Genomic DNA, 72,089 nt, shown 5'->3' with positions numbered 1-72,089 from the left:
AGAACTCTCAACAGCCAAATTCCTTAATAATTGCCAGGTCTCAATCCTATGAGCCCGATCCGCTCTACCATAAAAACTGGTTAGCCGCTGTGAACCCTCCCCCGAAGGCAAAATTGTGCTGGAACGAGGTATGCTCACATGTGTGTTTTATGAAGTCGCCACCTAGTTTATTTTTATAAGGGAAAACTAAGAAAGAACCCTAAATGACTCTAATTTTAATTAACCTAAGTCTAGGCTAATTATCCCAATGTTTAAGGCACAATCTATGAACTCGAGGTGGATCCCGAGACTATGTCATGCTGATTAACTAACCTAAGTGTGAATGCTTTGCAAGGTAATGATGCAATTGGACCAATAAAGTGTTTTGATGATTTCGGCTTGCCGCTCGGGGTCAAATCCCGAACGTGCCTACGTACTCTCGTTTGAATGAGAGATCAAAGTCGACGTAGTTCGATAAAGCCTATTCAAAGGCATCTTGAAGGGGTATGCTTCATGCATGAGTGTGTGTATGCTTTGTGCATTTTTTAGGCATTTTGCGAAAGATTGATTGATTTGTTGTTTTAGGCATTTGTTGCCAAAAGGTGCTTGATTGGGCCATCTATTGCCAAAAAATGATGTTTGGGCTATTTATCGCCAAAATGATTGATTAAGGCATTTGTGCCAAAAGTTGGGCAATTTGTCACCAAAAATTGGTTAGGCGATTTTGTCGCCAAAATGATTAAGGGCATTTGTGCCAAAAGGGTTTTGTTGGGCGACTTGTCGCCAAAATGAATAAGGCATTCGTGCCAAAAGATGATATGTAATTTAGGCAATTTATTGCCAAAGAAAAGGTGATTATTTGGGCGATTTGTCGCCAAAAAAGGTGGTTATTTGAATTATAGGCAATCTGTTGCCAAAAAAAACGTGATTGATTGAGCTGTAGGCAATTTGTTGCCAAAAACGTGATTGATTAGACTTTTAGCCACAATTATTGATTAATTGGACTTTAAGCCGAACTGTTCGAAATAAAGGCAATTACACCGCAGTTATTAATTAACTAGGCACTTTAGCCAATATGTTCGAAGTTTAGCATTAATACCATGATTATTGATTAACCGGGCATTTTAGCCAAAACTTATTTACTTAAGGCAGTTTGCTGCCAAAATGATTATGGTGTGAATGCAGTTGTTTAATTAGAATTAGGAGTAGAAGAGAATATGCACAAAATGCTGAAATTAAATAGGCAGGGTTTCGTTATTACCTGAGTTAATCGGCGGCCGCTTCTTAGCTTCAGCTTGAAAATTCCAGATTAAGCTCCTCGTTTGGGGAATATTAATTAAAATTAATTTAATTAAGTGACCAAGTATCACAACAGCAGAGTAATGAAAGCCTACACTAAATGCAGAAAAGCAGTAAAAGAACCGCAAGGAGCGTAGGAGAGAAGAGAGCGTCCGTCAACACAGACTGAGTCCCTAAAACTGTCAACTCGGGGCTGTATTTATAGGAAAAAACAGGCCAGAGGGCGGCTGCTGCCACCGTGGACGGCGGGCGCCGCCGCCGTGGACGATCCACTTGCTAATTTTCCGTTCCAAAGGCTTTTTCGAGACTTCCGTACCTCCAAAAAATATTCTGGGACCAGTTCTGCGATCCTCGTAATTTTCCGGACGTTTTAAGTACCATATTGGCATACTTTCGGTGAACTTTTCGAATGGCCTCCGACCCAGCCGGACTGTTTGCAGTCCGGACAAACAGGCTTTTTGAGCCTCAAAATTTGAGTGTTCACAGCCGCCATTGGCATAGCCCATAAAAATCGACAGACACATCAATATGCGATGAGGAAGAACTAAGAAGAGAAACTGTGCTCATGGAAGTTCAAAGAAGGGCCAGGCCTCCACTGTGGCCCAAAGCATCAACACAAAAGAAATCATCGTAGCCCAAAATGGATTTTATTTCATTTATTTTAATGCTAGAACATAAAGTTTTAACAAGGAAAAGAAAAGATGGCCGCTTATCTCTAACAATATCCTGCAGAGTCAACACTATTCGTGGGTTGCCCAGCCCACGATAGTTCCAGCTCAGGTAACTCATTTCTTCCGGCGGGCCTGAGACAAAGTACCCGTCAATATCAAGTTTTTTGGATCATTAACATCAGCTTCTACAAGGCCCCCCTCTTTCACAAGGACCAAAACTTGCTCTTAGGCCATTTTACGCCTCTTAAGGTCCAGAATAATCATTCCTTCATAACCATCCTTAAGTAAATCAAAATTTAAATTTGAATTGCCATAAGGAGTGGTACCACGATTTCCACCAAAATCTCCCCTAATACCTCATTTTGAAACTGAATTAGCCGCATTCTTAGGATCGAAAAAGAAGGAATTTCCAATCCAAGCTTGTCCACTAAAAGCTGCTGCCATCTCCTCCTCCTTCGATGGCTCCTCCTGCAGCCATTTAGCACCAACGTTTTTCTGGGCACGGCGGGGCATCGCTCGAAGTTCAGGACCATACATGTTCACTGCACCAGTGTCTCTGTCACTTGAACCACGTGCTGGCAAAATCTGTCACCATGACCAAGAAGGCCACGCAAAAAACAAAAGCTAGGCAAGCGTTCATAACAAAAGGACACTGTGAACCACTCTCCACCCTCTTTCTTCAACTTCATACCTTTATGTAGTGGTACCCTAACATGATGACGAATTCGGATCCGCATATAAGAGCACCAGATGCTTGTGAAATTGTTGGGATTCGCTTGAAAATATTCACCAATTTCATTGCCAATCCTCTTCGCCACTTTCTCAGACATAAAAGCACCTGCAAACCATGTACTTGCACCCAAAGTTAAATATGAAATAACGGCACATCAATAGGGTGTTTATACCTGGCCACCCGTTCTAAGAGGAGAATATGGTTATTGAAGGTCCAAGGACACATATCCAACACTCTATTCAGATCAATCTCATGAAAGAACTGGAACACGTACAAACCATCATTGAATCCTTCACCATCATGCCTAACGTTGGCCGCTGGAGAGAAGCTAGAGGTTGCCACACCCGGAATGTTGCTATTCACCGAGAGGTTGGCCATGTCCGCAGAAATATTGTCATCCTCCAACAAAAAACCTTAAGAAAAGAAACCAGAGAAGAGAGAACTTGTCAACGACAAGATAAAAACCTAACTCTTATAAGAGAGATGCAACATGGTAATTGGTTGATATTAAATTAATTAAAAACCTAACTCTTAGAAGAGAGACGCAACATGATAATTGATTGATATTAAATTAATTACGTGATTTATAATGATTTATTTTAAGTTATAGTTAAAAGTCTTTTAAAAATTATAAATGTATTATTTCTAAACTTATTTTTATACATATTCTTACATTTTTAAATTTTATAAATAAATCCATAAATTTTTAATATTTACGCGTTTCTCCACATTTTCGTTTCCTATTTGTTTTAAAATGGATACTAACCGACTAACATTTAAATTTTCTATAAAATAATTATATTATTTACCTAGTTAATATGAAATTATTGTTTAATTACTATTTAATATAAACTAATACCATAATTTGCTATCCAATATAAGTTAATCACTTAGGTTGCCATATATCTATAGAAAATAATCTATTTATTCATGATTTTGGTCATGTCAATTAGCAAGTGTATCAAAGCATCATAAGGAAAAGTTTGACTAAAATTATGAAACTAATATTTTTTTTTTCCATTCAACAAATCATTTTTATTACAAGATAAGATGCAATAATGATTATAAATACTTTTTTGAGGCCAATGAGTGAATGTTGTATGTGCAATTAATATTACAACATTCAATATATTCACTCCTTCATTAACAATTCATAAATCCAGAATTTGGTTATATTCTCTGGAAAGGCTCAAAAACTTGCGTCCTCAGTGGTTGGTCGCCTCAAGAAATACCGCAAACTGTTAGCAAGAACCTGCCAAATTTCATAAAGCCAGTCTTTCATTAGTGTATTCTGCAAAAACTTTTATTCCATTCCATGAAATTATTATACTCCTTCCAACAATTTTATTCTGCGAACCAAATGAAGCCTTAGTCTCTGATAGGTATACAATGCAAGATGGCATAGCATCATACAAGCACAGATTAATGTTTCCCCATGGTCCGAATACATAAATTTACCTCTAAACTTTGTTACTTTAACCTTATGGCTTTCTCAACTTTTAGTTTGACCCATTAAACACTTCAATTTATAAATTACACTTATTAAACAATTGAACACGTCAACTTGCAAAATTAGATCAATTAAACACCTATTAAATAGTGAAAAAATGTGAACATTATTGTTCCAAAAATTATGCTAACTACACATCAAATCAATATTTTGCATATAAAAGCTAAAAATCATAAAAACTATTGCTCTGAGTATGGAGAAGTGTTCAATATTACCAAAATTTGCAAATCCCAGTGTACGAAATGTCATTCATAAAGTTCAGCATGCCATAAGGTTAAAATTGCAAAGTTCAGGATTAACTTATGTATTTGGCCCTTTTCACATGTTACTATGAAGCAAACTTACCAGTTGGAGAGGCTTAATGAGGGCTTTACCCTTGTAGCTGACGTGAAACTTTGCCTTGGCCAACAATCCCTAGGTGCCAGAAGAAGTAATGACAGTCTGATTGCAAAGATGCAAAGAAGACGAAGAAGGGGAATGACTAATGTAAGCATATGAAGAAAGTGGTACCTCAGTGTCAAATTCTCCTGATTCAACAGCAACATTAATATCAGTGATAGTCTTCACAAGATCCACCAACAATCCAGGGCGATCGGCTGTCTCTACATAAAGTAAACTGCCGAAAACAAACCCCAATCACCACTCCAATCATAATAGTGACACACTAACCTCTTACGTCTATTACTTTTACCTGTTCATCAAGAACAAGACTTAAAAATTTTTCTGAAAGAAACTTCACTCCAAACCATGAGCTCCATTTGGAAATTCAAAATTTGTGAACATTAAATCAACTGAATTGTATCGCTAATTGTCATATTCGGAAATGTATAATTAACAGAATTAAATTCTTTTAGAATTTAAAAAAGTGAGTCAATTAGAAGAAATGAAATCATGCCACAAGTGACATGATTTCACAAAGTGGACCCTAAATTCAGTAATTATTAGACTCTACATTACTAACTTGAAACTTGTTAAAAAAATCATTAGAAGTACAGTTTAGAACATAAATATACACAAATATATGAGAAACAAAATAGATAGAGAACTTCTTTGTTTTTGGTCACATAATACATACTCTAATGGTTTCGTTATCATATGTCCTTTTCAAATATTTTCTCTCTTCATGTATGGCGTCTACTATTTTGTTAATCTAATGGTTTCATACATGTAACTACATATGACCAAGAAATAACTACAACATTAAGGATCATAGTTAACTAAGGTGAGGCATAGAAGAGATAAAATAAACAGCTGATCCTATCTATGACAATTACTCACATTAATAACACAAGATTTAGAATCTAGTACCAAATAAAATAAAGCTAAGGATGTTATGAACTCTAAAACCAAATTTCTACTAAATAGAAAATAATCCCTAAAAACAACCATTAGCCACAGTAATGTAGTCCTTTTCACATAATAGAAAAGCATATTGTATGTTGTCAATCTAACTTCTTTTTTTCTTTTTCTCTACTTGCAGATTAATTATTGTCAAATTAACTATTTAACATCAATTCACACAAAGTAGATTGCTGAGCATGGGAATCTACTATAAAAATTAAGAAAAAAAAATGCACCAAAAGCATCCACAAAGGCAAAAAAGGACAAAAGGAGATAAACAAAAGCATATAGAAGGAGAAATCTGAGAGCCATATAGAAAAGGAGAGAAAAATAGGTGAGATAACAAAGAAAAGAAAAGGACATTGGTGATAGAGTTGAACTAAATCTGAAAAGGAAAATAACCTCATGAAACAAATCACAAGAAATTTACAAACCGAAAATCAGCAAATGACATCCAGATCTCAGGAATTACTCAATCAGATTCCAAAGTCGAAGGAGGTTCACTCTCGTGTTCACAAACATACTTTTATTCTAGTTCTTAGCAATAAATTATGACCTTGCAAACATTCTTTCCTCATATGTAAAGCTCTGCTATAGTACTCTGATCAATGATATAGAGAGAAAAATAGTTATTTCCTTCAAAAATTTTGAAATAGCATGAAGCGTGCCTGAATGAAAATAACTTCCTTGTTTTCTTTTCAAAAAAGTTCTGCGGAATAGACTATTTAGAGGAATGCCAAGTATCTTGCCTTGAGCCTTTACAACAAGAAGTGCACCTTTAAAAACTATAATGGAGATACAAGTTAAATAATGAATACAGGTTCAACAAGTCAGGTTAACAGTATGTAATATGTAAGATGTAGGATTCATGGTCCACAAGCATTTGCATAATGGCAACATGGACTCTCATTTCAGCTTTTTCGGAATACAAAGGAAAATAAACAAAATTGTCAAAGTGCACTTTTACCAGCTTCACTTTCCTTAAAAAGTAAACTATAAATGCCACATGGCATAAAGTTTCTAATGTATGCAATTACTATTGCATGGGTAGGAGTTAGGTTGCAAGAGCCAAAAGATTTACCTCCGCTGAGGACTCTCATCATAGATGTTTATGTGAGTTGCAATATCCACATCAACCTGGGGAATCACGAAATGAAAAGGTTTGAGCAATGTTTGACAGAACTAAAGTTAATTTCAAGAATTGATATACAGTGTGTAAAATTTGTTTCATCTTCGACAAGTAAATATTTGACATATTACAGTCGTCTCTGAACGCTTCCGAATTCTAAGGAGAAAAACCAAGAACTTCAGAATGCAATCAATTGAAAAGAAGAAGCAAAAACCTGTTGTTTGGGTGGCATTACTCCAAAGGCAACTCCCATTGCTAATTGGGAACTTGATTCCTGGACCCAAATTGACATTCATTAGGCCTATAAGGTGAAGAATATCCTACAAGAAGAGCTTTGAATGTGATAAAATTGAACGTAAGGAAAACAAATAAAATTCAGAAAAGATTACGGGGTGATACTCTAGCAGATTGTTTATGATGGTCAATCGAATGGCCTCAAGCAGCTCTGGATCTTCAACTTTTCTACCTGTATCACTAAGGAAAAGGCTCCACCACTGAGCCAATGAAATTCATTGGAAAGAAAAACCATGACAAGAGATGGTTCATAAAACTCATTAGAAATGATGAATAGCATAACCATTTGTGTTTACAAGAAAGAAAAAGAAGAAGTTCCATCATATAGGTTTTCATTACACAGAATTTGGACAACACATGATTTCTGACTTTCAGGGTGTTAGCATACTTTTGCCGCATTATCAATTAAAGTAGCTTAATCAGCAGGGAAGGTTGCTTCAGAAACCAGGTAAAGTAATTATGTTATCAAGGGTACATATTAACACTTTTAGGGAACAGAAAATATGACAAGGAGTAATAACAATATAAAGAAATTATGACATAAAGTAGTTGGATAATAAAAGAACATAAGCGTTGGGACAGAAAGAACCCAACTGTAGAAAAGAGGAAAAACATGAAAAGTACATGAAGCATGTAACTTACGCTTTAGTGATGGCAAATTTATTGTGCTTCCCAGAAGAATCCAAAAAGACATTAGCCTTTGCAACATTGAGCCCAAGGTTTTTAAGCGCATGCATCTGTAACACATTTAGCATACTTTTGATCAAAGTTATATCTGTCACAAGTACCATGATCAAATTATCTCTATATGGTAACAAATTTGATCATTTAGGAGTAAGAGTTTCCTAATCAGAAAATCTAAAATCCGAAACAAACAAGTGTTTCAAGTTTGCTTGCATTTTTGGCTGTTTGCTTTACAGAAAGGAGTTTAAAGAACTTGGTTTATGCAATACAAAAAATGTACTTTTACTAGATTTTTTAATATTACTCAAAAAGAAAAAACATAATCAGAATAAGAAATTAATTTACTTTGTATAAAATGTATTTTTTTTCTCTTTAAATATTTCTTTTGTTATCTGACCAAACATTACCTTAGCTCTTTGATTCTAAAATAGTAACAAGCAAAATACAAGTGATCCAAACGAAACCAAGTTAAAAAAGAAGCCAGTTACAAATTATTATATCAGCAAGTAAATAGTTTGTACAGTATCTAGAAGAGCTCCAAGACGATCGCCAAAGGTTATCTCCACTAAAGTTGCATCTGGATCAGAGTCTTGGTCAATTATTACTTTGGGAGTTGGAATAGTGTCAGTGTCGTTGGAACTTCCATCCTGCTTGCATCGCCATTCCCCAATTTAAAAACTAAAGTTAGTAAACTTGTACGTATTATTGTAACAAAGCAACAAAATTTTTCCATACCTCAATGGTAGCTGACGATGCCCTTGGAATGATTATGGTCCCATAAGATGACAATCTAGCAACAATTGCATATATGTGAGTAGCTAGCAAGCACTGTAAAAGCAGAATGGCAGTGACACGGCATAATGCATTTCAAAGGCTTTGCTTACTAGTTTTATGACGTAAATATTTGTTTTCTTGATTGTGCTTTTCTAATTGTATCCAATAAGGTAGTGCTATTGATTGCTAGTGGTGAAAGGCTTCCAGCTGGAGACAATTCTTTAATCAGTTAAGTTACAAATTAGAGTTGTTACCAATCATTGTAGTGAAAAGAATATTCACCATTTGTTTGAACGCAAATTTCAAATACCAAAAGGATCTGAAATTTTGATCCATTCCAGACTACTTTAGTTTCCAGAGAAGAATGGCAGGCAAAGTTACTAAATTTTGGGCAGTTACTACATTACAGGGGTGAGGTCTCTGGGTAGCATAATAACAGTCAATTAAATTAGGCTGTAGAAAAAGGGCTGGCTGCAACACAGACAATAAACGCCACCATTTGACTTTGATAAGGGCAGCGATGGGATGTAAAAAAAGTTGTTAAATTATATGACTTACCATGAGGCTTGTTCATTGGAATTGTATGCATGAAATGCAAAATTTTATATTCTAATTGTTCATATTGAGATCAAGGGGAGATCATCAAAGGATAAGCATGCAGCAAGATCCTTCATCAAACAGATTAAGCCTGAGCTCTAAAGCATTAAAAGAAAACATATAAAAAGAAGACAAAGCATAACAGCAAAATAATTGCAGACTGAACTGATAAACTGCGGTACTTCGCAGGAAAGAAAGTATACTACCCATTAGATTTTCTCAGCAGAAAATCAAAGAATTGTTAATATGAATACATTGCAGGAGAAATTAAATTAAACCCAACATTTTTAGAAGATCCATAGCTCATTAGTGAGTCCTAAATCTAGAAATCAGCAAAAACCAAACAAGAATTCAGAATAATAAATGGGTCATATAAAAATCTGAATTCTATTAGTAAAATTAAGTTGGTTAACCCAAATTTTGACCGTCAATTCAAAATCAATGATAATATACTCAAGCTGATGATAACAATAATAAGCAAGCATACCTCCGATTTCTTGTGTACTTGTTGTAAAGAATGCGAAGTCGTGTAGTATCTAAAGCAGGACAGCACTGATTCTCAACAACACTGGCCTTACTGTATTGGAGAGTGAAATTAGCAAATGGCAGAGGCAAAGCCATTGTTATTTTGGGAGGGAAAGATAAGAGAAATGTGAAGTTATAGTATTTTCCGCCAGTTGTTTATCTCATCCCTCATATTTTTGATACCAAAATATCAAAAGGCGTTGTGTTTGGATTTGGATGCTCCAACCAACAACGACGCGTTCGGTTGATGCGCCGTTTGCTGTCTCCATCAATACCATTCTCTCTCTATCCGCATAAAAATGCTACCTTTTATTTTTGTTTTATTTATTACAAAGAAATAACAGACTGAGATTAAGAAAATTAGAATTTAGAAAGAAAGGAATAATGGTGAATTTTCCACCTTTGAATTTGAATAATGTATTCTATCTGTTCGATTTGGTTCAAACTAAACTGAATTGTACAAATTTAATTAATTAAAATTATATAAATTATTTTTTGAGCTTAATAAACATTTAACCAACTATAAATTTCTATTTTTCAATAAAAAATTAAATTACACCTTTTTTTTTTTTTTGAGTATTGGGGAAGAGGATTCATACTCGGAATTATTACCAGGTTGTATATGCACTTACCATTAAAATATGTCTTGGTGTGTAAATCAAATCCAATTAATTCAATTAATTCTCCTAATTTAAACAAAATATACTTAGTTCCAGAAGAAAGAAATGTTATTATTCTATTCTCTTTCAAATTAAGCGAATAACCTAACTTTGAAATTGTAAATGCATATAATTAACTTTGAAATAAATTGTTTAGTTGCAATATTAAAATGTATTTGGAAAATATAAAACTCTTAATTTACAATGCTATTAAAATGGTCTTATAAAAAAAATTTGTATCTTTTAATTTATTAATAGCATTATTCCTTATCTTCTAGTGAGTTGTGGTTCCTTTCTCATTCTTTTCTTTATCCTTTTTCTTAATTTTTATACTTAATATCATATCTTAGGTCTAGCTTATGAGGTTTGTCATTGTTGAGAGTTCTTAAGTACATAAATCTTTTGTTCTATTTTTGTTAGCAAATCTAAAGTGTTTTTTTTTATCCTTTTTAGTGAGAATTTATTGTGTTTGATCCCCTTTGAATGAGTTACTCTTCCTTATTGAGAAGTTTTTATTTGTGTTTGTAGTTTTGTATTTTTTTTCTTGGAGATTTTAGACCTTCAAGTGCAGGTAATGCTTTTCTACTGATAGAGCCTAGTAGTGTGACATGTTTCTTCATTAATATTTGTTGGTTTGAATTAGATGCAACAAGTTTCGGAAAGAGGAAAATTTGTGAGTTTCTTTTGTCGCCCACGTCATAATTTGGAAGATTTATTTCTTCTACTAATATCATCTGTGAAATAGAAGATTTCAATTATTTTTATTTGCATTGCTTATTTATCTTATAAGAATATTATGAGTACCTGTCTTATATTACTTATCAATAAATTGTCAATTTTTCTCAAAAAAGAAGTAATATAATATATGTTGGTTAGCGTGCTTTATCAAAATTACTCTAACCTTAGTAAAATGTTTATCTTATCTCTTCCTCACACAAGTGCTTACTCTTTTAAGAAAAAAAGAAAATTATATAAAAGAGGTAAATTATGTTTGTCATTGGAAGTTGTAGCTTAAAGTTGATGGTGGTTATTATTGTTGATGAGTATGATGATCATAGAAGAATATATTAAGGTACATGTGTTTCTGGAATTTTTTTTTATTGTAGTGAGTTTGCCAAAATTTAGAAAATAACTTTTCTTTTGAAAGGAAAAATTGTTAATAAAAGAAAAATACTTTCTATTGACCAATTTTTAATAGATTATTTTTATAATATCTCAAATTTTCATGTTTAAAATTTTTTGAATTTAATTAAATCGAAAATCTTATTTTCGAATCTATTCTCAGTCTGAGAAACTAAATTGGAAGAAGACTGAAATGATATGTGACATCCTACTGAATCGATTCGTTGCATAGAGTTGAGTTGAGTCGGGCTGAACCAAAACCCGATTTGAGCAATTAGAGTCCAGAGTGGGGTAGTATGGGATGTACAATAATAATGAAAAGAAGGGGGCTTACTTGAATGAGACAAAAAGATCAAAGTATAAGGATTATGACTTACTTGCACTAAAATATAAAGTTTAGGTATGAAATTATAATCTATTGCAACTATAGGTACTATTTGGTAATTTTTCACATAAAATCATTGTTATATTGGAGCTTTCCCGAGACTTCCATTTCACTTTCCTTCTTCGTCTTTATCTTCATCTCCTTCATCTCCTTTACTCACCTTCATTTCTCCATCAATTTTAATAGTATTCAAGCATTAAATTCAACATCTATTCTCTCCAAGTAAGTATAATTTCTTGAATATCATAATTTAGTGATTTTTGAGAGTATGCATAATTTAGTGATATTTTAGATTATTTATAAGAGTTCTTATGTATAGGAGAGGTGAGCTCAAAGGTAGAAGAAAAAGGAAGCTAAGAAGAAGATTTCAAGCTTTTTAAGTGAAGGTTTGATATCTCTTTTAGTTTAATAAATTTTCTTACATGAGAACTTGTGTAGTGTGTTGATAATGAGAAGAGACGTTATTGAATGTTGAGTAAGAGGACTGGAAATGGTGAGAAAGCATGGGATGAAATGAATAAATGAAGTAGATATTGATTTCATGCTGAAATAGGTTTGTTGGAAATTGACCAGTAACTTCACCTTGATTTTGACCCTATTTAATCATGGAATTAGGAAGTGGTATAGAAGAGTTATTTGTTCCTCTGTGTTAGCTGTTCATGGGTTTTTGAATCACCCAAATCGGAGTTATAAAGTGAGAGATATGACCAAAATAGTACAACCTGTGCAGGTTGGAAACACGACTCGCGCTCGCGAATTTCATGTCGCGCTTGTGATTTGTGCCGGTAAACTCTCTGACTCTCTTGTGTGCTTCTCGCGCTCGTGAATTTTAATGTCGCGCTTGCGACTTGTGTTCTGATGCCTTTTTGGACCTCTTTTTCTATGAAATTATATTTCTTTGCTCAAATTGTATTCCTACAATCATTTTACAACAAAAAGACAACATGAGCAAATGTATAAAAACAAAATGCAATCATGCAAATGATGTGAAACTAACATAACACAAGTTGCTCGCTTTGCGAGGCTATCAGCATACAGGTAAACGGTATGGTTTATGAATTTATGAAGCAGTTAATATGCTTTTGTTTTGTACTATTGACATACCGATAATATGCTCCATTGAGTTTAGGTAGAAACCACGTAGATAAGGCTATGTCGCGACATAGGATAGCAAATCTGCGCCCCATATAGTTTGGTACTCCGGCTACAGGCCGTTGAGTGGATATGATTATATATGGGCCATAGCAGCCCAGTCATACAATATTCATCCAGTTTCATACAGTTCCTCTTATCACTTTGGTTTCACTATAACCTTATGGAGCCATACAGTTATATTGACTATACAGCATAATGAACAGCAAGTACGATAATGGAAGTATCCTGATATGTGTGCTTACATATTTATTTGTACATATGTGTGTGCTTACATGTTTCTTTATATGTTGAGATATCCATTGAGTTTTATTTGCTCAGCGAGTTACTTGTTTAACTCGTAGGATTTGAGACTGGACCGTAGAGAGTCATCTTATAACTGTTGCAGTTCATCTTTGGAAGACCCAGTCTTCAGGGTAGCTACTCATTTTGATCTTTTGGTTTTGTCTATACTTATCATGGCATGTACAGAGCACATAGTTGGGCCCATTTCATTTTGGAAACTAGTATAATGTCTTGTAAATATTAAGTACATATCTATATTTTACTAATGTAGTAAGCATCAGCATGATATATTATTTAGCATACAAGATGATATCAGCATGATATAATATTCAACATACATAAGGATATCAGCCTGAAGGGACATAGGTTCAACCAGATTGTAGCGTCTCGGTTCGGTTCATTCGGGTTTACGGGTGGACCAGGAAGCGATGTTACAAATTTTGGTATCAAAGCACTAGTTTAGTTCCTCGGGCTTGAATGCATATGTCAGTGTACATGCCATGACTACCTTGATGAACTAAGCAGTTGTTATTCTTCTAGGAGGATGTCATAGGAAGGTGAGAGCGAGCCACACGCCTCCAGGGCAGTGGAGGGTGAGGCTCTAGTAGCACCAGAGCAAGAGGTGCAGCTAAAACAACTTGCGGATACTTTTAGACAGATTGCAGGGGTGATACCTCAGGCACCAGTTGTAGTAGATAGAGAAAGAAAGCCCCCACTAGAAAAGCTTAGAAAATACGGTACGAAAGAATTCAGAGCTAGCAAGGATGACAGTCCAGAAATAGCTGAGTATTGGTTAGATGGTACTTTGAGAGTCCTAGAGCAGTTACAGTATACACCAGAGGACAAGTTGATTTGTGCTACGTCATTGCTGATAGACGAGGCATACACATGGTGGAATACTGTTCAGCAGAGAGTATCAGCAGAGCAGCGTACCTAGCAATTCTTTTTGGATGAATTCAAGAAAAAGTTCATCACAGAGGCTTACCTTGATGCTAGAAGGAAGGAATTCTTATACCTTAGGCAGACAGAATGTCAGTTGCAGAATATGAAAGAGAATGCACCAGACTCAGCAGGTATGGTGATCGGATAGTGGCTACAGAGGCAGAGAGGTGCAAAAAGTTCCAGGAAGATCGGAATGATGAGATTCAGATGGGAGTGGTAGCTTCCAAATTCAGAGAGTTCTCAGCTTTGGTAGAGGCAGCTCAGGAGATAGAGCGGATTTAGGCCAGTCAGCGTACCAGATGCCAGCGATCTCAGCAGAAGAGAGACCAGACTCAGAGTGCACCCAGTACATATCAGTCGGAGAGTAAGAGATTCAGAGGTGCTAGTACTTCAGTTGGTTCTAGGCCTCCCTTTAGCCAAGGCACAGTTAGGGGTGCTTACGCGCCAACGGTATCAGTCGTGGCTAGTTCTGCCGGTGGTAGTCGAGGTTCAGGCAGAGGAGTTGGTAGAGGCACCGATAGAGGTGCAGAGTCAGCCGGTTATACTTTTCCACCTTGTGAGCATTGTGGTAGACGGCATGGTGGAGATTGTTGGATGGTGACTGGTAAATGCTGGATATGCGGAGCATCAGACCATCAGAAGAAGGACTGTCCTAAGAGGGCAAAAGTTCCTACATAGTTCATAGCAAGCAGAGGTAGAGGTGAGATCTCCGGAGGGCAGAGACAGTAATCAGAGACTGTGGACAGACCCGGGACTAGAGTTCCAGCCAGGGTTTATGTTATGCGAGCCAGGGAAGATGAGGAAGCTCCAGATGTAATAGTTGGTGAGTTTTCTTTATGTGATCATACAATTTATGCTTTAATTGATCCTGGATCATCACATTCATACATTAGCGTAACTAAACCTTTGGTTAAAGGGGTAGCAGTTGCACATGTGAGTCAGGTATGTTGGTTACTAATCCATTAGGAGATGTAGTAAAAACCCATACAGTGGTTAAAGGCTATCTAGTTGTTATTCATGGAAAGGAGTTTCCAGGAGATCTTATGGAGTTGCCATTTAGAGAATTTGATGTTATTCTGGGTATGGATTGGCTTTCCAAACATCAGGCTATAGTTGATTGTGCAAAGAAAAGGATGACATTATATACAACAGTAGGGGAAGAGATTACAGTAGTCGGGAAGCGGCGAGATTTTCTGGGTAATGTAATATCAGCCATGGCAGCAAAGAGATTAATGAAGCATACTTGGTTATCCGGCTACAGGCCGTTGAGTGGATATGATTATATATGGGCCATAGCAGCCCAGTCATGCAGTATTCTTCCAGTTTCATACAGTTCCTCTTATCACTTTGGTTTCACTATAACCTTATGGAGCCATACAGTTATATTGACTATACAGCGTAATGAACAGTAAGTACGATAATGGAAGTATCCTGATATGTGTGCTTACATGTTTATTTATACATATGTGTGTGCTTAAATGTTTCTTTATATGTTGAGATATCCATTGAGTTTTATTTGCTCAGCGAGTTACTTGTTTAACTCGTAGGATTTGAGACTGGACCGTAGAGAGTCATCTTATAACTGTTGCAGTTCATCTTTGGAAGACCCAGTCTTCAGGGTAGCTACTCATTTTGATCTTTTGGTTCTGTCTATACGTATCATGGCATGTACAGGGCACATAGTTGGGCCCATTTCATTTTGGAAACTAGTATAATGTCTTGTAAATATTAAGTACATATCTATATATTTTACTAATGCAGTAAGCATCAGCATGATATATTATTTAACATACAAGATGATATCAGCATGATATAATATTCAACATACATAAGGATATCAGCCTGAAGGGACATAGGTTTAACCAGATTGTAGCGTCTCGGTTCGGTTCATTCGGGTTTACGGGTGGACCGGGAAAGGATGTTACATGATAAGTGAGGATATTGATTTTTCGCGAATGAAAATATAAGACAAACTTGGTTCATTTTAATTTAAATCGATTTTCTTTTATTAGACCCGTTTATTAATCCTTAAAAAAGGCGGTCCTTTTGAAAAGGAATTCTTAAAACGGCTCTTACTTTGGTAAGAGTTTTGATTTAGAGTCGCCACCCTCTTTAGGAAAAACATCACGAATTGATCAATTCTTTAGAAATGATTAATTCAATTTTAATCGGGGATTGGATAAGGGAGTTAGATACGGTCTCGAGAAGGTGTTAGGCACTCGGACCGCTCGGTTATAAACTAGCCTCTTTCATTGTCCATTCATTCATAAATATGATAATATGACTAACTTTAATCAAGGTGTAAAACATTTTAATGTATTCTTCAGAAATTATGGCAAACACGTATATTATCACATACAAGCATAATCATCCAAAGAAAGAGTACAACCAATGATCTAATTATACAATCTACCATTAATTCCCATAAAATTTTTCAAAATCCAATTATTACAAATAAGCAATTAATAGGACCCATTAAGGTCCTTTACATTAAGCTTAATAATTATAAATAATAAGAGCTTAAAGAAATAAACACAAACACAAAATATAATCATCCATAGGAACTTAATATCAACAACATTTAGTCACAACAATCGAGATGATGAATATGAATGTTAAGATGTTCTAATCTAAAAGATTAGGTGGGTTAGCTTAATAATAATTAAAAGCATTAAGGTAAAGTTCAAAAAACGTAAAAAGACAGAAATTGAAAATGCATAAAAATGAAAGACAGTAAATTAAAAGCATTTATTTAAAGATTAAGTAAGATTAAAGTTCAAGGCTTTGATATTCATCATGGAAGATAAAAAAATATACCCACCACTACCCTTTCTTATTGTTTACTCATTTATTTGGTCCATGATAAGTCGTTTTCAAGATTCATAGCAAGATTGTTCAGTGCTTGACTCAAAGGAACCCCAAATTGGGACTATTTTATTCATTTATACGTTTCGAGTTTCTGAAATAAAGATCCATGCGCCACACGTAGTGGCGTGCACCACATGTAGTGACGTGTGGACCTTACCCTTATCAGAAATCTCAAAAAAGATTTGCAGGGGCTTTCTGACTTGGGCCGAACTGACGTGTGCAACTTCTGACACAAATTGCTCTCACAATCAATATAAAGGTGGTATTTTTAATACACCAAAAGAAAGAAAAAGACGAAGAGAAGATTAAGAGTCTCAGAGGTTACCTTATTTTGAAAAGATTTCAAAGATTTTGGAGAAATAAACTAAGAAACCCAAAAGCTTTAATCTTGAATCAATAAATCCGAGTTTAAGTTTAATATGAGTGTTTGTGAGTCTTTGATCACTAAGTCAGGGGCGTTTTTCTTAAAATGAATGAGTAAAACCTAAGATCTAAGTTAGAAATATTAGTTTTAACTCAGATTAAGGTTGAGTTTTCAAATAAAATAGTTTCTCCTTAGCAATCCAAAAAACCTTCCTTTCCGTTCTCCCTTTGCCCTATTTATAGGCAAATGGGGGAAGTGAGGTGGCCCCATTTTATGGCTTAGATGGCAAAAGCCATTGGTGGGCCCGATTTTTGAGCCCTTTTTTACCAAATCATTTTGGGTGACATTCAAAATGAGGTGGCGCATCGAGATGCATGCCGGGCAGACCCGAGGTACTTTCCGGGCCCAGTTTCGCTGCGAAATCCCAAGAATTCGAAAAAATAAAAACGGTCAAATGACTCAATTATCTTAGACATGGACCATCGTCTGAGAATCAGAGCAATTAGATGTCCCAATTCCATTTTATGCAAAAAGGTTATCATCATTGAGTCCTTTTGGGGAAAAAATTTATCTTCTACAATAAGCTAGACCCAAATGATTATAATAAGAACTAGCTAAAACTATTTCGAGAAGGTTCTAGGTTATTTAATTTAGCTGAAATAAAATACTTTTTGGGCTGCATGCTCCTCATCTTTTGTCTTCTCCTCCAATAAGAAAATATAAGATGATTGATATGATTGAGCCTTTGGGAATGACTTCACAGATAAGTTTCACCTGTTTTGATTATTACTTGTGTTGTGCACCTGGTTATAGATGCTAATGTTTAAACTACTTAAATATATGTATTCATAATACAAAATTTGATAACTAAATTATGCTAGATAATCACATAATGTGACTGTCTAGAATGAGAGAATTATCTAATTCTAATTACTGAGCTGAAGCGATCACTTCTTTTTCAAAGTTTTTTCAAGTATTTTTTTCAAGTTACAGGTTCCTCATTTTTTTTTGTCTTTCCCTGCATCTAGACTTCTTAAAATATATAAAAATACAATTAGTTTTGTACTGATGTAATTATTAGATTATATAAATTTATAATTAATCTTATAAAGCTACCCAAATACATTAGATGTAAGTAGTATAAATAAACTTACATTATTTATGTATTTATGTTAAGCAAATTGTATGCATGTATTAATATTGGTGATGAGATTGTGCTAAGAGCCAAGGATGAATTATTTTATTGACATACTGACAATTTAACTAGGAGCCTAAGACCAAATTGTGTGACTAGATTTTGATAGGTTTACCACAAGCTTTGTGATTAAAAATAGATAGTGTTAGCAAGACAGATTAGGCACAAAATCAGGAGATAATTAGGCAGAAAATATATTTCATTAATTCTAATAATTGTATAGATTCTTACCATGTATAGACTAGATAATATCCTATAATAGAGGTGATTTGTATACAGAAAGTAACATGAATAACAAGTTTTTCCTATCTAATATGGTATCAGAGCAAAGTTACGATTCTAAGAAACCAAATCAGCTCATCACCTATCAAAACCTTACCAAACAGCAATGAACAACCTAGAAACGTCAGAAATTCCCACAATATCGGAAACCTCTCAAAGCTCCGATGACCTGTCAAAACAGATAGCCATAATTGTCAGAAACAGCATCAATCCAACCCAAACTCAATCACAGACAAACAGTATTAATTTACAACTGAATATCAAACTGAATGAACATAATTATCCTCTATGGGCTGAGCTATTAAGGGTAGCCATCGGAGGATGTAGACGGACATCCCACATCACCGGGAATCCACCACCCCCAACAATCGATGATCCAACCTATTACAATTGGGAGTAGCACGACTTAAACGTTTTTTCATGGATTATACAAAACATTGAGCCTGATTTGATCAACAACTTTGCTGAGTATCCAACAGCGAAAGGGTTATGGGATGCTCTTCTTGTCACATACAACAGTGGAAGCGATGCACTCCAAATATTTGACCTACACACAAAAGCAAACCGGCAGCAACAAGGTCCCTTGACACTTGAAAAATTTTACAGTGTAATGCAGGGGTTTTGTAGAGAAATAGATCGACGACAGCCAAACCCCATGACGGCTGTGTTGGCTCAAGGGTCAAATCTCGGATTTTGATGATTAATACAAAACAAATAAATTTAAATTATGCTATTTGTGCTAATTTTATTTTATGCAGAATTTCTTTGGAAAGAAAATCATACAAGGCAAATCCTACTTTGAGTGTGAAGAATTCGAAGACCTAGTAGCTAGGTATTTAGGAATACTTTGTAGGATAGAGAGAAATTCCATATATGAGCACAAAAATCGTTTTATCTCTCAAAAATATTTTTCGGAAAATTAGTTTTCTTCAAAATAATTTATTTTCAAAAATATTCCTTCAAATCGAAAAGATTTATTTTCCTAAAACTAAAGAGATTTTCTTCTCTAATGTTTTTGGTAATAAAATCATTTACTTTTTCGGAAATATATTTTGAAAGATCTAAGGTGTTTTAAAGTTATTCGCTTACCTTAAAATGAAAGGGAAATCTCTTTCGGTTTTGGTAAGTGCATCTTTCCGCAAATAATTTCTCCTCAAAATAAATGCTGTCGAAGATCTTTTCTAAAGGGAAGTGAAAATCGGGTTTTATTCTCTTACCAAAAAGGGATAAAACAATTTTTGGTAACAAAGATTTTTAACATCTTCAAAAATTAGGAAAGAAGATATTCTGATCTCTTTCCAAAAGGTGACAGCTCTTCTGTTTCCTATATAAAGGAACATTCATGCCTTAAACATTTGGTGAAGTAAGAGTATTTGTTTTAAGAGCTCTCTCTCTCTCATTGAACGAATCCTTTTCTCTCAAAACTTACTCTACCCCTATTTTCTTTTCATCTTTACACTTAACGTTTTCAATATTTAAAGTGAAAAGAATTTTTACAATTACTTTTGAAAAACAATTCTGTGTTCTAATCGATCTTCTAATCTGATAAAATTATTTTTCCTGTGCTTATATAGGGGTTTCTTTCTGTCTATTTAGAATCTGTATTCTATAGTAGACAGGCTCTTTACTTGTGAAACTTTTGAGTGTAATAGCTTAGGTTAGAAGCTATTGAGATAGAGGTTATCAAGCGACCTTTTCCATGTGTGGGATTGTAATGTCTTGAATCGAGTTTTCTGTACTCTACCAAAAACAGAAAGGGTTGAGGTTAACTAGAACCTTTGGAAAATCTAGTGGGACAAAAGGGTAGATCTAGGTTTTTAATCTATTGCCTTGTGCTGTTGGTTTGTCTCTTACCCTTTAAAAGAGATAACTTAGTGGAGGATCTCAAGATGCGTCTTGGGGAGTGGATGTAGGCGAGTTAGTGCCGAACCACTATAACTCTCGGTGTTAATCTCTTTATTTCTGGAGTTTGGTTGATACTGTCTCTTTTACACTCTTGTTTAATTTTAGAAACGCTGAAATTGTTAATAATTCAGATGTTCTAAAACAGCAATAAGTTTCATCTATCCTGAACATTAGAACTCTGGTATTCTAATATAGTGAATATACAATGTTCTAACTGTTGTTCTATTTCCAGTATAATTCACTGTTTGGGTTTCTATTTTGTTTTCTAAACTTTATGAGGATGCTCTAATCTTGATAGCTCTCCATCGTAAAGTTGTTCTAATTTTTGATTAAAGCTCTGTGAAGAAGTTCTAAACTTAATAACTATCTTTCATTTTGCTTTATATATGGTTTTGCAAACTTTATGAGGAAGTTCTAAGTTCAATAACTTTCCTTCATAAAGAAGCTCTGATATTGTACAAGTCAGTGTGAAGCTGTTCTAATCAATAGCTGCACTTTGCACAGACTTTCTATATCTGAAATTAGAACATTTGTGAGGAGATTCTAATTCATATTCTACTCTCACAAAGTTCTGTGTGTGTTTTTCCACTGTGCTTAGAATTCTAATTTCTGTTTAGAATTTCTAAAATTTATTTCAGTTTTTAGAAAACCCAATTCACCCCCCCTCTTGGGTTGTGCCATATATATTCGGGACCCACAATCTGGTATCAGAGCCTTGGCTCTTGACTTACCTAAGCTTAACCGCTTAAGAGATAAGATCCCATGGCAACCCCACGTCCTCTTACTTCTTTAGAAGGACAATCTGTTTCTAGACCTCCTTTGTTCAATGGCTCTAATTACTCTTACTGGAAAACTAGAATGGAGAATTTTATGAAATCAGTTGATATAAATTGTTGGAGAAATGTTATAACTGGTCCTCGCATTCCCATGAAAACTGTAGGAGATGAGCTAGTTAGAAAAACTGAAGAAGAATATACTGATGGTGACTGGAATGATATCGCTGTAAATGCAAAGGCCATTAATATTCTTCATTGTGCTTTAGATGCAACTGAATACAACAAAGTGTCTGGATGTAAATCTGCAACAGAGGTATGGGAAAAACTTAAAGTAACCTATGAGGGTACAGACAGGGTAAAAGAATCCAGAATAAATATCCTTTAGAGAGAATATGAAATGTTTAGTATGAAAGAAGGAGAAACTATTGCAGAACTAAACTCTAGATTCACCAATATAGTTAATCCTTTGAGAACTCTCGGAAAGGAAATTTCAGAAGATGAGCTTGTTAAGAAAATCCTTAGAATTCTACCTAGAAAATGGGATTCTATAGGAACTGTTATGAATTACAAAGAGACTCCCGTCACTTATAATTATCTTATAGGAGCTCTTGTTTCAGAAGAAATGAAATCTTCCTTGACAACGGAAGATAAGAAAAAGAAAGGACTGGCTTTGAGGGTAGATTCTAGTGAAGAAAGTTCTTCTGATCTTGATAGTGATGATTTAGCACTTGTTGCTAAAAGATTTAAAAAGTTCTATTGAAAAGGTGGAAGGCCACAGAAAAAGTTTAATAAAAAGAACTTTCCATCCAAAAATAGTAACTTGCCCAAGAAAGAAACTTCTGAAGTTGTTTGTTATGAATGCAACAAACCTGGACACATCAAGCCTAATTGTCCTAAACTGAAAAAGAAGTCAACGAAAGAGAAGCTGAAGCAGGCTTTCATAGCTGCCTGGAGTGATTCAGATGATTCTAATCCTGAAAGCCACGATGATCAAGAAGAAATTGCTAATATCTATTTGATGGCTCTTATCGACTCTAAATCAAAAGAAATCAACACTCTGGCTTCAACACAGAAAGCTAGAATCAACGAAACAAATGGAACGATCCATGAAAATGATGAAAGCACTGTAAGTATTTCTGAACCCAAATCAGAAAATGATCTTCTAAATACTTACAACAATCTTTGCAATGAGTTTGAAAAACTTGTTATAAAGCATAAAGTTCTAAAGAAAGATTTCAGAAAATTAAAATCTGAAAGTAATCATTTAAAAGATGCTTTTTATCAAGAAGTTACATGCAAAGATCTTATTATAGAAAACAAAGATCTTAAAAGTTGTAATAATCGATTTTCTGAAAATCTGACACTTCTTGAAGAAAAATGCAAAAATCTAAATTCTGAAAATGAATCCTTGAAAACTGAGATTAGAATTCTAAAATCAATTTCAGAATCATTTTCTAAAGAGAAAACAAGTTCTAATAGCATTTCTAAACTGAATCGTGTTTCTAATCAGAAAAATGTTGTTTCTAATGTTGTGACTTTAGAACATCAAAGTTTCAACAAAAAGAAGAATCATAGTGCACTTGTTACCACTAACCCTCCAGGACCCAATATGAGTTGGGTACCTAAAACTGCTTGATCTTTTCAGGTGTGCCTAAGGAGGGAGCTGAAAACAGAGATGTGGTACATGGACAGCGCTTGCTCTAGGCATATGACTGGTGACAAAAAGAAGTTCACCAGATTAGAAAAGAAAAAGGGAGGTACGGCAAGCTTTGGAGACAAAGCAAAAGGTAAAATTGTTGGTATTGGTGTGGTAGGTTCTAATCCTTCAATAGAAGATGTATGTTTAGTAGAAGGATTACATTATAACTTGTTAAGTGTGAGTCAGATCTGTGATAAAAATAGAAGAGTGATCTTTGAACCTTCTCATTGTGAAGTTCAGAACATGCATGATAATACAACCTTATTCACTGGAAAAAGGTTTGGAAATATATACCTAGTAGATCTCTCTGATATGCATAACCAGGATATATGTTTAGTTTCTATTGATAATTCTAGTTGGTTATGGCATAGAAGACTTGGACATGCAAGCATGCACCTTATTTCTAAACTGTCTAAGAAAGATTTGGTTCGTGGTTTGCCAAAGTTGAAATTTGAAAAAGATCACATTTGTGATGCTTGTCAAATGGGCAAACAAACCAGAACTTCTTTTAAATCTAAGGGCATGGTTTCTACTTCTAGACCTTTAGAATTGCTACATCTTGATTTATTTGGTCCAATTACTCCTTCTAGTCTTGGAGGAAAATTCTATGCATTTGTTATTGTAGATGATTACTCAAGATTCACCTGGACACTCTTCCTTAGAAATAAGGATGAGTCATATGACATGTTTGTTCATCTGTGCAAGAAAATACAAAATGAGAAAGGATACAACATCACGGCAATTAGAAGTGATCATGGAGGAGAATTTGAAAATCAGAAATTCAATGCTTTTTGCAACGAAACAGGAATCTTCCATAACTTCTCAGCACCTAGAACACCTCAACAAAATGGAGTGGTGGAACTCAAGAATAGAACACTTCAAGAAATGGCCAGAACCATGCTAAGTGATTCTAAACTACCAAAGTATTTCTGGGCAGAAGCAGTCAACACTGCCTGTTATATTCTAAACAGGGCTTTGGTAAGATCTGAACTTAAAAAGACTCTGTATGAGCAAATGCTTTATTCTAGATAACAAGAAAAATCATCTTGCTAAATTTGATGCAAAATCTTATGAAGGGATTTTTCTGGGATATTCTAATAATAGTAAAGCATATAGAGTATTTAATAGAAAGACTCTAGTTGTAGAAGAATCAATACATGTTGTGTTTGATGAAACTGACTCTACTTCTAGAACATTAGAAAGTGATGATGTTGTAGATTCTATTCCTGAGAAGCAGAATGAGCAATCAGAACAACTAGAACAGCCAGGAAGCGATCAGAACATCAATAATCAGGCTGAACCAGAATTAGAACATGAAGATCAGAATATAGCTGAAAGCCAAATGCCAGAACAGAAAATGAAGATTCTCAATTACCAAAAGAATGGCGATTTCACAAGTATCATCCCCAGTAAGACATAATGGATAATCCCTCAGAAAGGATGATGACTAGAGCTCAACTTAGAAGATATTTTGGTAATGTTGCTTTTGTTTCTTAATTAGAACCTAAAAACTTAGAAGATGCTCAAAATGATGAAAGTTGGATTCTTGCCATGCAAGAAGAGCTAAATCAATTTGAGGTAAACCAAGTTTGGAAACTTGTTTCTAGACCTAAAAACCATTCTGTTATTGGAACAAAATGGGTGTTTAGAAATAAGCTTGATGAACAAGGTAATGTTGTGAGAAATAAAGCAAGATTAGTGGCTCAAGGGTACAACCAAGAAGAAGGCATCGATTTTGATGAGACCTTTGCTCCGGTTGCTAGACTTGAGGCCATTAGAATGCTTTGTGCATTTGCATGTTTTAAAAACTTCATGTTGTATCAAATGGATGTGAAAAGTGCTTTTCTAAATGGTTTTCTAAATGAAGAGGTGTATGTAGAACAACCTCCGGGCTTTGAAATTTTTGATAAACCTAATCACGTCTACAAACTTACTAAAGCTCTTTATGGTTTAAAGCAAGCTCCTAGAGCTTGGTATAAAAGATTGAGTAAGTTTCTATTAGAAAATGGTTTTTCAAGAGGAAAGGTTGATACAACACTATTTATTAAAAACAAAGCACATGATATTCTAGTTGTACAAATATATGTTGATGACATAATCTTTGGTTCTACTAACGACCTTCTTTGTAAGGAATTTTCTAAGATTATGCAGGGTGAGTTCGAAATGAGTATGATGGGAGAATTAAATTTCTTCCTAGGGCTTCAAATCAAACAATGTGAGAATGGAATTTTCATTAATCAAGCAAAATATACTAGAGAGTTGTTGAAACGATTCAAAATGGAAAATGCCAAGGTATGTAGTACTCCAATGAGTCCATCGTCAAAATTAGAAAAAGATGAAAAAGGCAAAGACGTGGATATCAAGCTGTTTAGAAGTATGATTGGTTCTTTGCTATATCTAACGGCAAGCAGACCAGACGTACACTTTAGTGTTTGTCTTTGTGCTAGATTTCAATCGTGTCCCAAAGAATCTCATTTAATTACTGTGAAGAGAATACTAAGATATCTTTGTGGAACTTCTAATCTGGGTCTGTGGTATTCTAAAGATGATACATTTGATCTTATTGGGTATAGTGATTCTGATTTTGCAGGAAGCAGAATAGATAGAAAAAGCACGTTTGGAACTTGTCAATTTCTGGGTAGCGCCCTTGTATCTTGGTTTAGCAAGAAACAGACATCAGTTGCTCTTTCTACTGCCGAAGCAGAATATGTTACTGTTGGAAGCTGTGTTGCACAAGTTCTATGGATCAAACAACAGTTGGCAGATTATGGACTGAAATTAGAAACAGTGCCTATCAAATGTGATAACATAAGCGCCATCAATTTATCCAAGAATCCAGTTCAACATTCTAGAACCAAGCATATAGAACTCAGACATCACTTCATACGTGATCATGTACAAAAAGGTGATATCGTGATTGAGTTCATTCCCACAGAAAAGCAATTGGTAGATATTTTTACAAAACCGTTGAATGAAAGTCAATTCTACGCAATTAGAAGAGAACTTGGTATGTTAGTTCTAAACTCGTAACTTTAGAACTCTGTAAGTATGTTCTAAACTGCTTTCTAATTTCAAGAATAGAAGATTTGCTATGTTCTAATTTTTATTCTGTGTGAAAACTGGTTTTTGTCTAAAAATGCACGTTTTCTTTTATGACTTTCTAAAGTCATTATCAGAATCTTGCTTTAAGACTAAAACAGTTATTTTATTGTATTTGTCTTTAATGTGTTTTTCGTGTCTTTAGTGCTTTGGCGGTTTTAGGGTTTTATTTTCTTTTATTTTTTTTTGTTTTATTTCCTTTATTTATTTTGTTTCTTTTGTCTTAATTGCCGTTTTGAATTTCATTTAAAAACTGTTCTTTATTTCTTTCTTCCGCCACTTAAGCGTCTCTATCTTGTGTTAACTGCTTAGCATACTCTTTATCTTCTCTTTGCAAAACTGAAACCCTAAGTTGTTTTTGAGTTTCTGCAACAATGGCCGAATCTAGTTCAAACTCCTCATCTGACTCTCTTACCGAGCAAGAGCTTCAACTTCTAAAGAAGCTATCAAAGAAGTATGAACAGAAGGAGTTGAAGGAGAAAAAGGCAGAAGAAAAACCTAAGAAAAGAAAAATCGAAACGGGTACTTCATAGAAACAAGCAGCAAAAGCTCATAACAAAGGTAAGTCGGTTCTCTCAACTTACCCTCTTATGCGCTCTTATATGATTGATTGGAAATTTTTTGGTGGTAATGAGTTTAACTTTAAGGAACTCTTTGAGTTCCAAGGCTGGATGAACTTTCTGTCCTTGAATGCACTTTGTTATGAGAGTTTAGTGAAGGAATTTTATGGCTCGTTGAAAGCTAGTGGAACAGAGGCGATCTCTGTGAAACTTCAGGGTGAGTTCAGAGAGTTATCGTATGATGACTTTGGGAAAATTTTTGGTATTCCAAATGCTGGGTCCAGGGTGACCAAAATCAAAGATGTGACTAAGGTTAGCGACTACAAAAGGATGAGTTTGTGAGGAAAATTGTGAGGAAGTTGTCTGCAGATAAACAGGGCTCGATAGAATGCTCTAACCTAACAGAGAGCATGAAATGGCTGTACAAGATTATCGTTCATTATATCTATCCCAAGAGTGCCTCTTTGACATATGTGAATCAGGTAGAATTGTGTATAATGTGGCACATTGTTGAGAGAAAACCCCTCAACCTATGTCACATTATTTTTGATAAGCTGCAGAATAATCCAAAGAAGCTACCTTACGGGATGATTCTTACACTAGTTTTTGAATTTTTGGACATTGACTTGGATGAGCATGTTGGGAGTTCTGTTTCTAAGTTGGACAGCGGGTCCTTAAAGATGAAAGATGAGGAAGAAGAGAAAGAAAAGGAAGTAAAGGCAGAAAAGAAGGAGAAGGAAGAAAAGGAAAAAGAAGAAATTGAAAAACAAAAGAAAGTAAAAAGTGAAGCTGAAAAGAAGAAGGAAAAAGGAAAAGGGAAGCTGGAAGAAATAGTAAAAGAAGAGAGGAAATCAGAAGAGAAAGAAGAGGAAAAGGAGTCAGCAAAGGCTGAAGAAGAGGAAGAAGAAACACAAGAAGAGGAATTAGAAAAGGAAAGCTCTGTAGAAAAAGGAGAAACAGAAAAGGAGAGCACTGAAGAGAAAGAAGAATCAGAAAAAGAAACAGGAAAGAAAGAAGAGCCGGAGAAATCAGAAAAAGGGAAGAAAGTGATGCTGAAACTGAAAAAATTGAAATTAGTGATGAAAAAAAGACTACTGAGGGCAAGGCAGTGCAAGAATCTGAGTTATTGTCAGCTCAACGTAGTAGGGATGCTATGCTAAAAAGAATAGAAGAGGATCTAATAGCAGAACATAACAGGGAACTTGATGAGGGGATTCAACAGTGCAAGACTGTGATTGAACAAAATCAGTCTCTCATCAAGATTCTGGAAAGGATGAAAGATGTAAATGCCAAGAAGTTAGCTACTCTAAAGGTGAAAGGAACACCTTACGTTCCCTCCTCAGAGAAGCCAAAGAATGTGAAGTATACTGCTGGCAAGCACTGAACACATGGAAGAAAGCCTCCACTACATCCATCTTCTAAAAGGACAGAAAGCTCTTTTGAAACTACTCTAGCTTAGCCTTTAAGGAGTTCTAAAAGACTTAGAATTGGTCCTAAGCCTCTTTGATCTGTCTCTTATATATCTTGAACAAGTTTCTTTTGCTTTATCTTCGTAGGATTATATTTTGTGGAACTGTTTATTTTTTTATTATTTTTGCTGAGATTTTGTCTAACCCTTTTTATATGATGACAAAAAGGGGGAGAACAGGTATTTTGGTGGTATTTTGAACATTGTTGGTACGTACTTGGCAACCAAAGTACTGATATATAGTGGTTATCTGTGTGCTAATAGTTTCTAAGTTGTATGTTTACAGATTATCATTTTCTATATGGTCTATGATGTTGAGCTACATGATAAGCTATGTGGTTTTAGAACTTAGATTCATTCTAATAACTGTTTTGCAGGTTGAATGTGAGTTCTTTTGCTCTATGTGTAAATATTAGCTTTTATTCTTTTGCTCTGATCATATATTTTGTTTATTAGAACTTAGAACATCTTGTCAATATCTGCTAGTTCTAATATATATATACATGCTCTGATTATTAGAACTTAGAAGTTCTTGCCTATTTTTTTGTGTTAGTTCTAAAATCATTTTCTAAAAAGGCCTCCCTAGTTCTAATTTTCATAAAACAGTTTTATTGCATCTATTCAGGAGGAGCAAACTACATGTTCTAAATTGTTTTATATTAAAAATCTTTTGGCATATTTAGAACTTATATGCATAAAATTCAGGGGGAGCACATGTTTTTGCTTGCTAAATTTATTGGTTTTGTCATCATCAAAAAGGGGGAGATTGTTAGCTCAAGGGTCAAATCTCGGATTTTGATGATTAATACAAAACAAATAAATTTAAATTATGCTATTTGTGCTAATTTTATTTTATGCAGAATTTCTTTGGAAAGAAAATCATACAAGGCAAATCTTACTTTGAGTGTGAAGAATTCGAAGACCTAGTAGCTAGGTATTTAGGAATACTTTGTAGGATAGAGAGAAATTCTATATATGAGCACAAAAATCCTTTTATCTCTCAAAAATATTTTTCGGAAAATTAGTTTTCTTAAAAATAATTTATTTTCAAAAATATTCCTTCAAATCGAAAAGATTTATTTTCCTAAAACTAAAGAGATTTTCTTCTCTAATGTTTTTGGTAATAAAATCATTTACTTTTTCGGAAATATATTTTGAAAGATCTAAGGTGTTTTAAAGTTATTCGCTTACCTTAAAATGAAAGGGAAATCTCTTTCGGTTTTGGTAAGTGCATCTTTCCGCAAATAATTTCTCCTCAAAATAAATGCTGTCGAAGATCTTTTCTAAAGGGAAGTGAAAATCGGGTTTTATTCTCTTACCAAAAAGGGATAAAACAATTTTTGGTAACAAAGATTTTTAACATCTTCAAAAATTAGGAAAGAAGATATTCTGATCTCTTTCCAAAAGGTGACAGCTCTTCTGTTTCCTATATAAAGGAACATTCATGCCTTAAACATTTGGTGAAGTCAGAGTATTTGTTTTAAGAGCTCTCTCTCTCATTGAACGAATCCTTTTCTCTCAAAACTTACTCTACCCCCATTTTCTTTTCATCTCTACACTTAACGTTTTCAATATTTAAAGTGAAAAGAATTTTTACAATTACTTTTGAAAAACAATTCTGTGTTCTAATCGATCTTCTAATCTGATAAAATTGTTTTTCCTGTGCTTATATAGGCGTTTCTTTCTGTCTATTTAGAATCTGTATTCTATAGTAGACAGGCTCTTTATTTGTGAAACTTTTGAGTGTAATAGCTTAGGTTAGAAGCTATTGAGATAGAGGTTATCAAGCGACCTTCTCCATGTGTGGGATTGTAATGTCTTGAATCGAGTTTTCTGTACTCTACCAAAAACAGAAAGGGTTGAGGTTAACTAGAACCTTTGGAAAATCTAGTGGGACAAAAGGGTAGATCTAGGTTTTTGATCTATTGCCTTGTGCTGTTGGTTTGTCTCTTACCCTTTAAAAGAGATAACTTAGTGGAGGATCTCAAGATGCGTCTTGGGGAGTGGATGTAGGCGAGTTAGTGCCGAACCACTATAACTCTCGGTGTTAATCTCTTTATTTCTGGAGTTTGGTTGATACCGTCTCTTTTACACTCTTGTTTAATTTTAGAAACGCTGAAATTGTTAATAATTCAGATGTTCTAAAACAGCAATAAGTTTCATCTATCCTGAACATTAGAACTCTGGTATTCTAATATAGTGAATATACAATGTTCTAACTGTTGTTCTATTTCCAGTATAATTCACTGTTTGGGTTTCTATTTTGTTTTCTAAACTTTATGAGGATGCTCTAATCTTGATAGCTCTCCATCGTAAAGTTGTTCTAATTTTTTATTAAAGCTCTGTAAAGAAGTTCTAAACTTAATAACTATCTTTCACTTTGCTTTATATATGGTTTTGCAAACTTTATGAGGAAGTTCTAAGTTCAATAACTTTCCTTCATAAAGAAGCTCTGATATTGTACAAGTCAGTGTGAAGCTGTTCTAATCAATAGCTGCACTTTGCACAGACTTTCTATATTTGAAATTAGAACATTGTGAGGAGATTCTAATTCATATTCTACTCTCACAAAGTTCTGTGTATGTTTTTCCGCTGTGCTTAGAATTCTAATTTCTGTTTAGAATTTCTAAAATTTATTTCAGTTTTTAGAAAACCCAATTCACCCCCCCCCCTCTTGGGTTGTGCCATATATATTCGGGACCCACAGGCTGCCGCTGACATAGCTACCTTTACCCGACTGAGACAGGAGACTCGTCTCTTCCAATTTCTAGCTGGCCTTGATGCTCGTTATGATGCTGTTAAACGAGATATTCTAAAAGAAGAACCCTTACCCTCAGTAGAAGCCACTAATGCTACTGTCCGGCGAGAGTCGGCCAGATCGAACATTCTGAACGGGCAAAGGAGAGTGACGGCGATTTATCATCATCAGTTATAGAAGCTGGATTCGTGACAAAGGGACACGGATCTAGTGGTCCGGCATTGAAAGGGCAGAAATCACGGTTAGAATAGGCCAAAAAACCAGTGAGCTCATCCTCTGGAGAACGGATTGACAAATCGAAACTGTATTGCACACACTATGGCATGCAAAAGCACACCAAGGAGACATGTTTCAAGCTTGTCGGCTACCCGGATTGGTGGGAAGACAACCACAAACACCCGACCGGAAATAAATCCACCAACGGTAAGGCTGCTGCCGCTGTGGGCATCTCGGTGGTCCTAGTATCAGAGCACCATGAAGTATCCAATCAGTCATTTGGGTCATGGGTCATAGTATCTGTTGCCGCACAATCAAGTATCCAATCAGTCATTTATTCCATCTCGGAGGTCACCAACAGCGGCAGAGGCAACTCTGAGGTAGGAATCGGTAAGGAAGGTAACGGGCAGCAGGGGTTTGTGGCGGTCGGCGTAGGGGCAATAGCCACCGTCCTGAACCAGACGGCGCAAAGAGGTAACGGGTTTGAGAATTTCTCAAACCCTTTGTTTAGCAACCCAAATGATATTGGTAATTTACAGATTGATCCTTATTTTTTTTTTAGTGGAAAATAGAAAAGTCTTTGGGACTTGAGAAACAATGAAATGGGCCCTCAAATTTTTCAAAAATTAAACTTTGACCCCCAAAATATTCCCAAAGCCTAAAAACCACCCAAGGCCTTTATAGTGAATCACAATATGGAAAAAATGACTGATTGGATACTTGATTGTGCGGCAATAGATACTATGACCCATGACCCAAAAGATAGAATTAAACCGTCCTTGTCCTAGAAAACTCATATCCAGACTGCGAATGGGGGTTTGTCAGTGGTCAAAGGAGTAGGGTCCATTGAAATTTCTCCAAAACTAAAATTATCCAATTGTCTCTATGTTCCATCATTGTCCTGTAAACTACTGTCTGTTAGTCATGTTACTAATGAACTCAATTGTCTGGTCTTACTATACCCGAATTTTTGCCTTTTGCAGGACATTCATACGCAGGAGATAATTGGGCGTGGCACTAAGCACGATAGTCTATACTCTGTGAATGAGGTGGCTCACCAAGGAACTACCATGCTAACTCGCGAGACAGTTGACCGACAGATCTGGTTATGGCATCGTCGTTTAGGTCACCCATCCTCTAGTTATCTTCAGCTTTTATTTCCTGCATTATTTAAAAATATTGATCCTCATATTCCTTGTGAGACATGTATTTTGGCAAAGAGTCATCGTGTTTTATTTCGCCCAAGTAATACTCGGGTCAACTCTGTGTTTTCTTTAGTAAATTCTAATGTGTGGGGTCCTGTCCCACGTTCCAATAATAGTCGATTTCAATATTTTGTGCTATTTATTGATGATTGTACTCGTATGACTTGAGTCTATTTCTTAAAACATAAGTCTGAAGTGTCAGATAAGTTTGTTGATTTTTACAATTTGGTTCAAACCCAGTTTAATCGTAAAATTCAGATTCTGAGATCAGATAATGGTGGCGAATACATCAACCAGACCATGAAAACTTTTTTCCGAAAGAATGGGTTAGTTCATCAAACCACTTGCCCAAATACCCCCCAACAAAATGGTGTTGCAGAACGTAAGAACCGTATTATCCTAGAAATGACACGAGCCTTCATGCTTGAATCAAAAGTCCCTAAAACTTTTTGGCCTGAGGCTGTTGCAACCGCCACTTATCTTCTCAATCGCTTGCCCACTAAAATCCTTAATCTAAGTACACCCCTTCAAACCCTAGCCACATATATAGATATTCCCAATCCTTTGACCCTACCACTGCACATTTTTGGATGCTCTATTTTTATCCACATTCCGAAGACAGAATGCTCAAAATTAGATCCTTGTGCCATCAAATGTGTTTTTTTAGGTTATGCTGTTAATCAAAAAAGATATCGATGTTATAATCCTATCACTCGTCACATCTATGTCACCATGGATTGTGATTTTATAGAGTCTGAGTTTTACTATTCTAGCCAACCTAGTGGTCAGGGGGAGAATAATAGCAGTGACCACCTAGGTTGGTTACATGGTTCTGCCTTACTAGATACTGTCCCAGATACTATCCCAAAAGAGGTTGGTTACATGGTTCTGCCTTGCTAGATACTATCCCAGATACTATCCCAAAAGAGCAAGTAAGTAGGACCACCGAGCCAACTTTTGATAATATAGGATAGACCAATGAGCCAGATGCACCAACCAATGATGCTCCTCCGTTTGATGTCCAACAAGAGGTAAATGATCCTCAAACTCAAATAGAATCTGAACATATTTCCACTATGAGTGATTCTGATCATGACAACTTAGTTTCTGAGATAGCAGCTGAAGGGACAAGGGGATACGTTCTACCACCCAGAAGTAATCGAGGTGTGCCTCCGAAACGGTTTTCACCAGAACATGTTCCTCGAGCATCAAGGTACCCAATGGGAAATATGGTCAGGGGAAGTCTCTCCAAAGTGGTAAGAGTGTTCACTACAACACTCTATACAGAACAGATCCCGAGAATAGTACAAGAGGCCCAACAGAAAAGGGAGTGATGGCTGGCAATGGAGGTGGAAATGGATGCACTTGAAAAAAATGGAACTTGGGAAAAGTGTCAGCTTCCTCTAGGAAAACGTCTGGTGGGCTGCAAATGGGTCTTTACGATAAAACACAAGGCTGATGGAACAGTGGAGAGGTATAAGGCTCGATTGGTAGCAAAAGGATATACACAGACGTATGGAATTGACTACTCAGAGACTTTTTCACCAGTGGCTAAGATTGATACTATCAGAGTTCTATTTTCTGTAGCAGCTAATCAGGATTGGCTGCTACACCAATTTGATGTGAAGAACGCGTTCCTTCATGGTGATCTAAAGGAGGAAGTGTACATGGAGCCCCCACTAGGATTTACAGATAATTTTTAGGAAAAATGAAGTATGTTGTCTGAAGAAAGCCTTATATGGGCTAAAATAATCTCCATGGGCTTGGTTCGGAAGATTCACAGTGGCCATGAAGCGATATGGGTACAAACAAAGCAACTCAGATCATACATTGTTTCTCAAGAAACGAGGAAATCTTATAACCTGCCTGATAATATACGTGGATGACATGATAATAACTAGAAGCGACACAGAAGAGATTATGCAGCTTAGGAGAAATCTATTCACAAAATTTGAGATGAAAGATCTAGGAGGACTGAAGTACTTCCTTGGCATTGAAGTGTTGAGATCAAATAAAGGAGTGTTTATTTCTCAGAAAAAGTACGTCCTAGACTTATTAGCTGAAACAGGCTTAGTGGATTGTAAGCCCGTGGATACTCCAATGATAGTGAACCATGGTCTTCAGATAGTAGAGGAAGCGGAGTTGGCTGACCGATAGAGATATCAGCGTTTGGTTGGAAAGCTAATTTATCTTTCACATATTAGACCAGATATAGCCTATGCGGTAGGAGTTGTGAGTCAATTCATGCATAGACCGCAAGTGGATCATATGGAAGCAGTATTGAGAATTGTACGATATTTGAAGGGAACACCGGGAAGGGGAATTTTGTTCAAACGAAATGGCCACCTAAACATTGAAGGCTATACTGATGCAGATTGGGCAGGAAACCCTGTTGACAGAAGATCAACTTCAGGGTATTTTAACTTAGTCGGAGGAAATTTGGTGACTCGGAGGAGAAAGAAGTAGAAGGTTGTGGCTTTGTCTAGTGCCGAAGCAGAATTGGGGGAATTGCAAAAGGACTAGCTGAGATATTATGGATTAAGAAACTAATGACTGAAGTAGGGTTCGCGCCCCCACTTCCGTGCCAGTTAAAATGTGATAATAAGGCAGCAATAAGCATCTTTGAAAATCTAATACAACATGATAGAACCAAGCACGTTGAGGTGGACAGACATTTTATTAAGGAAAAGGTTGAAGGAGGTATAATTGATCTCCCTTTCATTAGATCAGAGGACCAGCTAGCAGATATTTTAACAAAGGCAATAACTGGACGGACATTCAACTCAGTATTATGCAAGTTGGGTATTGGTGATCCCACTACTCAACTTGAGGGGGAGTGTTAGCAAGACAGATTAGGCACAAAATTAGGAGATAATTAGGCAGAAAATATATTTCATTAATTGTAATAATTGTGTAGATTCTTACAATGTATAGACTAGATAATATCCTATAATAGAGGTGATTTGTATACAAAAAGTAAGATGAATAACAAGTTTTTCCTATCTAATATATAGTGCATGCAAGAATTGGTAAATATGTAGGATTGGATTTTCTATGCACAATTTGATATTGGGAATATTTTAATAGTGAAATGAACTACAAAAGCATAGCATGTGTTAGTTTAAACATTAGAAAATACTAAGTACAAGATGTGATTTTTGGCTATTAAACAAACTCATAGCTGTTAGTGCCATGAATACTTATAGTTTATTACTATGACAGTAGCAGTAGGTTGTTGGGGTAATAAATTTATGTCCTTATGTTGAGTTTGTGTTTAGGCTAATAAAGTACATTGTGAGTTATAACATGAGTGACTATTTTAACGCATATTATACCATAACTATTGGACCCGCTTTATCTAATTATACTGCAATTACACCTTTACCATCTTTAACCATATGTATTCTAAGAATTGAACAGTTTTATTCATTATTTGAATGTGTAAATAATTTTCTGTCTTGTTGCATTAATTGCATTAATGAAATAGGTTCTCACTTGAAATATGGGTCGGTGGTAAAATGAATAATGGTAAGAACATTAACTACATTTGGTGAAGGGTTTTGAAAGACTGGAATACACAGAGGTATTCTCAACAGATGTCTTACCTAGACATTGCTAGTGTTATAAGGGAGTTTGGATATGGTGAAATGCAAACAATAAGTTACTTTGTACCACAGGGAAACTGGAGATCTCTAGAGATTTGCAAGACTGATGAGGAACCTTATGTGTATGATAATGCAATGGATGAAGCAGATATTGATTGGCTAATTCAGGCCATGGAAAAGAGGGGACTCCTAGTAGATGAAGATGAGCCTTCTTCACACCAAAATGAGGTAGAAGAAGTACCTTTAGAGAATGAGGTAGAAGAAGTACCTCATATAATAGATGAAGATTTGCCTCCTTTGTAGCATGTAGTCACAAAAGAGGAATATGTGATTATTGAAGAAATGGAGAATGGTGCATCAGTTGATGATTTCTTTAATGTTAACATAGAAGGCAATAATGTTGAGTACCAAAATGCAGAAGAAGACAGTGATACCAGTTCAGTAGCATTATCTGACAAGGATAGTAAGGAATTTTTGATTGCCAAGGAGAATAAAAAGTTGAAAAATATTATAGTAATGGGCTAGGTTTATTGCTAGATGGAGTACAGTCAAGGCCTCTAAACAAAGAAGAAGGAGTATGCTTAGAAGAAGAGAAACCCTCTAATGTAGAACACTCAAGCACACACAACATGTGATCATAACTTGCTAGAATTTTTTGTTGGTATGATCTTTACTAGTAAAGAACAACTTAAATTAGCAGTGCAAAAGTTTGCACTTCTAAAGGGTTTCAATCTTGGATGGAGGAAAAGTGAAGGTAAAAATGTAGATAGCAGATGTTAAGATGTAAGTTGAGACTTTATAGGAGCACTGGCGGTAAGGATAACTCTTGGGTGATTAGGTCATATGATAGCAACTTTACTTGAATAAATCAATAAAGGGGAGAAACTCTGCCTGGAAGTATTAAGATCAATAATAAATTTTACTTGAATAAAGAAAACAAATCTAATATTATAAATTAGAGTTGAATTTAAGCTACATCATATCCCTAGTACAAAGATTTAGTTCGACATAGTAAATAAATTAAACTCAATTAAACTTGTAAATAATCCCATATTGAAAAGTAAATAAGAAGAGAGTTTAGAAATAAAAACTAGTCAACGACAGGTGATAGGTGTCATTTTTACAGTATTTTTAAGATAAGTTTTATTTGGAATTTTAGTAAATTTTATCACTTTAACTAATTTTTACTCCGTTTTAATTATGATTTTGTTCAAAGCTTCCTTGGATCATAATCCATTTGATCTTAAAGAAATTTGCAAGGTTTTGGCACAGAAAAGAACATTATAAAGCAAAACACTTAGGCTCTAGGACGCCCAGCCTTTGCACATTAGCACGCCCGTGCCGAACTTAAAGGAAATCAAGTGGAGACTCAGACTCTAGCATGGCTAGCCCGTGCCTAAAGGACCTGAGGGCATGCTTGCCTAAGCACGCCCGTGATGCATTTTATCTTAGAAAAGTCAAAGCCTAGCACGCCCTTCCTGAGCTATGGCGCACGCCCGTGCCACGAATACTTCTGGGCTTGTTACAGAGCACGGCCTGTGCTGAATCATTCAAAGAACTCAGACTCTGGCACGCCCAAGCCGTGCCATGGAGCACACCCGTGCTACGAATGTAAAGTTGTCTTGAATTAAAAATGCAAGCCAGTCTTTATAACTTACATGGGCCCGCCTCAGTTATTTTCCTGACGTGCAAAACAAGAACTAAGCCTATTTAGGAAGAAAGAAAAGTCCTAATTAAGAAGAAATCCAAGCCTAAACAGTTTATGATCTCCAAAGAAGATTTCGTACTAAATAAGGATTCTATTTCCTAAACAGAATCAGATTTTCTCCCAGGAGATCTATATAAAGAGAGGGACCATTCATTGTAGAGATATCTCTTGATCTATTATTTTTCTACATAGTTCTCTCTCTCAAAGACTTCAAGCATCCAAGATTTGTGCCAAGATTCAAGGAAGTCATCCGCGTATCAATTGCCTAGTTCTTATTTCTAAACTCTTAATCTTGTTTTATTTTTCATTATTCACATTGATTATGAAGTTTGATTCAAGTATTATTGAGTTTTATTTAATTACTATGTCGAACTAAATCCTCATACTAGGGATTTGATGTAGCTTAAATTCTTTTCCAATTTATAAAATTAGATTTGTTTTTCTTTGTTCAAAGTATAATTTATTATTGCAATTAATGCTTCCAGGCAGAGTTTTTCCCCTGGATTGATTTATTTCATTAATCACTATCGGGAGAAGGGTTTTTGATATGAACAGGGTAATAAATTACATGAGAATAATAACTTGATGCTGAAGCTATATGGTTTGACTCATGGGGGGTTTTCATAAGTTAATGACCTTAGATTATGAATTCACAAAACAAACCATAAAACTTAATGATTTAATTCATGTTTGATTGCACTATTGGAAGATAGGTAATTAGACAGGATTAGAATAGTTAACAATACATCGGAAGAGCTTGTTAGTGATTTTAGGGTTGTTTCCCCTACTTGAACAATTAAAATTGATTGACAAACTAATAAAATAAATTGGATAGAGTTAAGTGAAATCAAAATCCCTAGTAGTTCACAAATCCTTGATTTCTTTCCACCTAAATATTGTTGCTTGATTTATTTCTGTTTTATTTTTTTTAGAAGTTATTTTTACAACAAATCTCTCTTATTGCCGTTTAAATAATAATAGGTTAACACAATTTTGATACTTCATATACAATTCCTGAGGAGACGATACTCTACTTACTTTATATTACTTGCTACGATTTCGTATACTTTCAAAAAATCACTGCTAACAGGCTTGAGCGGCTTCCTTGGAACTTGACAGTAACTTGAATACTTGAGTCTTAAAGAGAGAAACTACATAGAGTAGAGAACAACAGAACAAAAGATTTAAGATCCAAGATAATCGAATTGTTGTAGTCATCTCTATTTATATAGACTTCGTAGGGTGTCTTTGAACCCGAATATGAAACTAGTAGGCCTAATTAGGAAGAAATATTGTATGATTAGGAAACTGATTTAATATTGTATTTCTTCTCAAATTAGGAGTATTCTTTAATCAAATAGGGCTGAAATTCAGACAAGGCAGGTCTTCTATTATTTTCATGCAGCTCCATGCATAAGACACACCCAGGCTTCAATTCTACATGGGCTAAATAATTAAACTCGACCCACTTAAATTTTAGCTTTCTTGGAGACATAACCATGTACTTTACTGGCTTAGCCATGTTGAGCTTTTATCTTCAATTTTTACCTCCAACATTCTTTGGTGCAAATTTTAGCTATTTTCCTGCTAAAAACCCTTTAAAACAAGCTTAGAAAAAATCAAGGAAGCTTTATTAAAAACATAAATAATGTAATTAAAAATTAATCAAAGTAATTAAAAATTATAAAAATTCTAATAAAAACTATAATAAACATACTATAGAAATAAGACCTATCAAAATTCCCGAAACTTAAACCATTGCTTGTCCTCAAGCAATAAAATTAAAAACAAAATAAGAACAAAAATATAAACTAAACAATCTAACAAAGCTAGCTTAATATGGTTGGTGATAATTATTCACAATCTCAAAAATATCAATAATCTCCTAACATGAGAATAAACTAAATGCTTCCTAAGTTAATTATTTCCTTGCAAAGATTTAATTTTCAACAAAATGCATTCTTCAATTTAAACATGAGTTTGTAAGGTCTTCAACACTAATAATTGATCAAACTATGACAAATAAAATATAAATTTTCACAAAATATTAACCTTTAAACAAGATGATATAAATTCAACATTCCCAAAATTAATCATTCTTTCTCCACAATTAAAATGCACATAATTAAAAAGATCAGAAGATCTTTTATCATAGTTGTAATGGGATTTAGGTGTGTTATTTGGTTAACAAAGAAAAGGGACAAAAAGGACAAAAAAAGAGTACAAATAATGTATAATAACAAGATTTAATTATATTAAAACATATATTCTTATTGTAAAGAGAGTTTAAACTTTAAAATCTTTGACTAGCCTAATATTGGAGTTATTTTGACAAGGTTTCTTTTTATAATAGCATTTTGACAGCTTCTTCTTCCTTGCTTGAATTCTCCAAACTTGAATTTTTGATTATTTTCATTTTTTTTTTCTTCATGGGGTGTTTTTCTTTTGAACTCCACTTGCTAGTATAATTAGATTCTCTCTTTCTTTGATTTTTTTTTTCCTCTTATGTCTTAATATAATTACTTATTATACATTAATGTACTTAGGGAAAGGTTTTGCAATTTGGTTTAGTGGCTACGTTTAATAAAGGGTAAACAAGAAAAATTTTGCAAGCTTCAAAGGATTGCAAAAGTCATAATTCAACTCGGGTGGTCTAAGTTAAAATATGAGTTTAAAACAAAGAATGCTAGATCATCTCTTGCTAAATGTGAGCATTTAAAGTTTTATCTCAAAGAAAATTCTAATTTGTTCCAAGAATACCAATGTTAAGTAAATTTTGATCAAAGCATATATATTTACCATAAAAATCTTAAAAAGTGGTGTTTATGACCTTAACAACAAATGCTTAAATCAAAGAATTATATTAAGTTAAAATCAAAATCAAAGTTTAAAAACAAATAGCTTTCAAAAATAACTCAATTTATCTCAAGTTGTTAACCAGGTACAATACTCCTATTTTGAAGCCTATGTTACCAAATAGGTTTATTGATGAACAAGCTTTGAGTATAGTACGACTTAGAGATGCTGTAATTGAGCCTTTAAAAAGGATAGGGTGGGAAAGCTTTATTAATATGAAAGATAATGTGTATGCCCCTTTAACTCTAGAATTTTTTTAGCATTTATTTTTCATACATATACCCTGGTGTGGACCAAATTGAATCCCATATTAAATTCCAATTAAGTGAAAGGTAGTATCAACTTACAACCATATTATTAGGTTTCTTACTGAGAATGCTAGTAAGTTTGTGCCTTTTAACTTTAGTGAAGTTGATGCATGTGAGGCTTTTACTGTCTCACGCAAGTATAATTCTAAGAGTTCTAAGGCCACTAGTTTCCGAAATCCTGCTTACCGTTATTATTCACACATTTTTTGCTCGAACAATTTTTAGGAGAAAGGAGAGTGATGGTGTTGTAGGGATTTATGAGCTATATTTTCTGTGGGCTATTGAGAATAGTATTAGGCTTAATGTTGGCTATCGGCTGGGTTCAAGATAGAAGAAGGTAGCAAAGGGAAACACATTTAGTATAGTGATGGGGAGTTTTGTCACTAGGATTGGGGGTTTTTTTGTGTGTTTAGCCCTGAGAGAACCACTAAAAGAAAAGAAAAGGATGAAGAGGGTAAAGAGTTTGTGAAGATATCTATGAGTTGTAAAGCTGATGAAACATGAGCAGTCTTAATGAATCCACAAAGCAACTGATTCCACACTATATGGCAGTCAATATCGATATGTTTAGTCTATTCGTGAAAGACCGGATTTGCAGCTATATGCAAAGCTGCTTTATTATCACAATACAATGGAATAGGAAGATGTAAAGGGAGCCGCAAGTCTTTAAGGTTATATGAAATCCATTGTAATCATATACAGTTGAGGCCATGCTACGATACTCTGCTTCTGCGGAGGACTTACTCATAGTAGGTTATTTTCTTTTTATTTCCATGAGATGAGTGATGATCCAAGAAAAACACAATAACTAGTTAAAGATCATCTGGTCACAAGGCAAGTAGCCCAATTGGCATCACAATAGGCCATTAGATGTAAATCATTAGAATGAGGAAAGAATAAGCCTCTAGCTGGAAATCCTTTTTAAGTACTTAAGCAAATGAAGTGCAACCTTTAAATGACCTTTACAAGGCCTTTGCATATACTGACTTAATTGTTGGACACCATATGTGACGTCTGGCTTTGTAAGACTTAAGTACAACAATTTGCCCACAATCCTTCGAAATTGATCAGGTTATTCAAGGGATGCTCCCATATCAGCCTCAAGCTTAAGCCCTTGAATTAAAGGAGTTTGAATAGGAGCAGCATGATTTAAACCAAATAAATTTTCTTTATGAAACATACATTCCCATATCAAACCTAGCTATTTCAATCCCCCAAGAAGTATTTAGCATAGCCGATATCTTTGATTGTGAATTTAGAATGAAGGAATTATTTAACTCCAATAATAAGCTCTTCATTTGGTCCAGTTAGTAAGACATCATCAACATACACCAAAGGGCTAAAAGGTTAGCTCCTTCACCCATTGTAAACAAACAATGATCATGAGTGGATTGATGAAAACCATAGGATTTTAAGGTAGTAGTGAATTCTTTATTCCATTGCCTACCTACCTGTTTCAACTCGTAGAGAGATTTATGCAACCAATAAACTTGGCCAGGTTTGGCAACTGAATAACCCTCTGGTGGACTCATATATATCTCCTCATCAATAAAATCATGCAAATAAGCATTATTTATATCAAGTTGATGTAAAGGCCATACCTTTGCATTAGCTATTGCAAGTAGAAGTCTAACTGTGACCAATTTTGCAACCGGAGAGTATGTGTCATTGTAATCAAGGCCAAGGAGCTGGTTGTAGTCCTTGGCTACCAATCTACCTTTATATTTGTCAAAAGAACCATCTGAGTTGTACTTAACTTGAAAAACCCATTTATTAACTATAGGTTTCTTACCATGAGGTAGATCAGTAAGGGACTAAGTATTGCTTTTTTCCAAAGCTTCAAGCTCCTTTTGCATAGCTTGACCCCAATTGGCATCTTGCTTGGCCTGTTGATAAGTACTTGGTTCATAGATTTTTTACACCTAGGCTTGAAACACCAAATAGGATTCAGAGAAAGATAAAGAATGTGGATATTGAAGAGGTTCATTAGTACCTGCAGAAGTAGCTGAGTTAACAGATATATTGCTATTGTGTGTGACATTGGCCACAAAATCACTCAGCCAAGAGGGTTTATGTGTAGGTCTAGTGCTTTTGCATAATAAAGGTGATGGATGAGATGGTGTTTCTAGAAGTGGTTATGGCAATGTGAATGAATTATTAAGTGAATCTGTAGTAGGTAAAAGTGGAGGAGCATCTGAATTAACTATTGGATAGTTAATTGTATTATTTGGAAAATGTAAAGGGTATGAGTTATGTGACATATCTACAGTACTTTGAGCAGGGTCTAGTGATATGATAGAGGCTGGTGGTGTAGTGGTGTGTACTGGCGATATGGGTAAAAGAATGTCTTCATTGGTTTGAGTAAAGGAAGGTTGCTCAATGTCTTGGGTTATAAGGTCAATACATGCAGGTAAGGTAAAGGTGGTTACTGACTGTTGGTTGCTTAAATGGAAGGGAAATACTGTTTCTTGAAATTTTACATCTCGAGATATGAAATCTTTTTGGTACACGGGTTGTAGAGCTTGTACCCTTCATATTGTGGTGGATAACCAAGTAAAACACTAGTTATGGCATGTTCATCAAATTTATTTCTAAATGATTGGGTATTGGTAGGCAAAGCCAAACAACCCACTGTGATTAAATATGAAATGTCTGAGGCATATCCATATAATAACTCAAAAGGAGTTCTCCAATCCAAAACCTCAGTGGTAATCTATTTAATATGTGAGTAGCTGTCAATAATATTTCAGACAAAAAAACCCCTTGGAAATTTTGCTTGTAATATCAAGGCTCTACTAATCTGTAATAAGGTTTTATGTCTCCTTTCTACCACACCATTTTGTTGTGGTGAATAGGTGTATGTTCTTTGATGGGATATACCTTTCTCATGGAAAAATTCTCTACGCTTGCTGTTTACAAACACTGATCCATTATTTGATCTTACGTTCTTAATGGATGTTTTAAAATGATTTCGGATAAGCTGTGCAAAATGAGTTAAGGCTATTAAAACTTATGATTTTGAAGTGATCATGTACACCCAAGTGTACTTACTATGGTCATCCACAAGTGTCAACATATGCTTAGCACCAGTAATAGAAACCATATGGGCCCCAAACATCCACATGTACTACTTCAAACACTTCTTTTACATGATGATCAATAGAAGAAAAAGGTAGTCTTTGTTGTTTGGCAAGAGGACACATGTTGCAATTAAAATCTTTTATAATAGTATAAGGCACACCTTTCAAATGATTCATTCTTACAGGTGAACAATGTCCTAGCCTATTGTGCCATAACAACGATAAGTGGTGATCGCGGTTTACACAAATATGGTATACTGTACTTGGCTTATTTGAATGAAATGAATTTGAGTTGAGGTAATATAGGCCATTTGCCACGCTTCCAATAGCAATAGTCTCCTTACTCAGCAAATCCTCCAAGATACATTCGTCAAGTAAAGAATTAACTGAAATCAAGCATGTTTTGGCTAGAGTATTCACAGAAATCAGATTACATCTAAATTTGAGTACAAAAAGTGTATTGAACAAAGTGATTCTACGATGTAAGGTTATGTCTCCAATAGGTGTCATAATTTGAATTGAGCCATCTGGTAATTTAACTATTTTGGGTTTCTGTAATTTAGTTAAGGTGTGAACAAGGTTGGGTCATTGGTCATGTGATCTGTAGCCCCTATATCAACAATCCAATTTCCCTTATACTTACTAGTAGTACCAACAGATAAACAAATGGATTCATTACCTGCAAGACCCGAGCTATGACTAACATTGGCTGCTTCATCAGTGATATGTTGTACAGCTTTGCCCTTTAGTGCTTTTAACAATTCCCGCTGCACTATTCTTGAAATGTTCTCATATGAGCTCTCAATATTCTCAGAAAATTTGGAAGGGATAATGTCAAGAGGTGTATCTTCTGACTGATTCACAACATTAGCTTGAGATTTATCCCTTTTTTGTTGGTACTCATTGAACCAATCAGGATAGCCATGCAGTTTAATGCAGATATCCTTTGTGTCGCCCATTCTTACAATATTCACAATACCTCTCATCCCTCTTCTTTTGAAAATTTCTTGAATCTCTAGTAGTACCCCTCCTATGATTGTTATTTCTCTGTACATTCATAGCTGAAGTTGTCTCGCTGGACTCATTAAACATAGAGTGGACTTCCTTTTGTTTCTCGACGCTCATTATCATTGAATAAGCCTTATTGACATTAGGAAAGTGTCCATCAATAGAATTTGATTTTTAATGTGTTCATACTATTCATTCAGCCCCATTAAAAATTGAATGAGCCTATCTTCATTCTCCATGTCCATCAAAATTTTGGAAACACCATAATCGCAGGTTGGCAATTGTCTAAGGCAATACAATTCATCCCAAAACTTCTTGAGTTTTGTAAAATAAACCATAATAGACATGTTTCCCAGTTTAAAGTTTGTTGTATCGTGCTAAATTTGGTAAAGCAATGGTCCATTGCTCTCTCCAAAATGCTGTAACAACTCATTCCAGAGATCAAAAGCACTAGTAGTATAAAGAAATGCCTCAACAATTTCCTTAGAAATTGAATTGAGCATCTAGGATATAACCATGCTATCAACACGTAACCATTTCTCATAGTAAGGAGAATTAGGATATGGTTTAGGGATTTTACTATTGATGAATCACAGTTTATCCTTGGCTTTGAGAGCAATCACCATAGATCGGCTCCAAGGAAGATAGTTCATGCCGTTGAGAGGCACGCTCACCAAAGTCAGATTGGGATGGTCTACGGTCATGAGACCCAAAGCAGCTTCGTATTCATTTGCAGTAACCATTAAGGATGATTTTCAAGAAAACGTGAAAAAAGAATCGAAGAAGAACAATCGCAAGAGAAATATGAAGCAATTCAAATGAGCTCAGATTCAAGCTCTGATACCATGAACATATTCAATGGAAGATATAGCAGAAAAATGATTCTCAGTATATTAATAATGACGGTTATAAAATTCTATTATCTGAGCTCAAGGAGGATGGAACCTTTTATATACAGCTATTGTTATTTTAGAATTTTCTCCTAAATTGTTAAGTCCCAACATATGAGCTATGTGTTTGACGCCACGTCATTACAAGCTTACCAAAAATAAATTAAAACTAACCATAACAGTGATATAATTTACAAGTTAGAGAGCGAAATTGAAAATGTTTCCGCAAATTGAGAGATAAGAGAGGACCTGGGCTTTGCCTGAGGTAGGTTGGAATTGATGAAGAGGAGAAATTATGTGGGTTATGTTAACATATAAACGCAGCGTTTTATAACTTATCTGTGGTTGCTTGCTTTTAACTCTAGCTGTTTTGGTGGGATTCATGTATAATATTATTTTATTTATTTGTAAAGGACATATTTAAATTAGGAATTCAATTATTACAAAAGTTAGAAATTGGAATGTACAGGAGGTTAATTTAAAAATAGTGTGCAATTATATCTAAATGTAAACTTGACCGTATTTTTAATGGTTTACTCAAAAGAAAATAAGGAGATAAAAAAACAAATTAGTATGGTATTTTTAGTAATACAGATATCTGTGAACAAAAACAAAAATACTCATACATCAAGATCTAATCTTTAGCCAACAAACAACAACCGAAAAGAAAGAACTAAACGCAATCAAAACTTTCGAAAGAAAAAAAAAAAAAGAGAACTAATTTTATTAAATGATCCCACAAATAAATATGTACATTAACCCAAAACAGATTGCACATTAACATTATTGTCTTGTATAAACAATTGCTATGAAGCTCATCAACATTAATCTAACCTATAATCCCATGCCTGCAAAAACTTCCTTTAAACTTCACAGATTGGGCTTCTGTTTGAGTTCATGTTTGAAGCATTAGAGGTTGAATTAGCATGGAAAGCAGATTGTCTTGAAGACCCTTCAAGCAATTTTAAGGAAAGAGAAGGGGCCAATAGAGTGTCCTACCTTCTGCCGACAAGTGCAATTTCACATCTTGCACTTCATCAGGTGGAAAGTAGTGGTTTTGCAGGAGATATTTCCTCTTTGGCTGGCATAAATGGATGTTTGATATAGGACAGAAAACGGAGTGGAGAGAGAGAGTATAGGATAGACAAATTAATTGTTCTGGTGAGATGAGAGAAAAATGAATCTGACACATCATAACTGAGGTGGCCAAAAACACGATTTTTAATTGACCCTGGCTAGCCATGTCACGTGTCCGACTATTTTTTCAGAAAGAGTCACTTTTGCGTTATATTAGTACCCTCCAACTTGAGGGACACGAGTGAAAATAAGCCATTCATAAGGGAAGGAGAAAGTTGTTCCTTGAGAAAGATGATGCCTCTCACTTGTATTGTCCAACATCACTCCGTATTTCCACCTCCTGTGCACCCTTAACTTTTGCTTTCATCCATAAAATATTTCAAGTCATAATTTAAACACCTCAACGATTAGTGTCACAATGTTTTTCTATCAAAGTTCAGTTGTTAAATAACATTTTCAGCCCACCAATACGGATTTGTAACATTTTTTTCACCATATTTTAACACATCCATAGAGAAGAGAGACCCATTTTCAAGTAGTATCTACTTCGACATAGATCCAGTTCACAGCCACCCATTTTGGGTTTGACGTGGGAGGAGCTTGTTCTCCTCGTTTCTTTTTGAGCATGAGGAGAAATTTAATGAGTTTCTGCCCAAGCGTCACGTATGCACTCAAGTTAATGGAATGTAATATCATCAAAAGCATTTCTCTAATGTAAGATAATACATAAACAAGAAATACGTTTGATTAGATTGTACTACATTTTATTTCATTGCTCAACTGATCAAACGGAGCCTTACTATTAAAATAAGCTGAGCTTTTTAGCTATTATTAACATTTCAATCTAGACAGCAATTTACACAGCACTTTCAACAGCAAGAGAGTTCAATTGGTCACTAATAAAGCTGGGCTCTATTTAACAAAATAGAACTTTTAAGGATCTAGTGATGCTAGAAGGGCTATCTATCTACAGGCATATTGCACTCGGTTTCAATTTACCAATTTATAGAAAACAATTCCTACGAAGCAAAAATCTCAACCAAGCAATAACCTGAAATACAATGGCTGCTGTCGTGCTACAACAAGAGTAGAAGAAAGACATCCCTATAAAGGAGCAGTAATTATTTATACACTGAGCAAACCATATAGAAATGCATCAATCATCATAAATCTGAAGAAATATGACCACCTACTAAATTAGAAACTTAAAATTAAGAATAAATTTACAACAGTCACAAAAAAGAAGCTTTAACATGAATCTATTCATAACCAATGCACAAACAGTTTTGAGTGAGCAGACTCCATGAGCTCCTTTTAAATTGAAGTCCATAATGAACCTTATCTACAAAACAATCAGTAACTTTATGCATACAAAAACATGACTCGCCAATACAACTAGAAAATAAACCATATTTGAAAAAAAAAAAATGCCTAAATTTATCCAAAAGTAAGCTTTTGGATCGATTTTAACAGAAATTCCCAAGTACCCATTTCCACCTTAAAGGCCAAAGTGGTTTCCTAAGTGAAAATTCTTAAAATCGATTAAAAAGATCAATTTTTAGGTATATTGTACATCGCAATCAAGTTGAGGCAATTTGATCGGTATTCCATGCCAATAAGAGGAGAACTACATAATAGACATCCACATGGAAAATCAAATTAAAAGAGGAAGAAGATATGCTAGCAAAGCCATTCTCTCTTGCTTCATTAATAGCTTAGCTTAAAGTTTCTGCCAAAAAAGGAAAAGTATAGCTTAAAGTTTCTCATCCACAATCATACACAACATATAATCATCATTTGCAGTTGACATAAAATAAATAAAATAATCAGATTTCCAGATAATAACGAATGTGTCTCTAAGCTTCTCCAATAATAGCCACTTCCAGATAATAACGTATGTGTCCCTAAGCTTCTCCAATAAACCCACAACCCACTTCTGATCGAGAACAGCTAAAATCAACAATGGATGAAGGAAAAGAATATACGCAACCGACACTGGGTTATCTCTACCAAGCAATAACAGCTCATGCATCATTAATATAACAACAAGGGCCTCATGTACCAGTTCATCAAGTTGAGAAAAGCAAAATTCAAAACCAATATACAACTTGTGCTGATTCTAATTAAAAAAGTTTGAGGCAAGTAATAGAAGGCAGTTTTTCCATTTCTTTTTTCATGGTAAAATTTATCATTGAAGGACAGATAGGTTCCATACCATTCTTGACTGAAAGTTGAAACCCAAACATAAGAACCCCAAGGCCCCCATTCCTCCTAAGAATAAAAATCTAACCCATCATATGAAAAATTACAAAAAAAGGATCGAAGAAAAAAAAAAACTAATAACAACAGCAATAACAATAGCAACAAAAGGGGAAAACCAAAATCAAAATAAATCATGAGATAATAATATATTTTGAAAAAAAAAAAAGGGGGGGTGGGGGGTGGGGGAAGAAAAATAAAAATAAAAAAACTACGAAGAAAGAGGTCGTGGGGGAGGCAACAGTTGATGTAGACTTTGATTCACCTCTCTATTCCTTAATATAAAAGGATGATTTAATAGCTGAACTGCCGTCCATCTCCTAGCCGGTTCCCTCTGCAGACAACAAGAAATAAAATGGTGGAAATCCCTGGAAGCGGTGGGTGGTGCTTCCGGTGGCTGTGACATACAAATGGCACACATCAAGCTAGCCCAATCGCCTTGTCTTCCAACAGCAAAAGGAAATCTCCCTAAATAAAATTCCAATATACTAACCCCTAAACTCCAAATATCCCCTGCATATCCATCATATTGCCCATGATTCAAGTCTGTGTTAATCCTTTCAGGACTCATATAAGCAATAGTTCCAACAGATGAATCGCAAGGATCCATTGTCTGTGCCAAAATCCTACTTACCCCAAAATCTGCAATTTTCACATTCTTTTTCGAATCAATTAACAGATTCGAAGGCTTTATATCTCTATGCACTATTTTCCTTCGATGAAGATAAGCAATACCACTCAAGATTTGACGGGCAACATCCGATAGGCGGGCCTCATGCCCGATACGGGCCCCTTCTAGAGATCCGCCGTCCATGAATTCTAATAAAACTTGGATCTCACCGCCATGTTCGTAAAATTCATGGCATCTCACCACGTTAGGATGGTTGACGCCGCGGAGAATATCGATCTCGCGGCAGATCTGGTTCCGAACAGAATCCTCGTGGTGGTTTCCATATATCACTTTTAGGGCGAAGAGCCTACCCGTAGGACGGTGGACCACTTTGTAGACGGTACCGCCACTGCCGTTCCCTATTCGGTTGATTCGATCCAGGTCAGAAAAGCTTAGTTGTCGAGTTTGAGTTTGTTGATGACTTGTTGATGGAGCGGAGCTAGATGTTGGAGGCAGAGGTAAAGGGACAGCTAGTTTGGGGTCTCGTTGCGGTAAGGGTAGCGTCAAGTCCGGCCGCCTTCGCGGACGGCTTCGATTACCGTTGGCGTTGGCGTTGGCGTTGCCAGTGGCCATAGCTGGTGGTGGCTGAATCGGTTTCATGACTGGGTAAAGATTTGAATGAATCTGATCAACAGTTTCTAGGGTTGTTTTAATTTGGGGGTCAACAATGATGAATGATGATCATCGCCGTCTAATAGGGCTGTTTGATTTCTTCTTCTTAGGAAAAATACAAGCCATAGAAAGAAAGAAAGAAAATAGGAAGAAAGTTCTTGGAAGTGAGAGGAGAGGAGAAAGAAAGCAGAAGGAAAATATTGAGGGAGAAAATAGAGAGCTAATATGATCTGTGACTGCCCTTTTTGTAATATGAGAGACAGAGAAATAAACCACTCAAAAATATTATAAAAAAAATAAAAACAAATGAAGTTCATTTTGAGGAGAGAGATTTTAAGGGTATACAGAAAGAAACACGCGCTTTGTTTATGTGTGAACTACAAACATTAACAGACGATATATCGACATTATGGTTTGGTGGGTATAGTTAAGGATCTTCATCAAAATGCCTAAATCTCAAAAAACCAAATCAAATTCATTCGAATCCATTTAAAGCCGCAATCTTAAAAAATTGATGCTTAATTTAGTTTTATAAAATTTAAAATCAAACTTTTTATTTGGTTTATAATTTTTATATCAAAATCGCCGAGACCGAAACATATCATCATATATATTATATTATATGTGAGCAAATATTATTTTTTTATAATTTTTAATAGTAAATATAAAAATAAATGAAAATTTAAATTTTATATTTAATTAACATCTTATTTAACATATAACTTTTTTAAACCATACTAAGAATAAAATATAAAAAATTTAATTTAAAAATTTTCAATAGCTACTTAAAATTATGTATATTTTTATTTGCATAGTTTATAATTATGTATATTTTATAGCTTAGTTTGTATTAATTCATTTCTTATATTTAGTATAATGTTAATTTCTTTTTTTCTTATTAATTAGATAAGTACGGAAGTCTAATTTATTTTCTTTCAAGCCATCCAAATCGCATACTAAACCGAACCAAGTCAAAATGCAATAAAGATTTAATTTAGCTTGAAATTTGAATAATTTAATTTGGTTTTAATTTTTCCAAACTATCATTTTAGATTTGATTTAATTATTATATTCAAATCGAACTAAATCAATCCACCAACAATCCTAGATATAGTATATCTACGATTTTATAATAGTCAATTTTGATTTAAAGTTCTATTTGACAACAGCTTTTCACAAAACATTTATGCTTTGACTTGATTGACACTTTAATTATTATTTATAATGTTCAGTATTATAGCGTTTTTAAAGTTTGAGGGAATATATTATTAACACAATTAAAAACTAATTTGCTTTTAGAACTTTCGATTTTAATTTTTAGTAAGAATGAAATCAAAATCGAATTGCAGTTATGTGATTTTGAAATTAAAAGTTATGATTTTCTATAAAAAATCAAACCATGTTTTTCTTTGCCTTTTTTAAATTTTTTCTTGAAATTGTTTTTTTGTAGTCTGTTACCATAATAAAACAATAGTAAGTAGTATTATTAAAAAAAGATTAACAAAATTTAATAAAAAAATCTTCAATTTTATTTAAAATTTATAACAAAAATAGAAAATAAATTTAAGCTTTTTTTATGATGTTTGGTCTTACAATCTTAAACCAAACCAAATTAGCGATTCTATTATAAAAATTGAGAAACCGAAACATAATCATAATACACAAATGTTAATTACGAGTTAATAATTTCGATTTAAACTCAGTTTGATTCTCAATTTAAAAATAATCGGTGATCATGGAAGCAGACCGGGTAAAGCTGCACGCGCCTGAGCGGTGACTCACGGGTAAGGGTAAGGCATACACATTGGTCATGTCGTGAGCTATACATTGGGTTTGTTGTGTTGTGATTTCTCAAACTATTTATGTAATGTCACACTTCCTTTCTCACGTTGACATTTTATGAGCATTGAAACAAGTTTTTCTCTTTGTATAATATTATTATGTGCATTAAACCTTAATTCTTTCTTTAGCATGTCAAAGTATAATTAGTCGTGGAGTCTTAATATTTTTTTCTTTCTTTAATGTTTTATTTTTATTCTAACTTCTTATATACAATTTTTAATAATATCATTGATATTATTAATTTCATTAAGTATTAGAAAAATAGAAATCTAAAGTTTTATTACTTTGAAAAGTATTAATAATATTATTAATTTATTAGTTATTTGAAAAAGAAACAAGGCTCAGCAACAACCACAGTATGACCTCCTCTTTATATAAAACTCCATTATACAATTTATACAATAGAATCTTGACTTGATCAACGAGAAATGATTCAACAACAAATAGGAGAATGATGGTCAAAACAGTTACTAATATATATATATATATATATATTAATATCGAGGGAGTGTGATTCCAACCTAGATCTATTGCTAGACCTATATGCACTTACTACTAAACTATACTTTGGTGTGCTAGATAGTTACTAATATGAACAATAAAGTTGTTAGTATTATATAATGTGCTTGCCATGCATTACATTGATGCGGAAACAAAACTATGTTGTCTATGCCTACACATTACCTAAATACCATATAGTAGATATGCAAGCTCAATATATAAATTTATCCATGTACTTTATCCGAAAAATCTTGTGGCACCCTTAATTTTTAGTTTGATATGTTGAACATTTCAACTTATAAAAATTATACTTATTAAATTTTTTAACTTGCAAAAATTATTCTATTGAACGCTCGAACTTGTAAAATTCGATCGATTAAATACTTATTGGATAATTGAAAACTGTGAAAATTATTATTCTAAAAATTATACTAGTCACACATCAAGTGAATATTTTGCACAATTAAATTCAAAAATAACTCAAAATTATTATTACTAGTATGGATAAGAGTACAATGTTACCAAAATTCATAACTTCAGGAGGCATAATAGATCCCTCACAAAGTTTAGGGTACCACAAAACATGTTGTAACACGTGATTTATAACAGCTTCGACAAAATCAAATGCATATATTCTAGCAGCTGTTATTTACTTGTATTTTGAATATATGGTTTTTTTTTTATCCATACTTAATCTTAGGATTTTTTTTTTAGTTTTGTTTGTTTAAGTTGTATCTATGAAAGAATTTACTGCTCTCTTTGAATTATACAAGTTATTACTTTTCTTTCCATTCCTTTATTAAAGTTTAATATAGTATTAGAGCGGTTGTTTTAAAACCAAAAACCAAGATATCAAAATGACAACAGCAAATTCTTCATAACGCTGCAACAAAATGATAATCCTGAAGTTTCTCTAGTCACATATTTGCTGAAGTAAGACAATTATGCAACATGGTGAAGGGCCATGACAAACGTCTTGTTGGCCAAAGACAAGTCTAGCTTTATAGATGGTAGTCTTTCACGATCTGCAACCAATTCTACAAATGAAACTGCGTAGGTTAAAGGAAATTCTATGGTGTTCTCTTGACTTTTCAATTCACTTCATTTGTCGCTTCATGATAGTGTGGCTTTTTTTGACACAATAAAAGAACTCTAGGATGATTAGTCGAAGCATTTTTCACAAGGGAATGTTGCTCGAGTCCACAACTAAAGATGGAGATTGTGAACACTGAACAAGGTGTTCAAATGATGGTTAGCTATTGCACCAAATTGAAGGGATTATGGGATGAACATACATCGTATTCTCCATTGCCAAAATGCACTTATGGTGCTTCCAGGGAATATATAGCAACAAAAGACAAAGAAAAAGAAAAAGAAAGGGTTCATCAGTTTCTTGTGGGACTGAATGACAAATTCAATGTTGTTCGATCTCAGATTTTGAAAACATAACCTTTACCAACTCTAGCACGTGTGTATGGATTAGTTACACAATAGGAACGACACCAACAACTTTCTAAGAGCAAAGGGAATAATTCGTTGGAGAAGGCGACATTTGTAATTTCCAAAGGAAACAAGTTACAAAATTCTCGGCTAGGGACAGGTAAATGAGATGTCTCTAAATTATTTTGTGATCATTGTAAACAACCAAGGCATGCCAAAGAAACTTGTGTACTACAGGACCTAGCCACGAGTAAACTGATTAGAATGGGTAAAATGAGGAATGACCTTATTATTTCCAAGATTTAGCACTAATTTCTACTTTTGCATCATCAAATAAAGATCAGATTTTTATGCACCAACGTCTTGGTCGTGTTTCTTTTCATCACTTGCCTCATATTTCTGAATTTCCATCTTTTAATTTCAATGATTTTGATTATTGTTGTGATGTTTGCCATCGAGCTAAACAAACTTAGCAACCTTTTCCTATTAGTTCTATCAAAACCAAAAAAGCATTTGACTTGATTCATTGTGATTTATGGGGTCCCCATTATACACCTTCTTTGTTTAAGTTTGATTATTTTTTTTTTACTATCATTGATGATTTTACAAGAATTATTTGGATATATTTGCTTAAATCTATGACTGAAATTTCTCATATTTTGATTCCTTTTCTTGCCATGGTACATAGACAATTCAATCGTCTCGTAAAAACCATTTGTAGTGACAATGGCACATAATTTACAAATATTTTTCTTCAACAAAGTTGTCAATGAGAAGGGATTCTCAATCAATTTTCTTGCGTTTCTATATCCCAAAAAAATGGTGTAGTAGAACATAAGCACAGACATTTACTTGATGTAGCTAGAGCCTTAAGGTTACAAGTTGGTTTACCTATTAAATTCTAGGGGGAGTGTGTCTTAACTGCTGCTTATTTAATAAATTATATACCGTCACCACTTCTATCTAGAAAAAGCCCATATAAGTTGTTATTTTCTTCTAAACCTTCTTATACTCATATACGTGTTTTTGAGTATTTGTGTTATACTTCAGTTATTCCATAGTCTCGTGATAAATTTCATGATAGAGCCATAACTTATGTCTTTCTTGGTTATCCATATGGTCAAAAGGGTTATAAGGTTTATAATCTTGAATCACATAAAACTTTTGTGTCATATGATGTAATTTTTTATGAGAAAATTTTCCCATAAAGAAAACATTTCTTCACAACCTAAAGTGCTTTTACCATTACCCATTGATGACTTCTTATAATGATATGTTTAGCCACAATAATATCGTGTCTTCTACACAACCACAAAACTCGCCACATGTTCCACCAATTACCAATGATCCGCCACCAGTATCTAGTATACCACCTATTGCACCATGTGTTTCAAGCTGACTCCAACACTCTAAAGTTCAACCACCTCGCTATAAAGATTATGAACTCAATTTTTTAAAAAATAATAACGGCAATTGTTCAGGCTCTTCCAATGTGGCTTACTTAGCTACTGGTCCAGTTTACCCCTTATCTAATTATGTTTCTTACTCAAAATTTTCTTCTGCACATGCTTGTTTTTATCGGTAATCACCAAAATATTGAACCCACATCTTATAACAAGCAGTGTTGGTGGACCATTGGAAGGAGGTTATGAAAAATGAATTGGAAGCTCTTGAGTAGAATCATACATGGACTTTAGAACATCTGCCTCTCAATAAGAATGTTATTGGGTGTAAATGGGTCTACAAAATAAAGTATAAATCTGATGGATCAATCGACTGATATAAAGCACGCCTTGTTAAAGGCGACACTCAAGTTAAAGGTTTGGATTATCATGAAACTTTTACTCCGGTAGCTAAACTTACTATGGTTCATACTTTGTTAGCTGTTGCAGTTGTGAAAAATTCAGACCTTCTCCAATTGGATATCCAAAATGCTTTTATTCATGGTGATTTGCATGAAGAAGTTATATATTCAGCCTCCACCTAGTTATTTGCTAATTGGAGACAACTGAGTATGTCATCTTCGTCATTCCCTTTATGGTTTAAAATAAGCCTCACTATAGTGGTTTACAAAACTCTCTAATGCTATTTTACTTTTTGGATTTAGACAATCCAAGGTAGATACTTCATTATTTGCCTATCAACAAGGTTCTTCTTTAGTTGCTATACTTTGTGTATGTAGATGATGGTGTTTTTGCCACAAATGTTATTTCCAAATTAAAGGCTTTAAAGAGTTTTTTAGCTTCCTAGTTTCCTATCAAGGATCTTAGTTCTCTCAAGTATTTTCTTGGTCTTGAGGTTGCTCGAAGTTCAGAAGGAATAGTCCTTTCCCAGCGAAAATACACGTTGGACATTTTACAAGAAACAAGCATGTTGGCATCTAAACCAGTACAATTTCCTATAGAGCAACATCATCGATTACCTTTGGATGAGTCCTCTTCTTGAAGATCCTAAATCTTATTGAAGGTTGGTCGAGAGGCTGATTTACCTTACCATTACTGGCCCGATATTTGTTATTCAATTCAAATGATATCTCAATTCATGCATCAACAGCAACAAAGTCATTGGTTTGCAACTCTTCGTATTTTGCACTATCTTAAGCTTGCACCACGTCAAGGAATTTTTCTCTCTTCATCAAGTTCCTTGTCACTCAAAGTTTTATATGACTCGGATTGGGCTAGTTGCCCACTTACACGTCGCTCTCTTATTGGTTTTTTTTTTCCTTGGCCATTCTCCTTTCACTTGAAAAACTAAGAAACCATTGGGCTAGTTGCCCACTTACATGTCGCTCTCTTATCGGTTTATTTATTATTTTTTTTTGTCATTCTCCTAGCACTTGGAAAAGTAAGAAACAGGTAACCGTGTCCCGCTCATCTACTGAGGCAGAATATCGTTCTATGGCTTCTGCTACTTATGAGATTGTCTGGTTACACCAGTTGCTTTATGATTTACATGTTTCACATTCAACAATAGGTTAATTATTTTGTGATGGTCAAACTACTTGTCACATTGCAAATGACCTAATTTATCATGAATGCACAAAGCATATTGAAGTGGACTGTCATTTTGTTCAAGAGTGCATTCAATCGGCATTTTGTTCGAGAGTGCATATTGAAGTGGACTGTCATGAGAATTTTTTTTTGTTCATAACTTGGCTGTTTGTAGTTCCAACATTAATTCTTTGGGTAATTCTTCTCTAAGTGTCATGGTTTTGTCTAAGGCATCTGTTTCAATGTTGTTTGCTTGGTCAATTCGAGCGAGCTGCTAAGTGCTCCCTTCATTCTCTAGTTTGCGCATGAGTGTTTGTGCCAGAGTGTGGTACTTGATTATTTTCGCCTCTTTGGTGGTGAATTGTGCACAAAGCATATTGAAGTGGACTGTCATTTTGTTCGAGAGTGCATTCAATGGGTATTTTGTTCGAGAGTGCATATTAAAGTGGACTGTCATGAGAATTTTGTTTTGTTCATGACTTGGTTGTTTGTAGTTCCAACATTACTTCTTTGGGTAATTCTTCTCTGCGTGTCATGGTTTTGGTTAAGGCATCTGCTTTAATATTGTTTGCTCGATCAATTCGAGCGAGCTGCTAAGTGCTCCCTTCGTTCTCTAGTTTGCATAGGAGTGTGGTACTTAATTCTTTTTGCCTCTTTGGTGGTGAATTCACCTATTGTTTGGTTCACTATTAGCTGTGAGTCTAAGAAGATGTGGAGGATAGGGGCACGTATCTCAAGAGCTAACTTTAGTCCTGTGATTAATCCTTCATATTCGACACCATTATTAGTCATGGGAAAGTTCAGTTGGATGACGTACTGTATCTTTAGTTTTTCGATCCCTTATAATATGATGCACGCGGCTATTTCTGAACTTCCTAAGGCTCCATCAGTGTATAGTTGCCAAGTTATGTCATTCGGAGTTTTAGCCTCAGTCTTTTGGTCACCCTCTCCTTGTTCCTTTGAGAATTCAGCTAGGAAATCTGCTAATACCTGTGCTTTATGGCGATACGAGGTGTGTACCTGATATTAAATTCTCCTAATCTGATTGATACACTAGCCTACCTGAGGTTTTTGCTCGGTATAGTACCATTTTCAAAGGATGGTTAGTTCTGACGAATATAACGTGAGATTGGAAATAATGGCGTAAACTGTTTGCCGATATGAGGACAATAAATGCTAGCTTCTTAATGTTAAGATACCTCAGTTCAGCTCCTTGGAGCACTCTGCTGCTACAGTAAATAAGGTATTGTTCTCCATATTCTTCCCTGATCAAGACTGATGGTACTGTGCTCTTTGTGGCGGCTAGGTATAGGTAAAAAGGTTCATCCTTCTTAGGTCTGCTTAAGAGCGAAGCTGAGGAGAGGAATTCCTTTATTTTGTCGAGGGCAATCTTGCACTTGTCATCTTATCGAAAGCCCTTTAACTATTTGAGGGCTTTATAGAATGGCATGCATCTCTTGGCCGAACATGAGATAAAGCGTCCTAGGGCTGTTATTCGGCCATTCAACTGCGATATTTCACGAATGTTGGTTGATGCTTTCATCTCTAGGATCGCCTTTATTTTTTCAGGGTTCGCCTCTATTCCCCGATGTGATATCATGAAACCCAGGAACTTACCTGCTTTTACTCCAAACATGCACTTGTCTGGATTCAGCTTCATGTTGAACTTGTTCAGGATCTCGAATGCTTCTTTTAAGCGAGTAGGGTGGTTCGAGGCCTGAGTACTCTTGATAATCATATCATTCACATATACTTCTGCCGTTTTCCCTATTTGATGCTGAAACATGCCATTGACAAGTCTTTAGTATGTGGCTCTTGCATTTTTTAAACCGAAGGGCATAACCTGATAGTAGTAAATTCCTCTATCTATGATGAAGCTCAGTTTTTCTTCATCTAGTTCATTTATTTTGAAATGATGGTATCCGACGACCACATCTGCGAAACTGTATACTTCGTATCTAGCTGTTGAATCCACTAACTGATCAATATTGGGTAGTGGGTAAGGGTCTTTGGGATATGCTTTGTTCAGAATGTTGAAGTCTACGCATAATCTCCACTTCTCGTTTGGTTTAGGGACTAGAACAACATTCACCAACCACTCGGGATCATATAACTCCCTTACAAATCTTGCTTGTAGAAACTTGTCCACCTCGGTCGCTATGCCTTGTTGTCGCTCGAGTCCATGACTTCACTTTTTCTACTTAACTGGCTTGTGGTTTGGATCAATGCTAAGTTTTTAGGACATGGTGTTTAGGTTAATCCCTACTTTGTCCTTGGTGGATTAGGCGAAGCTGTTTGAGTTTTCTTTTAGTACTTCTTTGATGTTGCTTTGTAACTCTATAGGGAGTTCAGTGGCTAAAGTCAGATGTTTCCCTATTCAATTTCCCATTTGGTAAGTTCGTACACAGGTGTTGGGTTCAGTTCCAAGCTCTCTCTTGGTATGTCAAAAGGTGGATGTTCATCTCGAGTCGTATTGTCTCCTTCGGTTGTCATCCACATTATGGGTAAGGCGAGTGGCACCCCTTTGAGTGCTATCATTTATGCTTCCCGAGCCATCTTTTAATTACCACTGACTACAATAACTTTGTTGTTATCAAAATAAAACTTTAAAGTTAAATACCTGATGGAAGAAACTGCCTCCAACTCATATAAGGAGGGTCTACCTAGTACGACGTTGTATGGGAACTGTATCTCCGCCACCATGAATTCTGCTTTGAGTCTTCTCATGATCCCCTGTTGTTCCGAGCTCTAGAGTTACATCTGTGGACCCAACTATTGTGACTGGTTTTCCTGCTAGTTCGACTAGAGGGGTTTAGACAGGTTTTAGCTTCGCCCGTCTAGCTTTGAAGCGCTGAAGACTTACATTGTTAATAGGTTAACTGCACTTCCATCATCTACTAAGATTGTTTTCACCAAGAAGTTTTATAGGATCCCTTCTATGATTAAGGTGTCATTGTATGGGATGTGCACATTTTCGCCATCAGCATCTGAGAGTGAGATTGGGGCTCGAGTAACTAATCTTATTTAGGTAGATTTCTATAGCCCTTGTCTTTCTTGCTGAGTTGATATCTCCACCTATAGAGCCACTGAATTTGTGTGAATTGTGCCAAGAGTATTGTGTTGTACTACCTGTTTTTCTTTCCTTCGAGAGGGTTTAAGTTGTTGATCTTTTCTAATGCGCCCGACAAATTCTCTTAGTTCGCCCCTTTATGTGAGGCCCTTAATCTCTTTTTGAAGTTACCAACAAGCCTCGGTGTCATGGCCAACGTCGCTATGAAACTCATAATACTTGCTTTTGTCTCTGTCCCATGGTATCTTCTCTCAAGTTTCTAGGGTAGTTGAGTTGAACTTTATCTCCGTGTTCTATTACCCAAGATAATATTTTCGAACGCGGCCTATTCAAGGAGGTGAACTCTCGATCTTAGTGCAATCTATCTTTTTTAAGGTAAGATGTTCTTACCATATAGCTCGTCCAAGGATGTCGAAGGGGTGACCTTCTCCTAGGCAAGCGCCTTCTGTTTGGAGAAGGATGTCTCCTGTTTCTAGGTTTTTCTTCTAGGGGTGATCTTCAGTGTTGAGCCCCATAGGGTTCATCCAACTTTGTGTATTTATGAGCTTGAGCTATAAGCTTTGCAAAAGTTATAGAAGGGTCAATGCTCAGGCTTCCAAATAGTTTGTTGTATTTACAGTTCTTCGTCATAGCGCTGATTGCCACTTCATTATTCAGGTTCTCATTTTGCATGGCTCTGCTTTGGAAACTTGAGACGTACTGTCTTAATGGCTCGCCTTCTTCCCTTTTTACATTCACTAGGTCGGATGAGATTTTTCTGGATGGTACGCTTGTTATGAATCAAGCTTGGAATGTAGTTGCTAATTGAGGGAATGATTGGATGAATCCTATTTTGAGAGTCCGATACCATTCTTGAGTGCGCCTTTTAAGGGTGATAGGGAAGACCTTGCATATAATGTCTTCAGAATTGGTTTGTAGATACATCATGGTTTGCAAAGTTATCAAGTGACTGCAGTGTCGATGGATCCGTCATAGGATTAGAAGTTGGGTATTTTGAACTTCGATGGGAGTACTTGTCACGACCCAAAACCGTGGGCCTGACCGGCACTAGGGCCCAGGTAAGTTTAAGGCCCTCGAGGCCTGTAGTAAGCCTAACTCACTTTAATCCATTTCTTTAAAGCCGATTCCAGGAACAATAAGCCCATAATACGACAATATTAAATCATACTATCGAATCATATCTCTGGCCCAGCTTCCATTTTTTAAATAATTCATAGCTCGACCCTGTATTTCATATACTATTTACATCGTCCACAATATGGGCAAATTGGACCAATCATACTCTTAGAAAGTCAATTAGAAGGTCCACAAGTTTATTGAACAATACACAAATAACTTTTACAAAGTAATTTGTATTACATGACTCCCTAACTGCAGAGCTCAAATATATAGGTGTGAGTATACTTTACACCTATTATCTTATTTGCTAAACATTACTCATAATTAGAAATCACTGTTGTAAATCTGCGGAGAAAGAAGCAGAGCTTATCTGAACCAGCATAGTGTCTACCTCTTGGGAAGATTTAAGGAAAGAGGGGTGAATTTCATAAACTCAGTGAATAATAATAATTAATGCATAACTCAAACAGTCACGCAAAATGCTTTTCAACTTTATATAGTGAGCATTCATGCAACCAAGCGCATGACTCATCATCAACAACCACAATAATATCACATTCAAACAGTCACATCAAGGAAAGGTTACTCAGTGGCATTATTACTTTCTCATTTCACAAGTAATCTGATAATCATATTTCACGATAAAGGAGTCCATCCCTTTATCGGGGCACGAGGAGTCCATCCCCCACTACGGACCGAGCTCATCCCCAAAGTATGAGCCGAGGAGCCGATCCCCCATACAATCAACTGGTTTATTCCTCACTTGACCAGTCCTCACATTGTTTTTCCATTATCTCTTTCTTTCTATTACTAACAGGAGTCCAGCCTGTGGTTTTGCCATAAGATTCAGTTCATTCCAATTTCACACATAAACAAACCACGGTTTAGACATATCGCAAGTAATCCATTCTACTCATATAACATAGTAAATTGCATAGGAGATCAATAAACACATGAGTATGACTATGGAATGTATATAACTATATAATTCTTATATGCTTATAATTTTATAATTTATATGATAGATCATAATGTAAGTAGTGTTATTATTATAATACAGTATTAAAAGAGTGAAGGATAAATATCATTTGTATACATGTATATTTATAAAATGTGAAATGGTTTAAATATGTATGCAAATAATGGTGTACATAATTTATTATTACTCACAGTGATAAAAGAAGGAGCAAGCCTCCATTTGAATTTTGACTAGTAGGAGTGATAGACAAACTTGGACAATCTAGATAAAACACAAATATAAAGGAAAGACTGTATTAAATAGATGACCTTCATTAAATAATAATTAACCAAGCATATATTTGCTTAGATATTGGACTGCTTAATTAATCTAAATCTTATCGGCATTCTTGATAGTGTTTCCCCTCCAATAGAACTTTCTATTTGTTAAGGTATTAACTATACATATTAATCATTACTCACATAGCCCTTTCATCGAGCAATCAATAACTCTAATATCCATTTACCATAAATAGAAATTTCATAGTCAACTCTTAACTTATAAAGTAAAATAACCTTTAATCTAATCCCAAAAAATCCTCTTACATTTTTTATTAATCTCTATTTGATTTATTTCCTCTACTAGTCATCAAATAACAAATCTCTTATATAAACAATTCCTTATCTGATCATTTTACTCAAAAAGTAATATCCTTCGGTGAAATCCGAGATTAGCTACTAAATCTAATACTTCTTTTAGTCCATCATTTTAATCCATATATAACATAAACTTAAATAACTTTTTGTCTCCCAAATAACTCGTATAACACTAAATATTCAATTTGTTTCCTTATTTGGTTTATAATCCTTAATGGATCTTAGCTTAAATTAAATTAAGATTAATATAATCTAAAATCCACATTAACCTCATATTTATCAAATTCTCAATTTATTTTTATGGTGGCAATTATAATTTGGTCCAATTTAATGAGGTCCATATCTTATACTTAATCCTTAATTACTTTAATCAAAATTATTTTAATCCAATAACAATAATTTTCAAATTGAAATTTACATTAAATTTGATAAATTGAATCTTAAATTATACTAATTAAAAATCGGATTTCAGATTCAAGTTCAGTGTACATCTCGAGTTCTGCCTCCCGGGGTCTCGCCGGAAATCGTCGGCTAATCGCCAAACTGCCACCGGCAGCGCCGTTTACGATGGACAAAAAATCGTGACTCTCTCAGAACCGAGCGTTCTTCACAATATCTTGCTCGAATATTACTCAGGAGTTCATATTTGGTGTCAGTTGGACGAGACCGGCCTCTAATTGGCTGGAACGGCTGGACAGTCACGTTAGACCCATCGTTAATGGCAGCTCTTCAATACGCCGGCGAAAGCTCGAATCTCTTCAGGGGATTTGTTCACAGGGAGGAGGGAAGTCGACTAGTACCCGTGTTTCGCTCTGGAGTCGCTTGCAAAATGAGAAGGAGAGAAAGGAGCGAGCTCTCGATCGAAATTGCAGCTCCCCTTGCTCGTGACGTTGAAACAGCAAGGAAGGGGAGAGAGAGAGAGTCTAACGGCGTGACGACAAGGAGGAGGTAGCGTCGACTAGCTCAGGTGGTGGCTGGAAACAAGAGAGGAGGAGAGAGAGAGTGGCTGTGTGCTGCTCAATAGAACGAGAGGAGATGAAAAAAAAAGAAAGAAAGAGAAGGAAGAAAAGGAAACTTCTAGCGTACACCGTGTAATTCTGATTCGATTTGAACTGGTTTGATCAACTCAGCGATTTAGTCTGGTTCTCAACTGTTTTATAAGTTTTTCATCTGGTTTGAGGATTTCAACTGATTTACAGGTCCGGTTTAATAATAACAAAATATTCCCTTTTAAGTTTCATTGAATGATTCCATTGGTTGCAGTTAAAAATTAAATTTTTAAATGAAAACTCTTTGAAAATTAATTTTGGATTATTTCAATGCTGCCCCTAAGATACTGGTGGACGTGGGTGAGTTTTCCCTAAAACCATAATCTTTCACATCTTCTTATTTTCTGCACTCTTTGAACGATTCTTTGACTACGTTTCTAAGATTAGTGTCGTCAGCAACTTGCTTTGTGGCTCTAATCTTGGTTATGTGGAGCAAGTATGCTGAGGTCCACATCTGACTCTACCTCAGGTGAATATTCAGAGTTTGGTTGTATTTGTTTTTCGGATGGAGGCAAGAATATGTTAGGCTCCCCTTGACGTTAGTTTCTTTGTGCGCAAGCTTGGGCTGGAGCCGCCGCAATATGAGGATCAGCTGTTTGTGGAGGTGGCATTATATTATGTTTGTCAGCCTTGTCGTGACTATCGCCTTAACCTTCAATGTTAGGGAGGTTTATAGATCCATTAGCCATGGTGATATGAATAGGGAGAACTGAAAGTAGTGAAAATCAAAAGTATGTTCCGCGCTCATCATACCAATTTGTTAATCTCCAGAGAATTAGACTTAGGTTTTATAATCTTTCTAAAGTAGAATTTGTTAAAGGGCCAGAAGTTTTCTTATCCAGTATTTATAAAGGAGGAGGGATAGTTAGATTTGGATAAGGATAGTAGAGAATCTCCACTATCTACTAGTTAGAGAACATTTAGGAATATAAATATCCCTTAATTTATATATTATTCCTTAATATATTTTATTATATATTATCAAATATCACGTGTTCAAATTTTCATTTTATGTAGTTACTTGTTTCATAAAAACTGTAAATTGAAAGAAAAATATTATTTATTATTATTATTATTATTTCAAAACTCGAAGAATAGGTTTGAGTTGGTTTTCAATACATCAACCAAAAAACAAAAAGGATAAGTCATTTTTTAAGAAAATGTTTTTCCCACATTAAGTTATCTTTTTAAATAGCTACAACTTCTGTTTGCATACTAAAATTAGATCATTTATTAAATAAATAAACGATATCAGGTTTCTAGAGGAATTGTATATAAGTACTAAAAATATAGTAAAAAATTCTAGGAAATTGCTTTAAATTTTATCATAAATGATAGCCTCACTTTTGAAGAGCATGCATTAGATTAACCAAATATTTGTTATAACTAATGTCATTAAGAGATAAACTGGAGACAGGTTCTCTTACATTAATATTAATTATTCTTCAGTTCCTAACCATTGCATTGTACAAGAATGTAAGCTAATCCTATCTAACTGTCACGTCCAACACACTTGAACCTGCTCTTCTTGGTCTTCAGAAAATTGATTTGACATCACTAACAGGCCCTAAAAAGCCACTTATTTCTATGAACATTGATGCATGAACCCTATGCACAGCAGCTAATGAGGTATATATGCAAAATTAGCATTCTCAAAACTTATTCAATTATAGCTTAGTACCTTTTGTAGTACCTTTTGTTTTCCTTTCTAAAGCAGAGTTCCAAGTTCTGCAAGGAAAAGCTCTCCATCAAACCTCAACCCATATGCTTCAGAAGGCGGAAGTAAGCCATCTACCATCCCACCAAACACATACAAGTAATGCCCTGAATGATCAGCACATGCTCGATGGAATGACCTGCGGTTAGGTTTATAACCCTTTGTTTTCAGTCTTCTCCACATTTTTGCTTGCATTGCAGTTGCTTGGACTCGAGAAGATACAATTGAACTAATATCTAGCAACCAAAAATCATCCTTCCTATGCCTGTATGAATCTTCACCTCCATAGATTAGCAGCCTACCCCCCAGAATTACTGTAGCAGAGTGGCCAACTCGGGGAAGGGAGATTCCATCAGGTATGTTTTGTAACTCATAGAGCAACTGTACCCATTTTAGCTGATCTTCAGATATCTCCAAGAGCCAGACATCGTTTAACACCTCATAACCCACTCCTCTTCCACCAAATAAGACCATTCTAGTTCCCCCAGTACAAGTTAATGAATGTCCTGAACGAGGAGGAGGTGATGGATGAGTCACAAGTTCGCGCCATGTTCCAAAACAAAAATTTTCTGAAAGTTCCAAAACCCAGGTATCACCCAATCTAACTCCATATACCCCGATTCCCCCCTGGATAACCATCTTCCTTTGATCAATGCAACAGGCAGCATGAGCCCCTCGAGGTGGTGGCGCAAGTGATTGCACTGTTAGCAGCCTCCATGAGAGCGAAATACAAAGGTTATCACTGACAACTAGTTGCCCAACCCATGTATCATTTTGACGGATCCCACAGTCATTGATCCCTCCAAATAGAACAAGATGATGGCCAATGACAAGACATGTATGCCCAAATCTCCCACTTGGAACTCCTGATTCCACCTTCTGCCACTTGATCGCCCTTTGAAAGTCTTTCCCAATATACGCCACCCATGTGTCGTCAAGGTGGCGTCCTACAAAAAACCAAGAAAAGAAGGTACAGTTATACATCTCGAAATTAGGACAAACATACTTGGCTTAACAGAACATTTCAATATTTTTTCTGGCAGTTAAAAGTCGTAATTTTTATAAGATTCCACATAAAAATGGGCAAGAAAAAAAAAAAAAAAAACATCTAAATCACAAACATATATGATGCGATAGAGCATACAAAATCAAATGTGATAGTATCTGTCTCAGACCTATAAAGTCTAGTGAATGCAGATAAAGCGTGCAAAGCCAAACAGTGACAACAAATACAATAGCAAAACAATAACACCATGTTTCCTGCTACAACAAAGTGATTCTAAATTAAAAAAAAATTTGTGTGATTTCATTTTGAAGTGGGGACATATTGATTCTTTTAAACACAAATACATGTATAGTTCCAACAAAGGCTTTTATCAGTTTAGTTTTGAAGTTAAGTTTTACAATAATCCCAAACAGTTGTGGTGTAATTCTTTCTCTATATATATACAACAACTTATTGATTATGAGATGTAAAGAAATAAGGCTTTTTCATATTTGGATATCTATTGATTGGCTAACAATTGAGAATCCATAATTGTATTAGCTTTTTACCATGAAGTTGTGTGTGTACAAAGTAGAAACAGCAAAACCACCACACAATCTTGATTAATGAAAAAAACCCAATTACATGCTTCAAAAACACTAATCAAAATTGTAAAAATAGCAGCAAAATAAAGCACCCAAAGAAAGATAAGAGCTGAGCTGACCTCCCTCACAGCCACCGCCAAACAAAACCAAGAAATCAGAAAGAAAGTTGAGAGAGTGAGAAGCTCTTGGGCATGGACCTACAGATTCAGACAAAGTGAGCTTTTGGCAAGAAATTGAGTCAAGCTGCGAAACCTGCTTGTATATTCTCATCCATGGCAACTGTTGATTGTTGATACAAGACTTTAAAGCATCAACTGATGAAGGTCCCCACTCTCTCTTGCATATGGACTCCCACAGTGTATCAGAGCTTGCCAAGGACCTGAATCTCTTGCAGGTCATGGCAAAGGAAAGAAGCGAATCAATTGGGAGTTGAAGTAAGACTGTGAAGAGATGGTCTGGGGACATGTTGACTATTGGGGATGATGATGGTGATGATGAAGAAGACGATGATGATCCATTTCTACTGCTTCTGTAGCTGTTTCCAGACTCAGCCATTATTGATTTTCTTGGAAAGAAATGTCTATGGATAGTTATATTGGCATTTAACGCACAGGTCACAGAGGGGAGAGAATTAGCTCTCAGTGTTGTTGTTGTCTTTTGGAGAAATGTGGTAAAATAAAATTACCGTTTTACCTTCGTTTTTTACTTATTTGAAAGAGAGAGATGAGTGGGGAGCCCATTTTGTTTGTCTGCACTCTCTACTGTTCCTTCCGTTATCAGTTTATCGCCTCGAGGACAAGAAAATCAAACACATCTTTCTTTCATTCGATTCAATTCTCTATCACACTTTGAATTAATCCTTATTTTCAACTCAGTCCATTTGTTATCACTAATTACTTTATTTTCCAATTTTAAAAATTTCTAATTATCCTTTTTCTTAATAAAAACTCAATAATTTTAAAAAAAAATTGGATGAAACAAAAAAAAAAAAACGGCATTTATTTTTCTATTTCTTTTCTAAAAGATCTCAATTTTTCATCTTCTTCTATTAGATCTAGAGAAGAGACATCTCGTCACGTAAAGTGTAAAATCAAATTTGATATATAAACTCTAAATCTTAAAATAGGAACCCTGATTTCTAAATTAAAAATTTCTTCTCGGATAGAATAATAGATTCTAATTCAATACTTAAATTAGAAGTATAAACCAAAGATATCACGGTGAAAAAATAAATGCAAGAAAAATTAATTTATTTTTGATAAGTAAAACAAGTTTATAAAGAACTAAAAAGAGTTTGACTTTCTTGAATTCGATTGCATAAAACGCATAAACTAACATTCATACCCACAGTACATAAAAGCTAAGTACTTAAATGTTAAGAAAATCTACTTCAAAAAAAAGACCCTCTTATGCTAATTAAAACTCAACAATAAGTACAAGGCTTAATGCTCATATATTTAGATCACGTTGATATTTTTAAAGCTTATCTCTTTATTTGGTACTCCAACATCAAACTCAAATACCTTCTTATCAATCCATGTAATGCTTCCTTCTCTTTATTTGGCACTTCAACATCAGACTCAAATATCTTCTTGATCAATTCACGCAACGGTTCCTTGACCTTTTTAGTCCTTGCCCTTATAATGTGGCTGTTAAGATACTCCTTGCTTGGTTAAACAGTTTGGATAATATCAACAATATTCAAACTGTAGATATTGAAAATCATGTGTAATCATTTTCAAACTGTTGCAGATTATTCTCGTTTGGTTAAGCTTCAGTATATTTCTCCTTAGTATTAGGAACTAACTTCCATTGAGTGTATTTAAATATCTGTAACATATTGTTATCATATTTTTCAATAATAAATTAAACTTTCTTCTTCTTCTGTTTGTACATGGTATCAGAGCAACCATGGTTGACACTAACACTTCAATTATCTCTCCCAACAGCCATGCCCAGCAGTCCTTTTCTGTCAAACTCGAAAACAACAATTATCTAGCTTGGAAAACACAGTTCCAACCTCTCTTAAATTATCATAACCTCAATCATCTCATTGATGGTTCTTCCCCTCCTCCAAAAACTATCAAATCTCCCTCTAATCCTGATATTGAGATTCCCAATCCTGAATATGTTACTTGGTTCAAACAAGACCAACTCTTACATTCTTGGCTTCACTCCTCCCTTTCTGAAGAAGTCTTCTCCTACATTGTTGGGTTGAACTCGTCTCATGCTGTTTGGCAAGCCTTAGCACAGGCTTTTGGTTACATCTCTCAAAACCGATAGCTACAAATCCACATTAAACTCCAGAAGTTCAAGAAAAATGATCTTTCTATTTCTGCCTATCTTCAACGTGCCAAAGCAATTAAGGATGAACTACAAGCTGCCGGTCGTCCCCTTTCTCCTGCTGAATTCAATGCCATTATTTATAGAAATATTGGAGTTGAATATCATAACATTATCACCGCTTTGAATCTTCGACCTGAACCTGTCCCATTTCATGAGCTTCATGGTCAACTTATTGCTCATGAGATACTTCTCAAAAGTTGCCTTGATCCACCTCGGGCCAACATGGCATCTAGATACACTGTTACCCATCCCTCTCCTCCCTTAATTCCAACGCCAACTTCCACACCTACTTAGCAACGGAATACATCCTCTAAATCCAAAGGGCCATGTCAAATCTGTGGATTACAGAATCATACTGCCTACAAATGTCGCCGTCGTTATCAACGGCCAAATCAAAACTCCCGTTCCCATCAAAATTATTCCCATTATTCACCACCTATGGCAAATCATTCGTATCATTATCCCACACCACCTCCTTATAATCATCTCCCATCACCGGACTATCCTTCAACATCGCCTATGGCAAACTACACAACTTCCTCCCCATCTATGACTCAATGGCACCTTGATACTGCTGCTAATTTCCATATCACACCTGATATTCAGTCCTTAAGTGCTGCCTCTGACTATCAAGGAACTGATCTCCTTCATGTTGGCAATGGCATTGGCCTACCCATTTCCCATACTGCTACGGTTACTCTTCCCTCTTCCAATGGTCCTCTTCTTCTTAAAAACACTCTGTGTGTTCCTAAAATCATTAAGAATTTATTATCTGTTCAAAAATTCTCAACTGATAATCATTGCTATTTTGAATTTTGGCCTCATTGTTTTTATGTGAAAGATCAGGTCACCGGGAGAGTTCTTTTGCAGGGGCCAAGTGAAGATGGTATCTACACTCTCAAGTCACCTACCAAAACTGCCATGACAGCCACACTTCCGTCGTTTTCTGATTGGCACTCTGCCTTGGGTCATCCACATCGTAGGACAATTTCTAAAATAATAAAAGACTTCCAGTTACCTTGCTCAAGTTTTCAATTTAATCCGTGCTCTGCCTGCAATTTAGGAAAATTATCTAGGTTACCATTAGCCGCTGTTGAACATAGGAGCACGAGTCCCTTCCAAATTATTCATTCTGATGTATGGGGCCCTGCTCCTGTTATGTCAAGTTTAGGTCATAAGTACATTTTGTTATTTATTGATGATTTTACTCGATTCACTTGGATTTATCTATTGAAAATAAAAGTGATGTTTATTCCAGTTTTTTTCAATTCCAATCTTTAGTTGAACGTCAATTTCAGTCCAAAATTCTTGCGTTTCATTCTGATTGGGGTGGGGAATATCAAAAACTCAATAAATATTTTCATCAATGTGGTATCATTCATAGAATAGCTTGTCCGTACACCCATGAACAAAACAGCACTGCCGAAAGAAAAATTCGCCATGTCATTGACACCACACTCACATTACTTTCTCATGCTAATCTTCCTTTAAAATATTGGAATTATGCAGCTGAACAAAGTGTTAATTCTATTAATATTTTGCCATCTCCTATTCTACATAATAAAAGTCCCTTTATGTGTCTCTACAAGAATTCTCCTAATTATCTTGCAAAAAATCCTTTTGGTTGCACCATATTTCCATTTCTTCAACCCTATAATCATCATAAATTTTTGTTTCGTTCCATCCCTTGTATTTACTTAGGTACGAGTCCCTCCCATTATGCTCATTGGTGTCTTGACCCTATAACCAATCGTGTCTATCTTGCTCGTCATGTCAAGTTTGATTCCACAAGGTTTCTTGGGTCAAGTTTGTTCGACACTAAGAGTCCTCCTTCCCCACCTACACCTTGGCTTTTAGTTACTAATCAAATACCATCTCGCTTGGAACCTTCAGTTGACTCAGGTATGCCGTTTTCTTCTCATAATTTTTCTACAGAATCCCATTCCTTCTCAAACACTTTATCAGCTCACAATCAGTCTCCTACGTCCCATCCATCTTCTCATACCTTATCAGATAATACATCATCCCCTCAATCTTCTACCAATCACGATCAGCCTTTAAACATATTACCCTCCCATTCTCAACAGCAGATCGTGCCTTATAACCCTCTAAACCAACCTGCCATTGATCTTGTGGTTGATGTTTCCTCATATGTTCCACAACAAGATCCTGCCCGCACTCACCCTATGCAGCTTCATCCTTCTACTAGACAAAAACGGCAAGCCCTTCTTTCTACATCTCAGATTGATTATTTGTCTCATG

The 72,089-nt window shown here is 35.2% G+C and overlaps 3 protein-coding genes and 1 long non-coding RNA gene across 4 annotated transcripts; all 4 read right to left on the bottom strand.

Annotated features, from left to right (window-relative positions):
• Nucleotides 1-1,909: 1,909 nt before the first annotated feature.
• On the bottom strand, nt 1,910-3,275 carry LOC110010489 (uncharacterized). The gene is made up of 2 exons (XR_016318524.1): nt 2,641-3,275; nt 1,910-2,534 (listed from the first exon to the last, which is right to left on the bottom strand). It is a non-coding gene; the product is annotated as an uncharacterized LOC110010489 (long non-coding RNA).
• A 400-nt stretch (nt 3,276-3,675) lies between these two features.
• Nucleotides 3,676-9,734, bottom strand: ACR11 (uridylyltransferase-like protein). Its single transcript, XM_012228940.4, has 10 exons — nt 9,499-9,734; nt 8,376-8,430; nt 8,162-8,287; nt 7,599-7,693; nt 7,052-7,136; nt 6,877-6,936; nt 6,615-6,670; nt 4,703-4,808; nt 4,538-4,606; nt 3,676-3,934 (listed from the first exon to the last, which is right to left on the bottom strand). The coding sequence occupies exons 1-10, from the start codon at nt 9,630-9,632 to the stop codon at nt 3,872-3,874; spliced, it is 849 nt and encodes a 282-aa protein (XP_012084330.1). The 5' UTR covers nt 9,633-9,734; the 3' UTR covers nt 3,676-3,871.
• A 39,417-nt stretch (nt 9,735-49,151) lies between these two features.
• LOC105643741 (mitogen-activated protein kinase kinase 5) lies at nt 49,152-50,801 on the bottom strand. Its single transcript, XM_012228939.4, has one exon. The coding sequence runs from the start codon at nt 50,535-50,537 to the stop codon at nt 49,479-49,481; it is 1,059 nt and encodes a 352-aa protein (XP_012084329.1). The 5' UTR covers nt 50,538-50,801; the 3' UTR covers nt 49,152-49,478.
• A 14,733-nt stretch (nt 50,802-65,534) lies between these two features.
• LOC105643740 (Kelch repeat-containing F-box family protein) lies at nt 65,535-68,194 on the bottom strand. Its single transcript, XM_012228937.4, has 2 exons — nt 67,601-68,194; nt 65,535-66,838 (listed from the first exon to the last, which is right to left on the bottom strand). The coding sequence occupies exons 1-2, from the start codon at nt 68,034-68,036 to the stop codon at nt 65,883-65,885; spliced, it is 1,392 nt and encodes a 463-aa protein (XP_012084327.1). The 5' UTR covers nt 68,037-68,194; the 3' UTR covers nt 65,535-65,882.
• Between the last annotated feature and the right edge of the window lie 3,895 nt (nt 68,195-72,089).

The sequence above is a fragment of the Jatropha curcas genome, chromosome 10 (genome assembly GCF_041381405.1).
Source record: "Jatropha curcas cultivar XTBG-Jc1 chromosome 10, XTBG_Jcur_1.0, whole genome shotgun sequence".
Classification (NCBI taxonomy): Eukaryota; Viridiplantae; Streptophyta; class Magnoliopsida; order Malpighiales; family Euphorbiaceae; genus Jatropha; species Jatropha curcas.
Note: the sequence above shows the minus strand (reverse complement) of the source record. Positions and strands in the feature narration are given on the sequence as shown.

What these genes read in the sequence shown, in the direction of transcription:
- LOC105643741 (XM_012228939.4), bottom strand. Translation starts at nt 50,537, where the DNA reads ATGAAACCGATTCAGCCACCACCAGCTATGGCCACTGGCAACGCCAAC.
- ACR11 (XM_012228940.4), bottom strand. Translation starts at nt 9,632, where the DNA reads ATGGCTTTGCCTCTGCCATTTGCTAATTTCACTCTCCAATACAGTAAG. An exon ending in CATCGTCAGCTACCATTGAG is followed by an intron (nt 8,288 to 8,375) that starts GTATGGAAAAAT and finishes CGATGCAAGCAG; the next exon opens with GATGGAAGTTCCAACGACAC. An exon ending in ATCTGCTAGAGTATCACCCC is followed by an intron (nt 6,937 to 7,051) that starts GTAATCTTTTCT and finishes ATTTGGGTCCAG; the next exon opens with GAATCAAGTTCCCAATTAGC.
- LOC105643740 (XM_012228937.4), bottom strand. Translation starts at nt 68,036, where the DNA reads ATGGCTGAGTCTGGAAACAGCTACAGAAGCAGTAGAAATGGATCATCA. An exon ending in TGGCGGTGGCTGTGAGGGAG is followed by an intron (nt 66,839 to 67,600) that starts GTCAGCTCAGCT and finishes GGTTTTTTGTAG; the next exon opens with GACGCCACCTTGACGACACA.